The sequence below is a fragment of the Folsomia candida genome, unplaced genomic scaffold, assembly GCF_002217175.1.
Source record: "Folsomia candida strain VU population unplaced genomic scaffold, ASM221717v1 Fcan01_Sc050, whole genome shotgun sequence".
In the NCBI taxonomy this organism is placed as follows: Eukaryota; Metazoa; Arthropoda; class Collembola; order Entomobryomorpha; family Isotomidae; genus Folsomia; species Folsomia candida.
In genome coordinates, this window is record NW_019091242.1 from 530,319 (window position 1) to 600,531 (window position 70,213).

The window sequence follows — 70,213 nt, forward strand, 5'->3', positions numbered from 1 at the left end:
CTAAGCAATCTCAGGGAGCTCTACCAAAATTTCAAGATTCAGTACCCGGATTCGAAAGTTGGGAAATCGTCATTCATGATGCTGCGGCCACGAGAATGCATCTCGCTAACCAGCAAGGGATACCACAACGTTTGCGTGTGCATTTACCATGAAAATGTGAAGCTGCTGTTCCATGCCATCAAGATTTCATCCATCAAGCCTTCAATTTCACAATTAGTCTGTGAAAGTGGAGGCAAGGATTGCTACTACAGACGATGTACAAAGTGTAAAGGATCTACAACAAACTTCAAAATAGCTTTAAGAGAAAACGAAGTCATCAGGAACAACACGTCAATTTCATACCGAAGATGGCTGACGACAGACGGAACTCAATACGTGACTGAGGAAAAAGAAACCGAAGACTTCTTGGACTTTGCAACTTCGGAACTGGAGAAGCTGTTGAAACATCACTACATCAGCAAAGCTCAGCATGAATTTCTTGTGGATCTTCGAAAGAATCTCAAGCCTGGTGAGCTCTTCATTTGGGGAGACTTTTCCGAAAACTACTCACCTGTAATCCAGAATGCTGTCCAGTCCGAATACTTCTCCCACAAACAGATCACTATTCACCCCTTCACAATCTACTGGGCCGTGAACGAAGTTGTATACAACATGAGCATATCTATTATCAGTGATTGCACCACTCATGACACAAATTCCTTCTACGCATTCCAGACTAAGCTCATACCAAGACTTGTTCGAGAGTTTGCTGCTGCCCAAATCAGAATTACCAAAATTCACTACGTTTCAGATGGATCTGCAGCTCAATACAAGAATCGCAAGAATTTCTGCAACTTATACCACCATCAGAACGACTTTGGAATTATAGCCGTATGGCACTATGGAGCAACTGCTCATATGAAGGGACCTCAAGATGCTCAAGGAGGAATTGCCAAACGTCGAGCAAGAATTGCATCTCTTCAAGGTATCAAAATTACAACCGCAGAAGAATTCTTCCTCTGGTGCAGTTCAAATATTGAGGGAATTGAATATATATTCGTCTCGGATTCCGAAGTTCAGAAGATTATTGAAGAAAAAGATTTGACAACCCGGTACGAGACCATCACAACCATTCCTGGAACTCAACAAGCTCACCGTGTTGAAATTGGATCGGGAAAAATTCACCTTTATGAAGTTTCTCGGGACACCACGGTGATGGCAACTAAAATAATGGAATCCGAAGTTGCTCAACCTCTGGTCATCATCGATGAATGTGCCGTCAGCGATTGGATTGCATGTGTCTACGAAAACCAGTGGTACGTGGCCATCATCGATGAAGTGGACCTTGCTGACCAAGAAGTAAAGGTGACTTTCTGGAAACAAAACACCTCAAAATTAAAACTTGGAACCTCTTATATTTCTGAAAACGCGTCCTGTTACATCAAAATTGGACAAATTCTCAAGAAGATCTTCCCATCAAGAGCATCAAGACGTGGAAGGACAATCAACATCTCACTGGAGGAGCAGGAAGAAGTAGACAGACTCTTTAGACAATTTCAGCGATGAATAAGGAAGTGGTGGCGAAGATGGACTTCGAATGGTGGTGTTGGTGACTGTTTCCCAAAGATATTTTTTAATAAAGTTATTTATTAAATCATATCATTAAATAGTTTTATAAACCTGTTGTAAAATAGGTTTATAAACCTATTTAATTCATTCAATTTTACGAAAATAAAATCTCTTGGTAATTTAGTCATGATCGCATATCGCAAATTAATTCATCAACTTGGCTTTCAATGACTTGTTTTTAATTGGTAAGAATGTTAGTTTAATTATCGCGCGATAATTAAATTAACATCACCTAAGGCGCAAAGGACCAGGGTCCGAGATTGCTGCTATCTCGCTGATGACTGGATTTTCCAGCAGGAATTATTTATAATCAAATAATTCTTGGACTAAGCATAGTCGAAACCCAAAATTACTGCATATTGTCTACTAAACATTATAATACGAATTTTTTGTAATCGCCGAAATTCATGATTTTTGGCATTTAGAAATTCAGATAAGTTTTTAATTTGGAGCGATTTGGATAAACAAAACTTGCTAATCTGAAAAATTGATAAGTGCCGTCATAAGCTCTATAGCGTCAATTTTCGAGTGGATATCACCATTATAAAATCGAAAAAGCTTAAGTTTTAAATTTGGGTCGATTTGGATAAACCAAACTTGCTTATCTGACAAATTGATAAGTGCCGTGATAAGCTCTGTAGCGTCAATTTTCGAGTGGATATCACCATTATAAAATCAAAAAAGCTTAAGTTTTAAATTTGGGGCGATTTGGATAAACCAAACTTGCTTATCTGAAAAATTGATAAGTGCCGTGATAAGCCCTGTAGCGTCAATTTTCGAGTGGATATCACCATTATAAAATCGAAAAAGCTTAAGTTTTAAATTTGGGTCGATTTGGATAAACCAAACTTGCTTATCTGACAAATTGATAAGTGCCGTGATAAGCTCTGTAGCGTCAATTTTCGAGTGGATATCACCATTATAAAATCAAAAAAGCTTAAGTTTTAAATTTGGGGCGATTTGGATAAACCAAACTTGCTTATCTGAAAAATTGATAAGTGCCGTGATAAGCCCTGTAGCGTCAATTTTCGAGTGGATATCACCATTATAAAATCGAAAAAGCTTAAGTTTTAAATTTGGGTCGATTTGGATAAACCAAACTTGCTTATCTGACAAATTGATAAGTGCCGTGATAAGCTCTGTAGCGTCAATTTTCGAGTGGATATCACCATTATAAAATCAAAAAAGCTTAAGTTTTAAATTTGGGGCGATTTGGATAAACCAAACTTGCTTATCTGACAAATTGATAAGTGCCGTGATAAGCCCTGTAGCGTCAATTTTCGAGTGGATATCACCATTATAAAATCGAAAAAGCTTAAGTTTTAAATTTGGGTCGATTTGGATAAACCAAACTTGCTTATCTGACAAATTGATAAGTGCCGTGATAAGCTCTGTAGCGTCAATTTTCGAGTGGATATCACCATTATAAAATCAAAAAAGCTTAAGTTTTAAATTTGGGGCGATTTGGATAAACCAAACTTGCTTATCTGAAAAATTGATAAGTCCAGTGATAAGCCCTGTAGCGTCAATTTCCGAGTGGATATCACCATTATAAATTCGAAAAAGCTCAAGTTTTAAATTTGGGGTGATTAGGTAATTAAAATATCACAAACTTAATTAAGTTGGGTGGTTGAAATCCATATCTCATTAGTGGCCAGAGTTTGTTACGGCTCTTGCAAAATAAGTCCCTCCCTCAGAAACTTTGACCCCAAATTTCTCGTGGTACCATCGATTCCCTTCGGGCAACAAAAGCTGAAAATGTAGCTCTTCCCAAGGAGAAAAATCTGGCATCGGGTTGTCCGAAGTAAATGGGTGGTACCATGCGTTTTTTAAGGATTTCTGTGTACGTAAAAAAACCGCCAATTTTCGAATTTTGAAACTCTTGATGCATTAAAATGTTCGTATTTCAAGGGGAAGTCAAATTGCAAATGCAAGTATAGGTCTAACTCTTATTCTACACGATGTACATTGACTTTCTCATTTTTCCGAACTTTGTTCCTTTATTTTTATAGGGGGTGTGGTTGCACAGAATTCAAAAAATGTTGTGGTACATTTGTCCTTGTACCCACAATTGCATTTACAATTAATTTTATTTGATTCAATGAAATCGATGCGAAAAGCTATGGAACGTATCCGTCATTTTATCTCTAGGGTGAAAAATGAAATGAGTGAAAAATCCTTTCATTCACACTCATTCATCTGAAATGACGGAATCTTTCAATCATTTTCATGCAAATCACAGGAAATTCATTTTCATTCACCATCATTCTCTATCATAATCAGTCACATGAATGAAAGTGAACAGGTATGGTTGGTCGTCATCAAATCAAAAAGTGGAAAATAAATATATATCCGCCCTCTGATAATTATAACTCTTTATTAATTAACTCTCATTTCAATTCACAATTTCCATTCAATTTCAAATCTTCAACCGAGCAAAAAACGGGTGAACGCACGGTCCAGAAACATAGCTCGGTGATTCCATATATTTCCTAATTTCCGGGAGTGCCTCTAACCTCCCCTTAAATTTCGAGAGGGACGGATACGCCTTAAAATAATCCGGATCGTACGCCTCGAACTGATAGAGAACTTCGTACAGGAGAAAATCCACGTAGAAAAGCTGCGCAAAAAATTTGCAAATTATGCTGAACAATTTGTCAAAATCGGCACATTTTTAATAATTTCTCGCCTCTGGGAACTTATTTTAAAATTCTGGACGACAAATTCGCAAATTGTAAATTGATTAATGGAATGGCGTCGAGTTTTTTGAGCCAGTTTCGACGAGTCCCAATTTTTCTGAAGGTTTCTTAAATTTGAGATCTCCTTTAAAAAGTGTCAAAATCTGGAGTGTATATTTCTTAAAAAATTGGAAACGACTTCTGCTCTACAAATTTTTTGTCCAGAATTTTAAAATAAATTCCCAGAGCGGAGAAATGATTATATATCTTAACGATTTTTGCAATGTGTGAAAAAATAGCAAACAATTTTTTCTCCTCACTTGATCCCCCAAAATCCATCTTTTCGTCCCCAAAAATTTTTCCAACTGGTCAAACTTCACCGGTGCGGCTTTAAGGTCCTCTTTAAACGGGTCCTAAATATTTAAAAATTTTGAATTTCTCAAATTTCAGAAATTAAAATTCTCTTTTTTTTTACTACCGCATCATACAAGCAACGCTTCACAAGGCCGTAACCGGTATCGTAAACGACGCCTTCGACACATTCGGCGGTGACGAGGTCGTCCAACGAGGTCGGCATGAGCACGCCGTTCCCTCGAGTTCGAGCAATGTGCTTGATAATCGCTCGAGATTCCGTGAGTCCTTTGTCCTCACTGTCCTCACTGTTCTCTTTCCAGTATGGAAGCTGAATATTCAGGAAATTTGAAATGTAGCACTCATCGTCAAACTCAACACATTTTTAATCATTTCTCCCCTCTGGGAATTTATTTTAAAATTCTGGACGACAAATTTGTACTCGGTGAGTTTTTTTTAGCCAGTTAGTGAAAAATTGGGCAACGACTTTCTTTAAAACCGTCATATGTTTACTCATTTCTCACCTTTGGGAAGTAATTTTAAAAATCTCGATAAATTTGTAGAGCAGGGGAGTTCTCAATTTTTTGAAAATGTGCACTACAGATTTTGACACTTTACGAAGGAGGAGATCTCAAATTTATGAAGGTTTCAGAAAAATTGGACCTCGTCGAAACTGCTTAAAAACTCGAAGCCATTCTTTTAATCAACTCACCGACGACAAATTTGTCGTTCAGAAGTTTGAAATTTTCCAGAGGCAAGAACTCATTAAAAATGTACAGATTTTCACCATTTTTGTGATGCGCCATAAAAATTTCTACAAAAATATATATGTACAATTTGATTCATACGTTTGGGAAATCGAGCCCCATCTTGTCCCTGATTTTATGCCATTCCTTAACCCCGGCGAGATTGGCTGGGTAGCGAATTTCGTCGTGATCAACGCCCAGGTACGCAAGCAACATTCGAGTCGGTGCCACAACCTGGATTGGATTTTGGACAGATTGATTTCCAAATTTATAAAATAAATTTTGACATTCGATTTCAAAATACACAACATTTTATAACAATTTATGCAAATTGTACCCCTCGAAAATTCCAGTAGGCGAGAACCGGTTTGGATTCCGACATTATAAAATAATTTTCTCGTTTTTTTGTTTCTTAAAAAATATCACAGATTATTTTCAGTTCGTCTGCTACTCGGAATTGAATTGCAAGCAAACTGACGGGCTCGCAAAAAATTGATAGTCTTCTTTCCTTATAGAATTTATTATTCCCATACATGATCGCATTACAGCCCATCATTCCCCATTTTATTGTTACAATTAACATAAATTTTTATTAGCTCACCCTGCGTAGCACGGGAGCTATTGAATTCCTCTTGTCCGTCCGTCCGTCCGTCTGTATGTTAACGACCTTTTTGCATCAATTGATGCTAAATAATAAGTCCCTGCTCCATTATTGCAGGGCTGAGGAGCACCATATGTAGCAAACAATCCGTACGCAAATGGTGCAAGATAATTCAGCAAATAGATCGAGATCGGACTATAATTTTGGAATAAGTAGCACCGTTAGTACCGAGCAATTGGTTATTAAAAATGATGCGTAACAATTGTACCATTTACTTCCTCCCAAAAATAAATGATGCGTAACAATTGGGCCATATATTTCCCCCCAAAATCATGTCAGATTTCTGTTCTATTTATTCCATTATTCTGCACCATTGACGCTAAAATATACAAATTTTTCAGAAAATAATTGGGGAAGGGATGCCCTACGCACTAATGATGCAGAATGTCGGGAGGAAGAAGCATATAATTTTTTCAAAGTTTTCAAAATTATGTATCCCGTTGGTCGCTAATGTTGCACTAGTGGTGCAAACTAATTCCGGATTAAAAAATATTTTTCCGTTTAAACTGCACCAATGCATTGGTGCAGTAATCTATGAGGGTTATGATCTACTCGGCTAGCTTATTTCGCACCTTCGGTGCAAAGTTCTGTCTACGTCATTATGACAGGGTGAGCTACTTCTAACGTTACTACGGTTTATTTTTCTTAGGTGAAGGAAAAGTAACCATAAAGTGATCATGTTAAAAGATCACCATGGTTACGGCGAAGCCTAGGTATGCATTCAGCTGCAACTTTGAGAAACTCCCACTGAGATTTCTCCCCAACCGTTCGTTGTACGGAAAACATGTTGAAACAAAATAGTTAGAGAATTCGGTTTTACAGTGACATTTTTCTTATTTTTCCAAAATTCCAATTCCTTCAGGTGGAAAGTCCGATGCCTAAATTTTCAAATCTATTTCTTGGCACCAAGGAAATGTTTCCGACCGGGGGCTTGCCATTTTTACTATTCTCCTGGATAATACGCACATTTTAAGCCTTTGTTAGACTTAATCGGATGAAAACTCATGGAATTAGAGCGTTTTGAAATATTGCCATTAAGCAACCTATTTACGTGGTGTTAGGTTACTGGTTGCTAACGTATGCTAATAATGTCAGGTTTATTTTTTATTAGCATTACTATTTCAACATATGTAACATTCCTTAAAATTCTGAAAAATTAAGCATTGATCAAATTCCATGAAATACAATAATAATAACTAATAATAATAATAAATAACTAATCCACCCACTCGGGATTAAATTAGTATGCCACGCATCCACCCATAGGAAAGTTCACAACGTTTAAGAATTGATATTATGATTTTATACATTTAAGTTCACACTTCACTAAAAATAATTAAATAAATACATTTAAAAAAACAAACTTAGGTGAAGGACGCGCTTAAAATATTAAAACAAGAAGCATTACAAAATGTTACAATATCGTTTAATATTTAGTAACTTTTCTTCACCGTGGGCCCAACTAACAGAAAAAATACTTTCAGGCATTTTGTGTAAACGAAATACGTAATTTTTATATAATAAACTTGCTAGATTTGAATTATTATCTTTCAATAAATAGTGACTTTGCACATTTGGTATAGAGAAAATTTGCCCACATTCTGACTCATTTTAATTCCTGAAACAGGTAGACTTTTCGTTTTAATTGGTTAAACAAGTCGCTCTTTTAGTTGCATTTAGTGTTACTTATCGCTGTGAAAATGAAATAGGTAGTTGGGCCCACGGTGAAGTAAAAGTTACTAAATATTAAACGATATTGTAAAATTTTGTAATGCTTCTTGTTTTAATATTTTAAGCGCGTCCTTCACCTAAGTTTGTTTTTTTAAATGTATTTATTATTTTCTTGACTTGAACATTTGTGGGCATAAATTTGCAAGACTTTTATTCTCACGCCAAAAGCATGGGGAGAAAGTTACCCACGTGAAGGAAGCATGCACTTTTGCCAGACATAAAATGTAATGAATTTTAGTTATTTTAACATTTGAACCCGGAAATTGCACCTGAAATTGCATACCTGAAACTATTCTTCTAAACTGTATAAATATTCGTTTTAATGCCAGGAATTTATTATGTTGAGATTTTACGTCATTTAATTCCTTCCGTAACATTCTATACTGCTAGGTATTCAAAGATAAAGCCAGGGTAATTAATGTCATGAACATGCATTTTGGTAATGTCCTTAATTACCTATAATATTTAGCATTGATTTATTTAAATACGAGGCAAATAAATAAATGCCGCAATCATAGAATTTCAAGCAACTCTCATGATTTCGTGTCAAACTGATAAATTCCGGTTCAACCATTTACTATCTTATTCGGATCAGTTTTGTTTTGTCAATTCGGGGAAAATGACGTCCATGAAGTATTTTCCGATATGTAAAAAAAATACCATTATTTTTTATTTACTTATATAACTGGGCAAACTATGTATATCACGCAAAATTTTCATATCATATTTTTATCAGAGTTTCTATCCCGTAATAATAATAGCACCAGACTCACGTACACATTTTTGATGGTCAGGCGATTTCGCAATTTCGTCGCCAAAAACTCGGACAATTGTTCCTGAAACGTAATACTACACTTAAAATACTATTAAAATATGTGTTTAGCTTGTCAAATTGGTCGTCATTGTCATCGCTCACTCGCCTTTTGTCCCTCTTCTCGAGAACAATCAGCCCACTGTTCATGTTCTTTGGTGTAAAGAACAATAATAAATATTTATAATGCGAGGCTTACCCATTCTGATAAGTGTATCGCTTATCCTCTTCTTCCTCCTATTTCCGGTCAAAGTAGTCCCTCAAGACGACGGGCAAAAGATCGACTATGCAAAATTGGACTTGAACAAGAATCTCCTCAAAGGTTTATTAAATTCACTAAATACATAATTTCGCATCGTCAAAATCACCACATTTTTATTTTTCATTTCTCGCCTCTGGGAATTTATTTTAAAATTCTGACCGACAAATTTGTAGAGCAGTGGTCGTTCCCAATTTTTTAAAAATATACACTTCAGATTTTGACACTTTTTGCCGGATGAGATCTCAAGTTTAAGAAACCTTCAGAAAAATTGGAACTCGTCGAAACTGGCTCAAAAAACTCAACGCCATTCCATCAATCAACTCACTCACTACAAATTTGTCGTCCAGAATTTTAAAATAAGTTCCCAGAGGCGAAAAATGATTAAAAATGTGCTGATTTTAAAATTCTTAACGACAAATTTGCACTCAGTCAGTCGATTAACAGAATTCAGTCCAGAATTTCGAAGAATCCAGAATTCTAAAATAAATTCCCAGAGGCGAGAAATGATTAAAAATGTGCGGATTTTGGCGATGACTCATCAATTCATTTTACTAATCGAATTGCCAATAATAATTTTTGCACATTTTTTTGCAATATTATTCAGGATCGCGATGGTCCATCGATAAAATGAAGAAGGTTTTGGTCAATAAGGGGGAAAAGGTAAAAGTCTACCACGCCGTGGAAATCGTGGACATTTCCAAAGTCGACGTGGACACGATGAGCATCCGGATCGAGATTCACATGCGGCAAAGATGGGAGGCCGACGAGATGCAACTGCCCGACGGACTTTTTGCGGATAACGACCCCCCAGAAGTTTTCATTCAAGCAAACCCCAAAATATTGGACTCGTTGTGGTCACCAGATTCGTACATTCCGGTCGCGAGAGATACAAGTATGTCATTTCGCACAGTTTTGTGCTAAAACATTGTCAGAATTTGCGCTGCATACTTGGCGAGATTTCGTACATTTTTATACTATTTTTTTACCCAAAAATTATGTGATAAAATTTGCAAACAGTTGACAGAAATCTGTTTTATCAGTCTTTAAATCCGCTTGTGCTAAAGATTTAAAGAAATCTAGTTTCGTACGGTTTTTGTGCTAAAAAATTGCCAAAATACGTTATTCTTGGCGTCATTTAGCTATTTTTTTGGTATAATTGCAAAAAGTTGAAAGAAATCTGCGTTATTTAATTTGCACTGTTTTTCTTGTGATAAAAATTGACAGAAATCTACATTTTTAAACTCTTTTGGTACAAAATTTACCAATAAACATGACAAAAATTTGCAAAAAAAATGACAGAAATTAACATTCTTTTGTGGTAAAAAATTTGTGCTAAAAATTTTCCAAAATCTTAATTATTTTTGTTCTAAAATTTCCTAGAAATCGCCTCCTTCACGGTGCAACAATCCGTCGTGAACATTTTCGCGAACAGGACGATAATTTACAAGGCCCGACTCTACACCATTCTCGGCTGCATGTTCGACTTCTCCTGGTATCCGCTCGATAAGCAAATGTGCACGCTGAACATTGAGAGCTGTAAGTGCATATAGTCAGACGTCGGATATGAATGACCGATAAAACCTCAAAATATGAATGAAAAATGACCGTAAAAATCCCCAAAATATGACCATAAAAATGACTTTATTTTTTAAATGTTTGGCTTAATTTTTTGATATATTTTCTTGTAATGCTCATTTTTTATCAAATAAACAAGTTCTGGGGTGATTTAATGCATTCCCAATGAATTAAATCACTTGAGGCGAAAATGAACGTAAATTTCTGAAAGTTTCTCACAATTAGTGATCTCAACGGTTCTCGGTTCTCATAGAACCGAACCGGAACCGATGGCTCGGTTCGGTTCCGGTTTATACGGAGAACCGAACCGAACCGAAACTTTTATTACCGGTTCGGTCCCGGTTCCAAGTCTTAGAGAACCGAACCGAACCGGCCGGTTCGGGTTGAACCGAACTACATACATAAATACATTAGCGAAGTTGATCATATTTCCGAAAAAGTTTTACGAATTTCCCGAAATACACCTAGTTTCCAAAATGAAATTTTGACGTGGCCGTACCTCCAAAGTTCCCAAAATGAAATTTTGACATGGCCACACCCCCCAAGTTACCCAAAACGAAATTTTGACCTGGTTACAGTTACATCCACAATGTTTGCAAAACCAAATTTGGACTTGATGACACCTCCAAAGTTTCCAAAATGAAATTTTCACCCCCAAAGTTTCCTAAACGAAATTTTTACCCCCAAAAGTTTCCGAAATGAAATTTTGACGTGACTGCACCCCAAACTTTCCAAAATGAAATTTTGACTTGGTTACTCCCCCCATGTTTCCAAAATGAAATCTTTACTTGGTCACACCCCAAAGTTTCAAAAATGAAATTTTGACTTGGTTACACCCCCAATGTTTCCAAAATGAAATTTTTACTTGGTCACACCCCAAATGTTTCAAAAATGGAATTTTGACTTGGTTACACCCCCAATGTTTCCAAAATGAAATTTTTACTTGGTCACACCCCAAAGTTTCAAAAATGGAATTTTGACTTGGTTACTCCCCCCATATTTCCAAAATGAAATCTTTACTTGGTCACACCCCAAAGTTTCAAAAATGAAATTTTGACTTGGTTACACCCCCAATGTTTCCAAAATGAAATTTTTACTTGGTCACACCCCAAATGTTTCAAAAATGGAATTTTGACTTGGTTACACCCCCAATGTTTCCAAAATGAAATTTTTACTTGGTCACACCCCAAAGTTTCCAAAATGGAATTTTGACTTGGTTGCACCCCAAACTTGGAATTGTTTTCTAACTTCAATAATACATACATAAGTGGTTTTGCTGTTGACATGTGTTAGAATTTGCTTGTTTAAATACAGATAAGTTATTGGCTTGCATGTGAAATTTCATCAGAAACACGTGAATTAGCATTGTTTGTTGTTTATTGCATATTAATAACACTACCGGTTTGACCCGAACCGCCGGTTCGGTCACGGTTTGGTCCGGTTCCGGTTCGGTTCCAGCTAAAAAAAGTTCGGTTCTGTTTCGGTTCTTCAATTCTGGTTCTCGGTTCCAAACCGGTTCTTCCAAGAACCGAACCGAACCGCACCGTTGAGACCACTACTCACAATGAATCATTGTGAGAAAACTGAATTTTTAGTCATTTTCAGTCGATTTGGTTGCCAAATCTTAGAATTTGGCCAAAAATGATAAAATGAACGAAAAAACCCCGAAATATGATCGGAAATATGAATATGTCCCAAAACCGGAAAATATGACCAATATGAGAAAATATGCTTTGACCTAGTGACCATAAACATTCTCAGAAAGTTTGGCGACTGTAGGTCAATAAATGGAAAAAGTCATTTTTCATTCATATCCGACGTATGCATATAGTTTTAGAAAAAATCAAAATTTCATAATTCTTCTTTCCGTTTTTTTTTCATAATTTAAAAATTTTGATTTTTTAAACTTAAAAAAAACAAATTTTGAAATTTTGAAAGTTTACAATAATTTTTTCTAAGACACGACGACCTCCGAGCTGGTAGAATACATGTGGGAAACCAATCAACAGCCGGTCGTTTACTCGAACTTAAAACTACTTCAGTATGACCTTCACTTTCCGATGAAGTACGGAAACGGCTCCGCACTTCGGTGGGGTCGAGGAGGTAAATATGCAAATTATAAATAAATTGCAAATTTGCACAGGTTTTGCAATCATAACCAGAGGACGGACATGTAATTATATGGATATGAAAAATGAGTGAAATATTTACGATAAAAATGCCACAATATTGACGAAATATGTACGAAAACAACATATTCGCAAACATTTATATCATTATTAGAAATTAAGACTCGTGATTTTTGTGTGGTCCAATTTTTTCAGCAAAAAAAATCATTTTGTAAACAAATTTACAAAATATATTTCTTTTAAAAAATATTTAAACGATTCGCATATATTTAGATATTTCAAATAATAGCTGAACTATTTACGAAATTTGCATTTAAAGCAACATAAATATAAGAAGAATTTTCACAAAATTTCTATTTTTACGATTAATACTGGATTTGTTTGTGGTAAAATTTCTTGATTTGAGCAAAAAATTTCGTCCCACATCGTTGAAATACTTTTACAAAATGTATCTATTTTGTAAATAAAAAAAATTTAAAAAGTACATATTTTTCGAAAATATTAATAGTTCGAAAAATCCGAATTACATCAACAAACAAAAATATGGTTTTTTTAAAATTATCCTTGATGAAATGAAATTGAAATGCAGATCTTCTGGATCAAATAAAATATCGTATCTCAAACAAATCCACTTTGGCGTTCAGATTTCACACTTTGTAAAATTTTTAGATAAGCCACAACATTCAATAAGAAATTATTAAAATTGTCGACTATTTAACCAAAATTTCCGTAGATTTACCAGCAGCCGCATACAAATGTTGTTTCCTAAAATTCACAGAAAAACATTTCATGATGCGTTATTTAAAATCAAACATGGGATAAATTTAAAGCCATTTACTAAATTCAAATTTAATTAACAGGGGACAGACATGTGTTTAAGTTATTTGCGAAAAAAACATATTTAATATTTACGAATTATGTACGAAAAGAACCATAAAATAAGAATTCTCACAAAAATTTGTACTTTTGAATACAAATTTTTTATACTTTTTTTTTGATAATACAATTTCATGACCAACATTATTGAAATGTTTACAAAATATATGTACGAATCTTTCAAATAATAGCAAAAATATTTAAAAATGCCTGATAACTTCGAAATATATTCCAAATATGTAAAAATATTTTGAAATTCTATGCGAGTTAGGGAACAAACCCACAAACTTTGACCGTCCGTCGTCATCAAATAAAAAACTTGAAAATAAATACATATCCGCCCTCTGTAAATTCATAAATTTTAGAATTTCCTAAACATTTTTTTAACCTCAGGATCTTATCCCTACGTAAATTTGGACTTCGTTTTCGAACGTCAACTCGGCCATCATATGATTCAAGTCTTCATCCCGACCACGTTGGTGGTTATCTTGTCCTGGTTTTCCTTCTGGCTCGGGCTGGACGCCATTCCTGGCCGGATAAGCCTGCTTATCACCTGCATGCTCACCCTCGTCACGATGCACTCCGGGATGAAGGGTGCCATTCCACCAGTCAATTACATCAAGGTAAAGACAACATTTTAGCCATGCCACGCGCAAAAATAAAAGAATTGACTGACGAGAATTTTGCGTGTTTTTTCGCAAAAATTTTATGTAGATGATGGACATTTGGATGGTGGGCTGCATGACGTTCGTGTTTCTGGCTTTGTGCGAATTCGTCGTTGTGAAATATCTCCATTGGAAAAAGCAGATTGCGTTGAAGGTAAAAAAAAATCAGAGAAAATTAACACAGGGCGAATATTTAAATTTTATTTACGAAAAATTGCTGAAAATACTTGTATTTATTAAAAAAAACACCAAAATATTTACGAAAGATGTACCACAAAAAACATAAATAAAGAACGTCCGGGAATGAATGGGAATGGTCTGAAAATGTGGTCATAAAATCACAATGAGTTATCGGAATTTTAAACTTTTTGCATATGTATAATACCAAATACGTACCTACATAATTTAATTAATAGCTAAGGCCGCCACACCCCCGTTGGCGACTAGTTCGATTTTCTTGCGAAGATTTTTCATTAAATTTTTTCCCGAAGTTTTTGCCACTTCCGAGGTGATTTTCTTCCATCGTCCTTTGAATTTTCGAAAGGTGTCAGGCACATCTTGAAGCCGGGAGTATACTGACTTAGAACGTGCCCAGAATTTTTCGATTGGGCGGAGTTGGGGTACATTAGGTGGGTTGATATCTTTTGGTACGAAATCAATATTTTTCTTTCTGAGGTACTCGGTCACTTTCTTTGCATAGTGACAAGTGGCGAGGTCAGGCCAAAACAAAACTTTATCATTTTTGTGAAACCTATTAATAAATGCTTCCAATCCAGCCTTGACGCAATTTTTCAGATAAATATCTTGATTGATATTCCCTTCGAGAACTACCGGGTCTGATACATGTCCGTGACTGGAGATGCATTGCCAAATGCAATATTTCTTTGGAAATTTGTCTTTTTTTCGTACTTTTTCTTCATAAGCCACTTCAGAGGGATCCGAGCTATGAAAAAAATGACGCCCTGGAAGATTTGAAGGGTCAACCGGAACATACGTTTCGTCATCCAGGATCACTACTTTTCCACGCATTTTCTTCAACAATTTTTGACAGCAATCCTTGATCCGACTTTCTTGTACGGGCTTGTAATTTGGTGCAGGTTTTTTGGTCCTTGCTTTGATTCCTAATTTATGGACCTTAATTTCCCCCAGGTAGCTTTTGGAAATTTTGACTTTCCTGGCAGCTACAGCTACTGACGTTGATGGCTTGGTTTTGAAAATTTTTTCAATTCTATTTTTCACTCGAGTGGTCGCTAGCTTCGCCGGACGACCAGCTGGCTTCTTGAATTGCACATTTTCGGAATCCTTGAACTTTTTTATGTAGGAATACACATTTGAACTTGGAATTCCTTCCTGCTTAAAAAAGTTCCAGGTCACCTTGGAGTCTCGGTTGGCTGTCGTGTTGTAGAACTCCATCACTCGTTTTGCTAACAGCTCCCTTTCAAACAAGCTTCTTCTACCCTTATCCATTTTTGAAATTTAAGAGTGATATACCAAATTGACCCTAATGAAGTGGGCTTTCAGAAATTTAAATTATTATAGTTCGCGGGTTTATTGATTTGTCAATATACTCGCTAGAGCGCGCATTCCCATTCATTCCCGGACGTTCTTTATTAGCATTTTCATGCATTTTCATGCACTTTTTCGGATTTTTAGTAGGTGTTATTAAACGGTTAAAAACATTTTCGTGCATTAATTGCGTGCACTAATTACGTGCAGGTGTTATTTAACAGCAGAAACACTGTTTGTGGTAAATCTTTCGTAAATTTTCGACAATTCTTACATGCTATCTAAGAATTGTCGCAAAATGTATATTTCTGAATTTAATACCTGGATTCTGCGTAGCCCAATTTCTTTCTGCAAAAAAATTATGGTCTCAAATCGTTGAAATACTTACGAAATACAATATGCATTTTGAAAAAAATGTGTAAAAGATTTATGTACGTAAATATTTTCCAAATACTTTACGTATGTACGATACGAAATACTTATGAATATTTATATGTCTGAAAACCTGGAAATATCAAATGAAAAAGTTGAATGTAAATGCATCATATCTACGCTCGGAAATTAATTGATTATTTTCAAAGGCCGCTGAAGATAAGGAGAAGGCCATGAAAGTGTACATGGACAAGATCAAAGATATTGAAGCAGCACAAAAAGGCAGCAAGGATCGTGGGGGCGGAGGTGGGGGTAACAATAAGCCAGCCGCGTTCAACCCGTACTTGGAATTTTATCGGAATATGGCGCTCCATAAGGTAACTAGTAGACCAACGCACATCGCCCACATATTTATTTACAAAATCTATACGTACTACGTATTTTTGAAAAAATATTAGTATGTAGCAGATTTTCATTTTTCAAATAATATCAGAATTATGTCTTTATATTCCTGCAAACCTAGAAATCTTGAAAAATATTTTGAAATTTTTGTGCTCTATGCGAGTTAGGGGACACAAATTTTAGGCGTGGGTCGTCAATTCGTCATCAAGTGAAAAATTTGAAAATATATTGTTTAAAAATGGGTGAAATGTACGAAAAAAACGCCAAAATATGCAAGAAATGTATACGAAAAATGCATATTGGTAAAATATGTATTTAAAAAATTAATACTCTGGATTTTGTTATGGTCAGATTTCTTCGAGCAAACAAATTTAGTCTCAAATCGTTGCAATATTTACAAAATGTATTCATTTTTTGAAGAATATGAGAAAGGTTTCCGTATTTTTATGAATACGTCTGAAAAATGGTTTTTCAAAAACCCATGCACAAATATGTATATACAAAACCTACAGTTGACAGTGTGCAGTGTTTATATAGCCCGAGTCAGGGACAGAGTCCACTTCTACATGTTTGTCAAGTGCCAACTACTAATAGTACTTGGTGCCGGTCATTATGGGAAAATTTTTAACGATTGCGAATTATTCGCAATCGTCAAAAATTCTCCCATAATCCAGCATGCAAAATTGCTGCTTCTTTAACCAATTCCAAAAACCCCACTGGGTCCTCCTGGCAAAAAAATCTTAAAATTTACTTCACATTTATTGAGCTGATCTGATCCTGCAGGATCACGCCAACTTTTAGTCGTCTACGCCCGTTTTCCAAACCAGTGGGGGTGACCCTACTGGGTACTTAAAAATAGTAATTCAGTTTGAACCTTCACTTTAGTACACAAGCATGACCAATTTCCCGAATATCAGCTATCAACTTTTAAAATAGCGACTTTTAGAAACCGTATGGGCCACCCTCTACTCTAGGGTGACCCGTATGCTACTCTGGTTCCACTTTGTTCGCTTTTAACTTCATATGAAACCATTAAGTATCACCGTACCGAATTTCATCTTTTCAGGACAATTTCTAAAAATCGGTATGGGCCACCCCTTAGGGTCGCTCCACATAAATATTTTACTAATTCCACTTCACATTATTTCATTAGGAGCTATTAGAAACGTCAATGGCAAATTTCAGCTTAATTAAATGATTTTCAAAAATGGGTATGGGTCACCCCCTCGGGTCCCTCAACATGAAATTTTTTCCAACTTGAATTCATATTCTTTCATTCAACACTATTAGCAACCTCAGTGCAAAATTCCTGCCTTCTATGATGATTTTGAAATTTTGATGCATAATACCCCACCCACCTATATGACCCCCACTGGTCAACCACTTGACCCATTTCGCCCATCTTCGAACTTAGCTCCTCATTTGCCGCATACTACATGTGTACCAAATTTCAAGTCGATAGGATGAGCTTAACGAGAGTTATCGTAAGACGGACGGACGGACATGATGGTTCCATAAGCCCTGACTCGGGCTAAAAATTCGAAATTTTTGTTGCAGGGTGATGGTGGTGGGCTTATCTATCCCAGAGAAGCCTGGGGTCCCGGTGGCATGATGATGGCGCCCCCCGGTCTCGCCGACTTTGGAGCCTTTGCTTATCCACGCCATCCCAACGACGAAAAACCGAAAGAGCGCCCCAGCTGGGTGAGAATCGACCGTGTCTCCCGAGTCCTATTTCCCCTCTCCTTTGGCGTCTTTAACGTCACCTTCTGGCCTTATCTTATCATCGGGGCGGAGAATCAGTAGCGAAAGATAAGCCATGAAATGAGATAAGCTTATCACGGGACACGTCCTCACGTTACCCCGAACCCCGCAACATTTTGAGTTTGAGCCAAACTGCTTCTCTTCTCCAGTCGGGAATTCTCGTGACAGCAGATTTATAATTATTTTTAGAAATTAATTAATTTATAACACATTTAATTAATTTAAATAAAATAATTAATTCTTTCCTTATCATAGGATAAGTAAGGATGAATTAGAAATAATAAAAAGTGTGTGTGCTTGGTACTTTTCGAGGAAGAAAATAATAAATAAAATAAAAAGAACAACAGTGGACAAAATTTTGATATTAATTGTATTTCTTCATTTAATTTAAGTAACAACTTAATTAATTAACTCACTAAATATTATTTAACTCACGGTTAAATAAAATATCGTCTCAAGTTTGTGCTCGAGTCGGGACTTTTTGAGGAAGAAAATAAGCAAAATAAAATATAAAATCTGTGGTCAAAATTTTGATATTATTTCTTCATTTAATTTAAAAACTTATTTAATTAACCCACTAAATATTATTTAACTAATTGTTAAATTAAAATCTCCTCGCCTCTGCTGCAACAATGAGTTCTATGCAAGTCGTGAAGGATGACGATGGTAAAGGTTGCTCATCAATCCACATTTTTCTTCTTTGCTGGTATCACATTAAATGTGATACTAAATTTTAGTAATAAATTTCCATTTTTTTCCTAAATTTCCAGGCAAATCATTCATCCCTCCAAGTCAGCGGCCGGATGGGACGTGGCGCAAGCCGATCCGTGTCCGATCTGGTTATGTTCCGCAGGAAGAACAACCCGTCTATGTCAGCAAGGGGAGAGGTGTCGGAGAAAAGAATAGTTATCCGGTCGGCTTATCTGCGAATGATGTTGGTGGCGGTGGTGGGATCTCCTCCTTTCCTGTGGGATATTTCGATTCGGTTGAAATGTTCCGGCAATCGGCAGGAATTCCGGGACTTAATTTTGTAGCGGGGGCGGATCCGTTGGTAATGAAATACTTTTAGTATATTAACGTGTATAGGACTCGATATCGCTAAAATCGTCAAAAATGTCAAAATAAGGACATTTTTAATGATTTCTCCGCTGTGGGAATTTATTTTAAAATTCTGGACAATAAATCTGCAGAGCAAGTCGTTCCCAATTTTTTTTTGAAAATATACACTCCAGATTTTGTCCCTTTTTGAAGAAGGAGATCTCATGTTTAAGAAGCCTTCAGAAAAATTGGAACTCGTCGAAACTGGCTCAAAAAACTCAACGCCGTTCCATCAATCAACTCACTCACTACAAATTTGTCGTCCAGAATTTAGAAATAAATTTCCAGAGGCTAGAAATCATTAAAACGTGCTGATTTTAGCAAATTTGACGAATACTTATCGAGTCCTACGTTAATTACACAAGTTTAACTTTACAATTACTTGCTTAATTGCTCTTTCCTTCTTATCAGGTCCCCACAAAGACGAAATCCAAGTCCAAGAAAAAAGGGGCCGCCCAAACTGCCACTGCTACGCCAGCCGCAGCAGCAGCACCAAATTCCAAGCCGTCTTCATCATCCTCCTCCTCCACGCCAAAGCCTTCTTCGGCCGGAATGTCTGCCACGGCAGCGTCAACAAGTAGTACCTCAAACTCAAGTCAAGGAGCAGATCCGTCGAAACGCCTCCGCAACTTGAAAAAGAGATTGAAAGAGATTGAAGATCTGGAAAAGCGGATCGCTTCAGGAGAACTGACTGCTCCGGAGAAAGAACAGGTTTGGAATGACTATCAGTACAAGATGAATTTACTCCGGTTGGAAAATATGTCCTGATTAGGGAGAGATTTTTTCACTCAATAATTAGGGTTTAGATTAATTCGTGAATTAATTAAAATTTATTGTGATATTGTTTTTGCGACGGTGGTCGGATCTCATTGTAGTTAATTTCTTAGTCGTCAATTTTCTTTGTAAATTGGTCGCAAAAAGAAGTTAATAAACCACTTATCTTGAATCTTTTTCTGTGGAAATTTCCTAATTTTTGCGCCCTTGTTACATCACTTTTAATCATGAAAATTTTAAATCCATGCTACCCAAAACCGTAATTTTTTGAAAATTTCTGCTCTAATTTTAGTTTGTCCTAATTGTGGAAATATTCGAATTTTTGCACCCTTGCTACACCAGTTTCAATCAATCAATTATACCAACCAACTTTACGCATGCTAATTACAAATTATTTAAAAATTGTAATTTTTGGTAAAAATTTCTGCTCTACTTTCCTTTTAGCTGGAGAAACTGAAACGGAAGGATGAAGTGGAAGATGAAATTGAAGACTTGGAAAGACAAATTGCCAACCTCAACTTTTCATGATGTGGTTTTTTCACACAGATTGGAAAATTTATACCAAAATTTAGATATTTATTACATTATTATGAGCAGGACTACAGCTAAATGTCATTTATTCACAGGGGTGGGCAAGATACTTGGTCAAGATACAAGATAAAAGATAGAAGATACAAGATAGTATCTTTATCTTGTATCTTCGTCGCCTGATCAGAGAAGTATCTTCTATCTTGTATCTTGTATCTTTTAGAAAGTCGAAAGTATCTTGTGTAAGTATCTTATCTAGATATGCTTGACAGAAAAGTATCTTAAGATAGTTGACAAGATACAAGATACTTTTTCTCAAAATTCAGTCAAATCAAGTCAATTTCTTACTACTGGCAGTAAATTTGACCATGAATTTGTCGTAACCAAAATTTGGTGAATTTTTAGTTTACGTTTTGCCTATTGGTAACAAACTTGTACATACATATGTACATACAGGGTGTTAATAAAGTCCGATCCCATTTTTCCTGTAAAAAAGTGAAGGCTAGTATAAAAAAAAACTACCCGTGATACTTACAAAAAATGTTCGACATATTTACCTTAGTATTTGGTCTTGTTACCATTTACTTTAACCATGCCCTCAACTCTTTGTTTAAGGCTCTGTGCTAATTTTTCCAATGTGCCTCTGGAAATCGAATTCCATACATCTTGAACTTTTTTTTACTAGCTCTTCCCTCGTCCGGGGTTGTGGCTCTTTGTATACATTTTCCTTAAGTATGGACCACTGGTTCTTCAGGGGATTCAAATCTGGGCCGTTAGCGGCCCACACCCCCTTGCTCCAGACCGTTGAAACTTGCGTCTTGATGAGACTCAAACTCGCTTTTGCTGTATGGGCTATAGCACCATCCTGCATGAAAACTATTTTTCTTTCATTCGGAAATATTTCCTTGTTCCCCATGCTATCGAAATAGATAGGTAATATTTTTTCCATATAATGCTTTGCATTGACTGATTGGCCTTTTGGTATGATATGTAGAGGGGTCACGCAACGTGCACAAAATCCACCCGCTACCATAACTTTAAGCCCGAATTTTGGGATCGCTCTTGATGGTACATCCGATTTGTTTTCTGTCCTGTAACGAACATTTTGTTGGTTCAATTTTGGATATAGTTCAATAATAGATTCGTCAGTCCAAAGGATGTGACTGCGCAATTCTTCACCAAGTCTTTTTTCACTCAAATGGGCACTTTTCTGAAGGAGTTCTTCAAATTTCAGACGGTCATCGATATATTTTTGTGACATGAGAGGTTTTTTTGGTTAGTTTGTAAGCTGTGTGACCCCACTTCGTAGTTTTCACAAATTTTTGCACGGTCACACAGTTAATTTGCTTCTTCTTCTCTTTATAGCGTTTTGAGTCATTTAACTCCCTTGCTCAATTACGTAATGAACTACCGGTTTTCTTGCAAAGTCTGTTTTTAATCATTCTTTTTGTGGTAGGTGACACCTTTCTGGGTCGCCCTGGTCGCTTTTTGTCGTGGACAAAATTTTTATTCTTCCATTTCCAAACAGTTCTGCGGCTGCAGCCCAATTTTTGCACAATTTCTGTAGGTTTAAGCCCCTGCTGATGCAATGTTTGTATCTCAACTCTAAGATGCTCATGACTTACACGTTTAGTTGTTCCTCCCATGGTAAAAATTTGAAATAAATAACTTCACTGGTTCAAAAGTTCCAGCTGAATTTGTAACAACCACGCTCCAAAAAATGCATGGGATCGGACTTTATTAACACCCTTTACATATGTATATTCATATATATGTATATATTTTCATGTGTACTCTTACACTTGTACACATTAATACATACGTTGCACATATGAACATGCATGATAACTATGTACCTTCGCTGAACTAGTGTATAGATCTTATAGGGTTTAGTTTGAATAAGCAAGGAGTATTGTAAAAATAATACTAACTTCTTAAAAATATACATACGTATGTCAGGTAGAGTTCTAGTTTTTCGAAATTTCGAAATTTTTCGAAGTATAAGCACTGACAACAAAATTTGTAAAATGATTATAGAATGATTTTAAATTTTGTACTCACTAGATTTTTTCGTTTATATGATTAAACATGACCAATTGGGCATGAATACCAAGCTAAGATAAGAAAGTATCTTATCTAGTATAAAAGTATCTTAAGATACATATCTTGTATCTTGTATCTTGACTACTCAATTTTTAGGAAAGTATCTTGTATCTTGTATCTTGTGTACTTGAACAAGATGTATCTTTTATCTTGTATCTTATATCTTATCCTAGAAAGTATCTTATCTTGTATCTTGTATCTTACGACCAAAGTATCTTGCCCACCCCTGTATTCAGTTATTTAGGATAAGATAATAGGGTAAAAGATGTGTTTAATTACTTTGTTATCATGATTCTTCATCTTCATCCAAATCTGTTATTTACTTTTAGTTTTGTGTTCAACAATTTGACTTAACGGAGGACTCGGCCACTCATCGCCAAATCGTCAAAATCAGCACATTTTTAATCATTTTTTCGCTCTGGGAACTTATTTTAAAATTCTGGACGACAAACTTGTAGTCAGTGAGTTGATTGATGGAATGGCCGTGAGTTTTTTTTACCCAGTTTTGACGAGTTCCAATTTTTCTGAAGGCTTCTTAATCTAGAGATCTCTTCCTCAAAAAGTATCAAATTTTGGAGTGTATATTTCTGAAAAGATTGGTAACAAATCTTCAAATTTTTCGTCCAGAATTTTAACCTAAATTTCCAGGGCCAAGAAATTTTGATAAATTCCAATTTTTCTGGGGCTTCTTAAAAACTTGAGATGTCCTCCTTCAAAAAGGGTCAAATCTGGAGTGTATATTTTCAAAAAATTGACAACTCCTTGCTCTGCAAATTTGTCCAAAATTTTTAAGTAAATTCCCAGGGCCAAAAAATCATTAAAAACGTGCTGATTTTAACGATTTTAGTGATGGGTTATCGAGTCCAATGTTAACATTGAGCATTTAGTTAATTAAATAAATGTATGTAGTTAATTAATTAATTAAAATATTACAATCTCTTCCAAAAAGTTGTCTTGATCTTCATACATAAATACTTTGATAAAGTAAAAAAATGTTTTGTCCAAGATAGATAAAAATACTTAATAATTTGTGAAACGATTCTCATTTTGCAATGCAAAATTAAAATTTGCATGAAAAAACCAAGACAAGATTCGTATCGAGGGGGGATATGGATATGCCACTATAATTACGATATCGGTCGGTATCCTACTTATTATTATATTACAGATAATTAGCTTCAAGGTTAGATAAGCATAATTTAGTTGACTTGAATTTGCTTTAAATTTAAAATTGATTACATCTTATAATCACTTCATGTCTGTCTGGGGGACTTGTGGTTTGAATAAACTTTTAAAATATATACAAATTTTGACATTATTATTATTTTCGATTTTGATAAGTGCTTATCATGTTAATTAATCATGGATCATCATAATTTTGGCCAAATTTATTTATTAAACTGCCCCAATTAACTGGTTGATGTGGGTTTTTCAGTCCTGCTCATCCTCAGTCAGCAAACAATGTTGTTGCTGACTTGACTTTTACGTATAAAATTAATTAAAATTTCTGGTAAAAAAAATCGTATAAATTTCGAAAATTAGAAAATAAATATGACCAATACTGTATGATAAGCAGTACGAAGGGCTCTTATCGAATAGGTAAACGGTGAGATTTCACTTTTGTTATTTTGTTGTCCAAAAGTCATTCACAATTCAAAGTTTGAATTTCAAACGAAATTTGTTCTTATTTTAAAATACTTCAAATTAACTAGTTAAATGTCCAATTACTTAATTATACTGATAAGTAAACCTTGCTTATCTCTAATGCTTAAAACTGAGAAGAAAATGGTTTGTTTGTTGTCCAAAAGTCATTCAAAATTAGAAATTCTACTCATTTTACAATACTTCAAATTAATCTCAATTAGTTAAATGTCCAACTTAATTAATTGTAGTGACAAGTAAACTTTAATTATCTGTAATACTCAAGACGACAGAGATAATGGTTTGTTTGTTGTCCAAAGGTCATTCAAAATTCATAATTAAATCAATTCTTCTTCTCAATCTCAATTAATTGATTTGACTAATTAGTCAAATGTCCCAGTACGTAATTGTAAATCAAATCTTACTTTTCTGCAGTACAATCAGAGTCTAAACTGCGAAGGAAATGGAACTTATCAAGCATCGTTACTGGTCGAGATCGCCATCCCCTCTGCCTGAATCAAAAATAATGCTAGAAGACGGCGAAATTGTCGATGTGTGTGACGATAAGAAACAAGGGACGCAAAGCCCGAGGGTGTCGTCGACTCAAAGGTGTGTCAAGATTGCAAAGTATTGTATATTTAATTACACGATTAATTAATTAATTATAATTTGACAACTCAGCAAATCAACGCGTGACTTGAGAGAACGACTTTTAAGCAATTCTTACAAAATGGCTCGTCCTTCTGAAGATGTCGAAACACGTCGGCGAAGCCCAAGTCGAGAAGAAAAAGTTCGTGAATCGAGACGTTCAATTCGAAGTCGGAGCAGCAAGTCGCCAAGTCGAAGGGAAAGTCGTGATCGAAGGACAAGAAGAACAAGAACAAGAAGCCCACAAAGTCCGGCAAGATATCGTCGCTCGGCGGCTCGGAGTAGATCTAGATCTCCGCCACGACGTTATCAAGATCGTCCTCGTCGCCGGACTAGGAGTCGAAGTTGGACTCCGCCAAGAAGACGTCGATCTCCTTCTCGAACTGGCCGTGCTCGTCGGCGGTCGCCAGTCGTTCGAATCAAACGGATAACTTTATTTGACAATCATCTCGAGAAGGAAGCAATTGGGTAACGTAACGAATACTGGCTATAAATGTAGAATTCATAGTCAAAATCAGCACATTTTTAAGCATTCTATGCTCTGGGAGTTTATTTTAAAATTCTGGACGACAAATATGTAGTGCAGGTTGTTACCAATTTTTGAAGAAATATACACTCCAGAGATTTTGACACTTTTTGGAGGAGGAGATTTCAGGTTTAAGAAGCCTTCAGAAAAATTGAAACTCGTCGAAACTGGCTCAAAAAACTCGTCGCCATTCCATTAATCAACTCATTGACTACAAATTTGTCGTCCAGAATTTTAAAATAAGTTCCCAAAGCCGAGAAATTATTAAAAATGCGAGTCCTGCGTTAATGATCATTCATTTCCCTAATTTAATAAATGATTATACCACTAAATATTTTCCAGTTACGGAAGATCCGGTCGATTTGCCGGGGCGGGCTACGTTGCTCCATTTTGTCCTCGTGCTCGACGCCAACGATGGTCAAGAAGCATTTCTCCCGTGCGGAGGAGGTCACGGTCGCGGTCGCGATCAAAATCTTTACCGAGAAGGCGATCATCTTCCTCATCATCTTCAAGGCGACGGAGCTGGAGACGTAGATCGTACACGCGATCAAGATCTCATTCAAACACGCGACGCTATCGAAGGTCAGCGTCAAGATCACGGTCGAATGAGAGACGCCCGTTGAAGAAATCAAGCCCTGAGCGAAGATCAAGATCAAGGTCAAGGTCACAGAAAAAATCTGTAAGCTTAGTTGACGTACAACGCGACGAAAGTAAGCAGAAGAAATTGGATGTTAAAAAGGCGTCTCGTTCAAAGAGCCCTGATAAAAGGTCAAGGTCTAGGTCACAGAAAAAATCTACAAGTCCAGTTGACGCAAAACGCGACAAAACTAAAGAGAAGAAAGTGGACGGTAAAAAGTCTCCATCAAAGCCGACTGACGATGATAATTCACGTGGAAAGAAGAAAAAGTACGAAAATCTAGTATTTAAATTAACTAATTATCATCATATTTAAATAATTTGTGATATTTTTTCCTCATAATTTCAGATACAGCACTTCTTCCTCTTCTTCGTCATCATCAGATTCAAGTTCAAGTTCCTCCTCAGATTCAAGTTCTTCTTCCAGCGAGGATGAAGAAGAAGAACCCAGTAGCTAAAATAGTTATTCCTCCTTCTTTGACAAATGTTCAAATTTCATTATTCGACGTTGTCCATATAATTTAACTAATCATAAGACTACTACTAATTAATTATGACTAACGGGAATCTCTCCGCGTATGTTTTAGGATTTTGACCAAATTGTGTCAATCGATCGATCAAAATTTTAGTTAGGATGAAATTTGCGAAAGACACGATCTCCCAATGGGCACGTTTGGCAGAGATATTTGCATCCGAAGAGGAGAAAACGGGTCACAAAGTCGACACATTGTACACTTTCCAAATTTACTGCGCATTATCTCCTCTTGGGATGCAAATATCTCTGCGAAACGTGCTCATTGGGATATCGCGTCTTTCGCAAATTTCATACTAATTAAATTTGTGATTGATTGACACGAATTTAGCCAAAATCTGAGAGCATACGTAAGGAGACCTCCATTCTCAGTGATCACTCACATTTCATATATTTCTCTTTCTCTACGTCAAAAAGAGCACATTTACGATCACGGTCAGGATTTTACCACCGTAATTTCTTAACCCTAATTTTATAACATGTATATTTTCTCTTCTCTGTTCTCAAATGATTTGCATAATTAATTAATTACTTTTATGCACATTTATGTAGCTCTCACATTTCTTAAAAAATGAAAAATGTATCACTCACAAATAATTTCCCTCCGATCAATTATTTATTATCGTTATTTTTATTATACTAAAAAAATATAACGTGTTTCACTCAACCAAAAATAATTCAAGTTAAGTTACAAGTTTAAAATCGTCTGTTCTAAAATTGCGAATCGTTGCAGCATTTTGTCGTAAATCTAGAAAAAAATTAGAATAAATTGGCGTTTTGTTTTACAAAAATTTACAGTTTTTTTCCTCACCTCTTTTGCGTCCTTGTTAGGATCCCAAACTTTCTGATAAGCTTGAACACTTTGGATAAATTGGTCAAAGGGGCGTCCTTCCCCGTAAAGGGCGTGCTTTACGCGGTAACAGGCACCCAAATCGGCAGAGTTGGAGTCGCCCTGCAAGTTGTATTCAATCAGGGTCACATAACTAATGATATGATAAGCCAGATAACAACTTATCCACCTACCTGCACATAAACTGGCGCGTTGAACACGTCTGATAAAATTTGGAGGATTTTCGGATTAGCTGAACCACCCCCGGTCGCGAGGATCTTGGTCTCTTTTGCTGCAATTTATTAATTACGATTACAAATAATTAATTATAACTCTACTAAAAATTAAAGTCTCCCAGCGTATGCTCCCCGATTTTGAGTAAATTAGTGTCAATCGATCGATCACAAATTTGGGACGTGTAAAACTGGACAATTTACTGCGCGTTTTCTCCTCTTGGGCTGCAAATATCTCTGCCAAACGTGCCCATTGGGAAGTCGTGTCTCTTGCAAATTTCATATTAATTAAATTTGTGATCGATTGACACTAATTTGCTCAAAATCGTAGAGCATACGCTGGAAGACCTCCATCGTACGTTAGTCGACTTACTAATTTTACACCCAATTTTTTCCGCGTGCAGCCTCCTGGAAAGAAATTGTCCTTCAATCAAGGCTCGAACTTCGACCTCGTTCGACGTGAATTTCGTCAATTTGCTGCCCTCCTTGTTGAATTTGTGGTCACCATCTGCCCCCCAAAAAATTATGCTAATTAATTAATTACAGTATTAAATACTTAATTAATTGCCCACTCACTCTTAATTTTCGGTATAATTTCCCACAGATCATAGTAGAATCCCACATTTCCAAAATTTCCTCTCGGCGTGGAGTCCAACAATTCGTTGAAAATTGACCAACTTCCGTTCGCATAATCCCGTCGGATCCGTTCCCTCGTGAGAGAACCGTTCTTAAAGCAGAGCAACGCCATGTAGTGGTCCTTCGAAGCGATCGGATTCACGAAAATGTGACCCTCGCCGAAACCATGCTGAGGAAGGGAGGGCATCGACAGGAAAAGAGTGTCCGACGTGCCCAGACTGACCGCAATGTCGTTCGCGCCGAGGCACATTTCTGCACAAAAAAAGATTACAAGTTGTGCTTCAATTTGCGAAATAATAGGTGTTTACAAAATGTTGACTTATAAGTGTACCGACCACTTATAAGTCGTTTCCACTTTTAAGTGACACTGCGCGAGCATGCGCAGTAGCTAGTATTTCACTTATAAGTGATCGGAAAATAAGTCTCCTGGATTGACTTTTTTCTGGAATAAGACACTTATTTCGCTTGTTTTGAGCATCAGCTGCCGTTGAAATTTCACTCACTCAAATTTGCTGCAGGGCACTTGCTGCTCAATAAATTATTTTTCAATCGAGTTTTAATCCGTATTCAAGTTATTTAAAATGGTGCATAATTGAAATTGGTTTAATTACGATAGTGCAGTGAAATATTTAAAATGGGAAGTTCAAATGAGAGCGAAGATTAATTTTCAATCATTCCACTTCATAAATATCACGTAATTTATATATTAGGCAAGAGTTCAAAGGTTGTACCTATTGTTGAAGTTTTAGGTCTTTTTAAAGCTACTATGTTTGTTTTTGCAATGATTTTGACGTTTAATGCAATTCGGTCGCCTGAATTGCATACAACATAAAATTTAAACAAAAAGTGGAGCATTCAAATAGAACCCACTTATAATTGATTTATAGAAATGACTTATAATTTGTGGGAAAACCAAAATAAGTCGATTGTAAACCCCTAATGTTTCCGATTTTTTTTGCAAGGAAGAATTAACCAAAAATTTGACTTATTTCAAAAATATTCGTAATTTTGTAGCTCAAAAGTTCAAGGCACATTTCTGCACAAAAAATACTACAACCCGTCATCCGTTCTTCAATTTGCGAATTAATGTTTCCGAGATTTTTTTCACAAGGAAGAATCAACAAAAAATTGGGATTGTTTCAAAAATACAATTAATTCTGTAGTCCAATGTCGTTTGCACCTAGACACATTTCTGCACAAGAAAGATAACAATCCCTGCGATTCAATTTGCGAATTAATGTTTCCGAGATTTTTTTGCATGAAAAAATAACTCAAAAATTAGGCTTATTTCAAAAATATTCTTAATTCTGTCCAGTGTCACTTACACCCAGGCACATTTCGGCACAAAAATATGACACCCCTTTAACCCGTGCCTCAATTTGTGAATTAATTCCTCCGAGATTTTTTTGCGCACACACAAGAATTAACCAAAAATTGAGTTTATTTAAAAAATAAAATTAATTCTGTAGCTCAAAATCTACTTAACGTAAAATTTTCCAAGTCCCAATTGCCTTTTACACCATCTCAATCAGACTTTGACCTTCAATAGCTTTTTGAACCGGCAGAGCTAAATATACTTTATTTTTGAAATAATCACAATTTTTGCTCGATTTTTGCATATACGCAAAAAATCTTGGGAACATTATGTCGCAAAAAATCTCGACAGATGTATTTCGCAAACCGGTAAGAGCACAATTAAAAAAGCTTATCCACGCCACGCAACGTGGACACCGGCAAGATTTACGAAAATAAGATACATACAAATAATTTCGGATTTTCCAAGTTTTTTGCCAAAATTCTGTAATGTTGAACTCCATCATGAATTTAATTTAATTAAGTGATCTCGTATTTTAATTAGGTAATTACATAATTTCAATAATTGTACTGGAGATTTGTAGACTGGTAACTTTTTTGTAGTTGATTGATACACAAATATCAAAAATTTCGAACTTTTACAAAATTTTTTAATCTTGAACGCCGCATTGAAGTTATTTCGATAAATTATATATTAATCTAATCCATTTCTCAGATTAGGGTTAGTATTATTTTGAATTAAAAATAATACTGATCTCTGAATCTCGTATAAAATAAAATAAATTAATCAAATTCCAAGTTTGGAAATTTTTTGTCCATAAATGATGATAAATAGCAATAATTTCAGATTTTTTTATAATTTTTACAAAATTTTGCAATTTTACGCCCCATTACGAATTTAGTTTGATAAATATTTAAATTAAAAATCATTCTGATCTCGAAATCTCGTATAAGATTAATTAATCAATTCCAATATTTTAGCCGATTTTGAATCACAATTGTTTTCATGGTAAAAAACAAGAATTTCAAATTTTGCAATTTTTTGTAAAAAATTTGAAACCTTAAACGCCATTATGAAACAACTTTGTTAAATTATATTTATTAAAGCAAAATTTTTAGATTAAGATCAGTATTATTTTAGAATTTAAAATTATACTGGTCATAATTTCGTATAAATCAATTAATTAATGAATTCTAACAATTGAAAGTTTCTTGGAAATTTGGAAACCAGTCATTTTTCGTATCTCATGATAAATAACAAGAACTTCAAATTCTGCAATTTTTACAAAATTTTGCAATCTTGAGCCCCATTACGAATTTGTTTTGACAAATATTCAAAACTAAAAATAATACTTGTCGTAATCTCGTATAAAATCAATTAAGCAATCAATTCTAAATAATTAATCTCGAAATTTTGAAACTGTCCACCTTTTTGTCCCCGATGATATTTAGATAATAACAAAAATGTCAAATTTTACAAGATTTTTCACAAAATTTTCCAATCTTGACCACCGTTTGGAGTATATTTTGATAAACGTTTAAAAATGAAAATAGTAATAGTCGTAATCTTGTTCAAAATTAATTAATCAAGTTCTAATTTTTTAATCTTAAAGTTTTTAATTTTCTAGTTTTTAATTTTTCAGAAATTTTCCAAATTTGTTTTTTACCTGCAAACGAGCTGGGATTATCGCCCGTGAAAGCGACCACTTTGCAGTCCGAGCTGAATCCGTACCGTTCCACGAAATATGGTGAAATCGTCCCCAGCACGGCTTCCGTGGGGGTCGGGGGACCCAATTTTTCGGCCAAATTTGCCCCCTCGCCCTCCTCCGGAACCACCCCCGCTAAACAAATCGGACTCCACGTCTTCTCCCGAATGTCGAGGAGATTCATTCCAGACGCGTCCGAGTAGTCGATTGCGGCGTACGAGCCGAGGAAAATGGACGCTATGAAGCTGGACACTAGTGAGATTCTCTAGAAAAAAGGAGGTCTTATCAGAGCCCCAACTTATAAATTTATGTAGGACTTGATAACTCAAAATCAGCACGTTTTTAATCGTTTTTCTGCTCTGGGAATTTATTTTAAAATTCTGGAAGACTAATTTGTAGAGCAGAAGTCGTTCCCAATTAAAAAAAAGTACACTCCAGATTTTGACAGTTTTTGAAGGAAGAGATCTCAAGTTTAAGAAGCCTTCAGAAACTCGATGACTCATCACCAAAAATCAACACATTTTTAATCATTTCTCGCCTCTGGGAATTTATTTTAAAATTCTGAACGACAAATTTGCAGTCTGTGAGTTAATTGATGGAATGGTGTCGAGTTTTTTAAGCCAGTTTCGACGAGTTCCAATGTTTCTGAAGGCTTCTTCAACTTGAGATCTCCTCCTTCAAAAAATGTCAAATTCTGGAGTGTATATTTCTTTAAAAAAATTGGGAACGACCTGCTCTACAAATTTTCCGTCCAGAATTCTAAAATAAGTTCCCAGAGCTGAGAAATGATTACAACAAATGTGCAGATTTTCGACTTATCGAGTCCTGTATACGTTATCTTATCCGACCAATTAACTAACCTCCGTGGCATTGTAAGCTTCTCTCTTCGTATGGAATATTTTGCTTATCTGACTCCCCGTGAATCGTTCATAGGCTCGTGATCCGGTCAATTTAGCTAAAACTTCCGCCCCACCGACGGCTTTTTCCAGCATGTCGCAGTACTCGGAGGTGCTCGAGTCCTATAAATTATGGGCAAAATTTATGCAAATTTGATCCGAAATAAGTACACTTTCCCCTTACCATCCAGACTGGCGATTTTGAATCGCGAATGAAGTATTATATTTCATTCGCGATTCAAAATTTGCGTATTGTGCAAATGTTATGTCAATTTTATGCTAAAATTCTCCACACGAATTTTAAATCGCAAATGAAATACGCAAATTTTATGCGAATTTTATGCTAAACTTCTTAATACGAATTTAAATACCATCCAGATTGGCGAATTTTGAATCGCAAATGCAAAAGCGAGCTGGTCATGCAGGAATTTATCGGGGTCCAAATTCCTTAAAGTTTCGAGTCCTCCACGTTTCCAGAAAACGCTTCCGTGTTGCTGGCCAGCCCCAGAAATCCCGACGATCTGGTCGAGCAGGGGTGGTTCCAGGAGACGAAGTTTCTCCAGAACGAGGCCCATCGCTATATAAAAATTGTAACAAAAGCGTATTAACCACGTGGTCACAATTTTCAAATAATCACGTGTTAAAAATTTTCAAATAACCACTTGTTAAGTATTTTGAAATGGGTTCCGGGCATAATGGGGACAACGTGGTACTGGACAAGACAAAATACGGATAAAAAAATACGGACAAGAAAAACTTGGACAAGGGTGCAATATGGACAGCACTATAATGTGGAAAATTTAAACATTTTCGTGCTGCACATCTTCATATAATTTCTTGAAATCTGCTGTAGACCTACCCACGTTCATTCACTTGTTAAATTTTAACTTCTTGTAGATATTACTGCGACCTCTAAAATTATTATGATGGAAACTAATACTTCTCTTAATTATCAAAATTGCAAAAAGTGACAAGCGCGTGAGATCAGCAGTAGACTAAGATCTTTAAGATAGTTTATCGATTTTTATCTCATATGACTCATGTATTGTTCGAAAGTGACAAAGTATCCTATGTATTTCAGTATTTCCCAAAAACGCATCCTATAAGGATGTGTCGCAAATATGTATATATATATTTGCGATCACCAAAATTTAAAGGTCAGCTTCGAATTAGCAATTCCGTGACTTGAGTAGTCTGTAGTTGCTACCAAATATATCCAGGCCTGGAACAGGTTAGTTAGCGTATTATGTGAAACTTAATACAGCGTTTAAACTTTCTGGTTTCAAATAACTGAGATCCACAATTATTAAATTAGCGTTTGTGAAACTGGCATATATGTTTAAAGTCGAATTGTATAAAATTACAGACCTACAACACTCATCTTTCATGAGTTCAATTTAAATAGAAATTTCCACCATTAGTGTGTCCTTATTTTAACATTATCCAGATATTTTTTATCTTCATTTTTTTTGTCCGTATTATGGCATCAATATAGTGGTTTGTCCTCATTATGCCTTAAACCCTTTTGAAATAGCGGACAACATTTTGAAATAACCATGCTCAAATAACCACGTGTTCAAAATTTACAAATAACCACGGGTTAAAAATTTTAAAATATCTACGTGTTCAAAATTTTCAAATAACCACGTGTTCAAAATTTTCAAATACCCACGTGTTAAAAATTTAGAAATAACCACGGGTTAAAAATTTTCAAATAACTATGTGTTCAAAAGTTTTAAATAACCACGTGTTCAAACTTTTTCAAATAACCACGTGCTCAAAATATTACCTTTGACCCACATGATGGGCTGAGCAGTGACAACTTTGGAATTCGTCGGGTCACGGTTTGCTCCCCCGGAAGTGCTAAATTTTAATTATTTAATCAAATTTAAATAATTATTAGAATGATTTTCTCAAATTTTGATATTTAAATACCCGAATTCTGGTAAATCCTGGTCAAATTTTACGCTGACTTCTTGCACGACTTGTAAAGCATCATTCGTCACGACGGCTTTTACCTGAAATAAAATTTCCATTTTTTAAAACATCCAAAATTTAAAAAAAAAATTTGAAATTTTACGGATTGTGTGCTTAAATCGAATCCGAGATAGAACGGACCGCCCCCGCTTTGTTCCGTTTCGTCATCCATGATAACTCTCTGGTCACGTTTTTTGTGTCCTTTTTCTGAAAAATAACAAGAATTTCGAATTTTTTCAAAATTTTGTAACCTTGAACGCCTTTTTAAATTTATTTTGATAATCTTTATTAGTCTAATTAATTTTAGATTAAGATTAGTATTATTTGGAATTGAAAATAATACTGATCATGGTCTCCAAAAACAAAGGTAATTAATCGATTTCAAATTTATTGGAAATTATTAATAGTAATTTTTTTGTCCTTGATCATTAAAGCAAAAATTTCGAAATTTGTTCAAAATTTCAAAATTTGGAACATTAATATGAATTTATTTTAATAAATTATATTAATCTAATATAGTACTCACGTCAAAAATTGAAAATACGTTATCTCGTATAAAATTAATTAGTTAATCCCAATTCTATTCGAAATTTTGAAAGTGATCACTTTTTTAATCCTTCCTAATAAATAAAACGAATTTCGAATTTTTTCAAAATATTGTAAGCTTGAAAGCCATTACGAATTTATTTTGATAAACTGTTTTAATAATGCATTACTTATTCAGATAAAAGGTTTGGGCTCTTCGAATTATTCGTAATCTCGTATAATTTTAATTCTATTGAAAATTTTGATATTTTTTCATTTTTTGTCCCTACTGATTACTAATCAGTAGTACTGATAAAAAATCACAAGAATTTCGATTTTTTTCCAAAATTTTGTATTCTTAGACGCCGCTGTGAATTTATTCCGATAAATTATATTAATCTAATTGATTGCTTCCAGATTAAGATTAGTATTATTTAGAATTAAAATAAATAATAATGATCTCTGATCTCGTATAAAATTAATTAATCGAGTCCAATTTTATTGCAAATTTTGAAACTGGACACCTCCCGATAAACAATAAGAATTTCGAATTTTTACAAAATTTTGTAATCCCGAACGCCATTACGAATGGTGTTAATCTCGTGTAGAATTAATTACTCATTCAATTATGAAGAATTCTAGTAGAAATTTTGAAACTGGTCCCCACTATTTTTGGTTTTGATCATAAATAGCAAAAATTTCGAATTTTCACAAAATTTTGTAATCCCGAACGCCATTACGAATTTATTTTGATAAGTATATTAATCAATACGTTCGTTTCGTCAGATTAAAATTAAATTAACTAATTGAATAATTCCGAATAATGCTAGTGGAAATTTTGAAACTGATCACTTTTTTATCCCTCCTGATAAACAACAAGAACTTCGAATTGTTAAAAAAGTTTGTAATCTTGAAAGCTATTACGAATTTATGTATTTTGATAATTTTATTAAACATTACATTCGTCAGATTAAACTTTAATCATTAAAGTAATTTGAAATCAGGAATAAGACTGACCATAGTCTGTAAAATTAATTACTAAATTTCGAATAATTTTAGTGAAAATTTTAAAACTGGTCACTTTTCTTGTCCCTGATCATAAATACCAAAAATTTCGAATTTCTACAAAATTTTGTAATCTTAAACGCAGTTAAAAATTTATTTTGATAATTTTTTTCGTCAGGTTAATGTTAATTCAATGATTCAATTCTAAATAATTATAGTAGAAATTTTGAAACTGATCACTATTTTTTTTTGTCCCTGATTATAAATACCGAAAATTTCGAATTTTTGCAAAATTTTGTAATCTTGAACGCGGTTACGAAATTATTTTGATAATTACATATATTAAACAATACATTCGTCAGATTGATTAAAATACTTCTACTTACGTGTAAGTGATCGATTAATTGATCGATTCCGATTTTATTGGAAATTTTGAAATTTAGTTTATTTTCTGAATTAAAAAAAATGCAATGTTTTCCCGATGATGTGTTATCGTCAACTCAACAGTGGCCGAAATATCTTATCAGAAATAAATACATATGACATTGATAATCACCACGGCATAGTTTAATATTATTCTTATCTGGTAAATATAGCACTAACTGCTGCTGCTATGTGCATATCTGCATAATTTGCATAACATAACCCTCCATAATATGCATATTGATTGATACCTTTATTTACCAATAATCTCAATTTGTCCGTGATTAAACAGAAAATATTATTAATCACAAATTATTTTCCACGCATGCAAAAAAATATTGTTAAAATTTTTGATGTCCACTCAACAAGATAGCTTGATAAAAATAAAACTTTTATAAAAATTCAGACATGTGAAATTGTCCATGCAAAAAAAATCCTTTAAAATCTGTCCCTTCATTTTCCACTCATGCAAAAAATAGGAATCTTTTTTTACAATGAACTAGGTTAAAATTATTACAAAAATGCATGCACAATTTGATCAACTTGACAGATAAAAAAATCTCTTGATTTTAAAATCTACTCGAAATTTTATCTACAAAAATACCTTAAAATATGTTCCTTAATTTTCCACTCATACAAAAAATAGAAATCTTCTTATGCAACACCAGATTAAAACTTTTACAAACATTCATCCATATTTTTGCTTGCTTCTTAACCAACTTTATAGAAAAAAATACTTTCGATTTTAAAATATGCTCCTAATTTAAATTAAATTGGAAAATTATATGGACAAAAATTACCTTCAAATCTTCTATCCTTTTAATTAAACAGGTGTGAATACCGTGTACCGTTTGTGTTTACACAGCTGAATTGCATATTATATATGGCACATGGAGGAGCCAGTCCAGTCCAGTGGCCGCGGAAGCGTGGGTGGGGACAGAGGGGCAATGTCCCCACGGTTATTCGATGTCCCAATCATCTGCCCATCTTATATAAACCCCTCCCTCCCCCAATCCTACAATGTTTATGTCCCCACGGCTTCCGCGGCCACTGTAGTCCAATATTAATAAGACCTATGTATATATTTATTTATCCACTTTTGTAGATACATAAGTAGCTGTACGGACAATATAATACGTAAATCAATATTTTGTTCTCATACTAACTTTATGGACAAAAAATACTACTTTTTATTTCAAAATCTGCTCCTCCTAATTTGAATTAAATTATGAAATTTTATAGACAAAAAAATCTTACCTTAATAAAACAATCTGCCACACTTTTAATAATTGAACAGGTGTGAATATAGTATCATTTATAGCTGAATTATCTATACATACGTATCGCACAAGCACAACTGTTTTATTCATAGCGAGTCCAGTATTAATAAGAAGACCTACATATTTATTTATCCACGTATATATGTAAGTATTATTATAAGTGGATAGTTGACAATATAAAATTTGGCCTTGACTTTGACCCGTAAAGACGATCATCATCGTGATGATGATTTAATCCAAAAGACGAGATTTTCCACGTCTGGAATATCATTATCAACTTGTGTATCAAGAAATGTATGTTTCTGAAAATATTTACTTTTAGATTCGTTTTACAGCACAGAAAGATCATGAGCATGAAGAAACACCGGTTTGAAAAATGAGTGCATCCTAATTTTTGTTATGTTAATATTTTCAAAATTTCTGGAAATATTGTTTCCACGTTTTTCCAAATATGTAAGAATTGAATTTGATAATCACTTTTTTTGGATTCTAAAATCTGCAGAAATTTGTTAAGTATTTTACATCCCTAAAAATATTTACTGAGACGTTTTATCACCACAAAAAAACTCACGGGCACTAAAAACACGGATTTCATGTAAAAATTAAAATTTGACACCTTTGAGGTTTAATTATTTTTCAAAATTTCTGAAAATATATTTCCTTCCACGTTTTACCAAACAAGAATTGATGAATATTCAGCGAACAGGATCTGAACGACATGTTTCACATTTCTGAAAATATTTATTGAGACGTTTTACAATCAAATATTGTAAAAAAAATCACGGACACGAAAACACGGATTTTATGTAAAAATGAAAAATAGGTACCTTCGAATTTTTATTATTTTATATTTTTCAAAATTTCTAAAAATATATTTCCTTTCACGTTTCCAAATATGTTAAAAATTAAACATCACTATTTATTATGGAACTGTATTCACAAATCTTAAAAATTATATTAAGTATTTGACATTTCTGAAAATATTTACTTTGACGTTTTAGCCACGGGTTTATCCATGTGCAAAATTACACACCTTCGATTTTGTTTCAAAATTTCTGAACATACTTTCTTTGACGTTTTACCATTTTCCTAACTTCAAAAAATCATATGAACAAAGAGTTTTACGGACACAATAAACGGGACGAAATATCGATTCGATCGTAAATATTTACCAATTTTTGTGACATGTGGGGCAGGGTTACAAGGGATATATATCACTGAGTGAGATTTAGTGAGATTTAATGATTTATATCATTTATCTCAGTTGGGGCTGAGTGAGAAATATGAGAAATAATGAGATAAACTTGTAGTTCATAACCCCGTCCGCTAGGTGGCGCTTAAGTGCATGGCTCATAAATCTCACTATTTCTCATATTTCTCATGTCTCACTATTTCTCACTATATCTCAGTGAGATGAGATTTATGAAGGTGAGATGAGATTTCTGCAACCCTGATGTGGGGGAGGGTAGGTTTCTCCCCTACATGGGGTTTGGGGTTTGGGGTTTAGGGTCACTACGTGGGGTTTGGGTTTCTTAAGACAAAATTTACGTTATGAAGTTTATGAACGTCCCCTTTGGCAACTTTGAATTTTTATAAAATTTTGAGAAGCACAATTTTTGAAAATATTTCCCTCCACGTTTTACCAAATATGCAAGAATTGATCACTTTTCATGGAATTCATGAAATCGAGCGTCTTATTCGAACCTTTACAACTTTAAATGTTTCACATTTCTGAAAATATTTACTTTGGCGTTTCACTATTAAAAACAGCACGTGTTTGATTTATTTGTAAATGAAAAATAGACACTTTCGAATTTTTAATATTTTATATTTGTCAAAATTCCTGAAAATATTTCCTGCAACGTTTCACTATTGATTGATCATTCATAAAACGAACTTAAGAGACTACAACACCTGCAGAACTTTCTTATGTGTTTCACATTTCTGAAAATATTTACTTTGACGTTTTACTTTTAAAAAAGCACGTGTTATATTTTTTTATAGTGAAAAATAGACACTTTCGAACTTTTAATATTTTATATTTCTCAAAATTTCTGAAAATACTTGCTTCCACATTTTATCAAATATGCGAGAATTGATTATCACTATTCATACAACGAAATTCAAAAAATCTGCAGAACTGTACTTCATATTTCTGAATAAATATTTGACTGAGACGTTTTATCACTTTAAAAAAATCACAGGCATGAAAAACACGGTTTTTATGTACATACCCACCTTTTCAAATTTATTCGAAATGACTATGCTTTTAAAATTTCCGAAAATATTTACTGCAACGTTTTACTATTTTCTTAATTTCAAAATATCACATGCACGATTTTATATACACCAAGAAATGGGAAGAAATATTGATTCGATCGTACTCGAATTTTTATCATGCTTTTCAAAATTTCTGAAAATATTTCCTTTCACCAAATACTTTGAAGTGAACATCACTATCTATTTTAAAGGACAGTATTCCCAAATCTTTAAAAGTTTATATGTATTTCACATTTCTGAAAATATTTTCTTTGGCGTTTTCACACAATCTCACACAACTCACACAATTACGAAAAAAACACCAGTTTTAATATCTGTATATCCATTTACAAATGCACTAAAATTAATAAATACACACCTTCAATTTTTTTTAAATTTCTGCAAATATTTTTTCTTTCACATTTTACTATTTTCCTAACTTCAAAAAATCATGTGTACGATCTGCCAATACGAACGAAGAGAAAACACCGGTTTTAGATATTTACACAATAGACGGGACGAAATATCGATCCGATCGTAAATATTTACCCTGTATTTTGTCACCCTATGTACAAAAGGCGTCGCATTGTTTCTCAGCTATGGACCGTCTCTTATACAATTAGATATTTGCATACTTTAAATTCGTCTCGCCTTCAACACAGTGACAGTTAATTATAATTAATAATTATAATTACCCATCAAACAACGTAAGTAACGCTGTTGGCCAGAATAATTCGACTCCAATTACTTATTTATTTTACTACAAACCTCCAGTAATACAGCAGAAACTTTAAAAAATTCGGTAAAAACTTGGAGCCACTTCTACAAAGGAAACTCCTCTCGTCACATTTGACAACTTTGTAAACCAGAAACAATTAACAGTAAAATAGAATATTTAATCACCTGAAAATTAAAGTAATGCTGTTGACCAAAATAATTCGACTCTAATTTCCGTCACTAATTATTTATTTGCTTTACCACGACCTCCAGTAACACACACAGCAAAGGCAGATTTAACAAGTTTACAAAATTGGAGTCACTCACTTCTTCACTAAAAAAGGAAACTTGCACCACTTTGGAAACAAGTTGAGCGTTACTTTCCCATATAAAATACGCACAATAATAAATGCAGATAAAAACAGATCTCAAGAGACTCTTAAGCCCTCCGGCTGAGATGATGCTATGCAATGCTGGCATGAAAATTATACCAAGTTAACATACACGATAACAAACTTGGTAAAGTGAAGTACTACACTGTTAAAAAAATGGGAATAAAATACATGAATGCATGCATAAAACGTCCCTTTATTAACAAAAAGCATCTCTTGAGTTCTTGATTTATAAGGATACACAGCTTTATTCATTCACGTTCCGCTTGGCAGAGTAATTTGGTCACGAAAAGTAAATCCCTCTCACTTTCTTTCTTTCAGACGCACAAAATATCTGTAATTTGATGAGCAGCAGAGTACACAAAATTTTGACACGAGTACAAAAAATATTCCTTCTTTGTTCTCTTTGCGAGCAAATTTTATGTATACACAAATTATTAAACATGACCAAAATCGCTAAAATCAGCATATTTTTAATCATTTCTCGGCTGGGGGAATTTATTTTAAAATTCTGAACGACGAATTTGTAGAGTAAGGAGTTCTCAATTTTAAAAAAATATACAGTCCAGATTTTGACACTTTTTGAAGGAGGAGATCTCAAGGTTAAGAAACCTTCAGAAAAATTGGAACTCGTCGAAACTGGCTCAAAAAACTCGATGCCATTCCATCAATCAACTCACAGAATGCAAACTTCTCGTTCAGAATTTTAAATTAAATTCCCAGAGAAGAGAAGTGATTAAAAATGTACTGATTTTGGGGACGAGGTAAAGTCCGATCATGGAATTTTCCAAAATTTCTAAATCATGATTTTGAAAGGAATATTTCACATAATTTTCTTGCACACAGGTTCAACAAGAAGTATATAAATCTGATTTAATTGTCTTAATTTTTTCGACAAGTTTCTTATTGTAACTTGGAGTTGAAAACTTTCAAATTTTCTGCGATTTTTTAAAATATTTAGCAGTACTTAAAATGCGCTAATTTCGACAATTTTATTACGATTAATGGAATGGCGTTGAGTTTTTGAGCCAGTTTCGACGAGTTCCAATTTTTCTGAAGGCTTCTTAAACTTGAAATCTCCTCCTTCAAAAATGGCCAAAATCTGGAGTATACATTTTCAAAAAATTTGGAACTCCCTGCTCTACAAATTTGTCGTCCAGAATTTTAAAATAAATTCCCAGCGACGAGAAAAACGATTAAAAATGTGCTGATTTTGACCATTTTGGTCATGCGTCATCGCGTCCTACATTAAATTTACAGTATTTATGACACCGTCGTCGCATTATTTAGACACAGCCTCCACCACGGGGGGAGAAACTGCCCCCATACGCGGTACTCCGCATGGTCACACTTTTTTGAAAAGTGGTCACCGTCCCGGAAGGTTGACATGGTCCGCAAGGGTCACGACAAGGGTCAGCACCTCCTCCGCCGCCCCCACGTGCCGCTCTCTTCCGCCGGCTGGAACACGAACTCTGGATACAACTGCATAACAGAAGGAGCACACCGACGAGGAGGATGAGCAGGAAGATTATTTCGAAAGACGCTGCAAAGTGGAAAGAAATATGATTGATAAGGGGTTATCCGTAATTTTGATAAGTAGTTACTAATTTTGATAAGTAGTATGAACAGTGTTTCGGGTGCAATAAAGTAACCACTAGCAAGAAATTAGGGAAAGAAAGTGGTTTATTGCAGGTAAATATTTTGACCTACGGAAAATTCAAGGCGCCAGAAACGTGGTTAGATGTCGCCTATTTTTTGCACTTTCTTGAACCTCGCATTTCTTGCAATTTTTCACAGTTTCTTGCAGTGCAAGAAATGTGGCAAACCCGCAAGAAACGAAGCACTGTTCATAATTCGCAAATAAGCATGGCAAATTCATGAGTAGTGTTTCTGTAGCGAGATCCCAATTGTAAGAAATAACTGCAAGAAAGAGGTTTCTTGCAGGTAAATATTATGACCTGCAAGAAATGCACTGCACAAGAAACAGCCCCCAGATGCCATAAGTACTTCATACCGCGCGTGGATAGATGGCGCCTATTTTTTGCGCTTTCATGCACCTCGCATTTCTTGCACTGCTTGTTTTGCATATTTATAAATTGTAAATTACTTGTAAACGTCTCGTCCCGACCATCTCCGACATGTTCCTTGTCCAGGAATCCGCTCGAGGGGAACGCCAAGAGACGCTTGGTCGTGGTATTTGTTGGGTCTGGAGTGTGATCCGGGGTTCGAGGGGGAATAGGGATTGTGGACCTGAGAGCCATGTAATTCTTCCTTCGTTTATGACAAAACTGGGTGACAAAAAAGGGGGGGAGGAAATTGAAAATTGGGGGGAATATACTTAACTTTTTAGGAAAAATTAAATAGTGGGAGGAGTAAACAAAAAATTTGGGGATTTTTTACAATGAGAAAGTTTCCAAGGGTTTCCAGTTTCTTTTTTTCTTCTTCATATCAGCGTTTCTTTTTTTCTACAAAACAAAAATATGTACGTATCAGAATTTGCATTTTGAAAAAATGTATGTAATATATTTTTCGGAAATTTTATTTGCATAATAAAACCGACCAAAAATACCAAAACGTGACAATTCACACGCACTCAATTCAAAATTTGTATCAATTTTTCAAAATGTAAAATTGGATAGATTTCCGCAAAACTTATAAATCTTGATTTCATTTTTTTTATTATACAAACTTTTTATGAATTTCATAAAAATATTTATATTTCTTTCACATTTTTTCCGAATTTTATTATGAGATGATAATCATCATATTTCTATAAAAATTTTGGAGCAAGCATAAATAACCTAATTGTCTAATTAGAAATTCAACATTAACAAAACTTCTAAATCGGCGTTTAAATTTTACGTAAATTTTTAAAAATATATTTCATTTCATAAAATATTCTGTACGAACACGAAATTTCAGAAATATTCATCCATAACAAAAAAAATAGTAAATAAGACCTTTTTAACCCAAAAAATCCGGCCCGTTTCATAAATTCTGAATTACTTCCGGTTCTACAAATCGGCTTAATTTCCACAACCTCGGCTTGAGTTTCGTCGCACACTAAATAACAATAAAAGAAATTTATTTCAGAAAAATGACTAAATTACTCATCACCAAAATCGTCCAAATTCAGCACATTTTTAATCATTTCTCTCCTCTGGGAATTTATTTTAAAATTCTGGACGACAAATTTGCAGTCAGTGAGTTGATTAAAAGAATGGCGTTGAGTTTTTTGAGCCAGTTTCGACGAGTTCCAATTTTTCTGGAGGCTTCTTAAACTTCAGATCTCCTCCGCCAAAAAGTGTCAAAATCTGGAGTGTATATTTTCAAAAAATTTGGAATTCCCTGCTCCCTGTGTCGTTCAGAATTTTAGAAATAAGTTCCGAGAGCGGGGAAATGATTAAATATGCGCTTATTTGTAGAGTATGTCGTTGCCAATTAAAAAAATGCAGTCCTGATTTTGACACTTTTGAAGGAGGAGATGTCAAGTTTAAGAAGCCTTCAGAAAAACTGGGACTCTTCGAAATTGGCTCAAAAAACTCATCGCCATTCCATCAATCAACTCACCGACTGCAAATTTGTCGTCCAGAATTTTAAAATAAATTCCCAGAACCGAAAAAGTACTAAAAATGTGCTAATTTTGATGATTCGTCCTACAATACATAATTACCCGGCAGTCCCAAACTCCCCTTCAACCCGACCCCACCACCACTCCCACCCCCTTCATCCCCCTCCCCATAACAATTACAATCATCAAAATCCTCCACATGAATAATAATCTCGCTTCCTTTTCCACCCAATGCCCGCTCCCGCTCCGAATTCTTCCGGCTTGGTCGTCGTTGAGCAAAATGAAGCAAAATTTCGGGAAGTGACCTTCTCTTTTTGTTACCCTGCCCCCCAACCCCCACGACGTCCGACCCCTGGCTGCCCTCGCCCCCAGGAAGTTTCACCTTGTAGCGGAAACTGTGCCTCGTTTTGGGGAGAAGGTTCCCCTCCCCGGAGGACAAACCGGCCTTCGTCGACGGGAAGGAGAACAGCTTATCGTCGCCGTCCTGATAAACCCCGAGGTGATGATCCGACTGCGATGAAATGTTGGTGGAGGAACCGTAGTAATCATACTTTCCTCGGGAATTTAAGGAATTTCGGGAAAACATGGGAGACCTGGAATTTGACAGGATTTAATTAGCACTTAAAATTTCCGAAATTTCCGAAGCGTTTCGAAGCTTTTTCGTTCAGATAAAATAATCAGAAAGAGAATATGTATGAGCATTTTTTAAAAAATGGCTGAAATATGTGTGTAGCTAATATTTAGTAAAAAGTTAAAAATATTTGCGAAATATGTATGAAAAAGTCAAAAATGTTTATGAAATATTTACGAAAAAGCCACAAAAATGAAAATTTTCGTCAAATTTCAAATTTGTATTGCTGAATATAATCCTCTGGATTTTTTTAAATTGAATTTCTTTAAGCAAACAAAATTCCTCTCACACCATTTATTTACAAAATATATGTAAAATATTTGCGTATTTTTGAAATAATGGTGGAAAATGGAAATATTTACAAATATGTCTAAAACGTTTTCAATGAAAGAAAACCTCGAAATATTTTGCATCGTATTTTGCATTGAAATGTTTCTTACTTAATTTTTGCGAAATTGAAATGCTGATTTCGAAATTTTGTTGATGCTTGTATTTTATTGTTTTTAAAAATCAGGTGAATCCGAAAAGAGTTTGCGGATTACCTCAATATGAAAATATGTAAAAGTAAATATTTCGAAATTTTAGTTATTTCGCAAGATTATTAATTATGCTAAATTTTAGTACGCCAAACTATTTTTTTCGAAAAATCAGCCACTCCAAAAAACCTAGAGATTCTTCCACAAATTTTATTTTTTAAATAAGAATACAAAATTAACAAAATTTCCAAATCGGTTTTTAAATCACAAAAAACATTACAAAATATTCTCTGCGAACTCCCAATTACATAAATACAAATATTTTTACCAGATTTATTAGCATACCAAATTTCGGATTTTTTTTTCTAAAAATCTACATTCACATGAAATAAAATTGTTTTACAAAATTATGTACATACTACGCAAAAATTTTAGTATGTCAAACTTTTTTTAAAAAGTCAGCCGCTCAGAAAATGCACGATTTGTGAACAACCTTATTTTTAAATAAGGGCACAAAAATTTCCAAAATTTCCAAAACTGACCATTAAATCACACAAATTGAAAACAAATTCCATTCGAATGCCCAATTTCAATTTCAAATACAAATTATATTTTTGGGCTAATTATTATTAACACGAAAAATTTTCAAATTTTTTTGAAAATCTTTTTAAAAATCAAACCTTTCCCATAAAATAAAATAAGCTTGCAGAATTACATCTATATTGTGTTAAATTTTCATACACGAAAACTTTTTTTTGAAAATTCAGCTTCGAAAATAACATGATTTTTTTACACAAAATTTTGATTTTTTTTTACCTTTTATCCGACGAACGTCTCTCCGAAGTCTGCGATTTGTCCCCACAACTCGAAAAGCTTTCCTCTTTCGGAGGAAACACCACAATTCCACCGACGGTTTCAACATCGAGAAAATCGTCATCTCGAAATGCTGCTTCATTTTAAAGTATTTTATTTCACGAAAAAAAAACACAAAATTTTACTATTTCAACGTCAAAAATGTTATTTTTAGATTTTTTTAAGTAAAAAATGCTACTAAAGATGAAGTGAAAATTTTCGGCAAAAGTGTTAAAATTATATAAAATATGCGAATTCAAAAAATTGTCTCATTAGCAATCTCCCAGCGATCGTAAATAATTTAATTAGGATGAAATTTGCAAATGGCACGATCTCCCACGTTTGGCAGAGTTATTTGCATCCCAAGAGGAGAAAACGCACAGTAAATTTGGAAAGTGTAAAATTTGTCGACTTTACGGCACATTTTCTCCTCTTGAGATGCAAAATTCTCTACGGGTTACTTGTACGGGTTACTTGTCGAATCCTATGTCGTCGAAAAGGTAAGTCGTCGAAATCAACTAGTCGAATGGAAAACTCGTCAGAAAGGCAAGTCGTCGAATTTAGGTGGCATGAAACTGGTCGAATTTCGTGTAACATTTTTACTGATTTTACCTATATAATGAGTTCACAAGTATGCACAATTCATGTGCATCGTGTGACGGGTATACACTGCGGACATTCCAAAATACTTAAAACACTATACAGCAGTAGTTGGGAGGATTGTTTTGTTCTTTTTACCCTTCTATTTTACATTAAAAATGTCAAATTAATGTTACGAATTAATGTAACGCAGCAAAGAGAAACTTAAATTTGAAGATAAGCTGTTGTGATGGATTTCGAACAAGCTGAGATAAAAGCTGTACACGACACGTTTCCAGACGCTGTACTTCACGGGTGTCATTTTCACTATACTCAAGCGTTGTTTAGACATTTGACACCCAATTTAAAGAACCAGTACGACCAAGACGTTACAATGGCGTTATTTGATTTGATTTGATTTATTTCAATGAGGCACCCTATCATTATTAATAAAAAATATTCGGTCTCGCATTTGTTCAGCCCGATAATTTAAGAGTTGCATTCCGAGAATTGAAAGTATCGTTCAGTTTTAAGGGTCAAACTAAACTCGAACTGGATGAATTTTTTAGTTATGTTCAAAAAACCTACATGGGTACAGCGTACAATCCACCATTGAACATACATTCATATAGAAGATGTAGAGCAATAAGAATGCATGAGGCCTGGAACAGGGGGTTTGGCATTCTTGCTGAGAGTTCTCATGTAAATGTTATTTTATAAAATTATAATTTATTTAGAATCGTATTTTATTAAAAAAATACTCTCGACAAGTATTATTTTCGACCACTTGCCCAAACGACGAGTTACCCTTCAGACGACTCCTCCTCGACGAGTTACTCTTTCGACGACCATGTTTTCGACGAGCTACCCTAGACCCGCCAAACATACCCATTGGGAGATCGTGTCTTTCGCAAATTTCAGATCCACTTAAATTCGGGATCGATTGACACTATAATTTCCTCAAAATCGGATCGCATACGCTAGGAGCAAATGTACCTGTTCACTTTCATTCATTTGAGTGATTATGAGGTGAGTGATAGTGAATGAAAATGAATTTCCTGTGATTTGAATGAAAATGATTGAAAGATTCCGTCATTTCAGATGAATGACTGTGAATGAAATGATTTCTCACTCACTTCATTTTTCACCCCATGCTTAATACATGGAGCGAAGAAAGAAATGAAGTCGGATGAAGTGAAATGAAATGAATTTGAAAGCCAATGACTGAATGTGAATGAAAATCTTCAATCAGATATCGGGATGACGGACTTTTGAATGAATACTAAATTTTTGAACAGATATGGCTGGGAGACCTCCATTTTCTGTGATCACTCACCTTCTTCCCGGCCGAGGAGCCAGTACCGGATGAAACTCAGGCAAAAAATCACCGTCGCAAAGATCACGAGAATCGTCATGAAAATGTAGAAAAGCGAGTCCATACTTTCTCCCGGGTACTCAACGACTACTTTATTTCCATTTTTGTACAATTGACGTAGTAAAAAACTTTCTTGTTTATCCGTTCCAAATTGGGTCTCACGTTGTCCCGGAGAAAGTTCCCAACACGTCCGTCCGTCCGCTCGTCTCTTATGTAAATGACATGACATGCAACCGGAAGGAGAAAACCTGACAACTTTTTACTCCTTCCCGTGTTTCGGCTGCAAATAATAAGGTGTTTTTTGCAGCTATTTTGATCTGCAAGAAATTCAGAGCACAAGAAGCTACGTCCGGCTGGTATACGTCATACGGCGCATTTTTCTTGTACTTTCTTGTCCCTGAATTTTATATGCTTGGTACTTGCTTTGCAAGAAATATGGCATCTTTAACCTCGTTAATTACCCGAATTTCGACCGTTTTTAGCAGTATTTCGGGTGAAAATTTAACCACGTGCAAGAAATGACGGGAAGAAAGCAGGTTTTTTTGACCTGCAAGAAATGCACGGCGCAAAAAACTGCGCACCGTTGCGATAAATGCTTCATACGGCGCGTGGCTATATGACGCACATTTTTTGCCATTTCTTGCACCTCGCATTTCTTGCGGTACTTCCTGAACTGCAGCAAATTTAACCTCGTTTATTAACTAAATTTTGATCGTTTTTACAAGTGATTCGTAAGTAACGATTTACAAGTAATAAATGGCGCATACTTCATGCACTTTCTTGCACCTTGCATTTTTAGCGTGAGTTACTTCCCACTGCTCGAAATGCAGCAAACCTACAAGAAACGAAGCACTACTTCCTTTTTTATTTTCTTGTTTTTCTCTGTAGCAAATATACATAGTACATACGCGATTATGTGGAAGCATATACATAAGTTTACATGCATGCGATACACCGATATTGAGCACACCCAATGAAATAAAGACTAGTAAGTAATGTATTTACACACTTATGTCCGTACGTACGAATGGCATAATGGGGTAAACGATTCGAGTGGAAGTAATGGCAGGACAAGTGGCCGCGGAAGCCGTGGGGACATCGGGGGACATTAACTTTGTAGGATGGGGGGAGGGAGGGGTTTGTATAACATGATGCGGACATCGAACAACCGTGGGGACATTGTCCCTCTGTCCCCACTCACTCTTCCGCGGCCACTGGGCAGGGGAGAAAGTAAGTAGTGAAAGTTGGAGTAGCAGTGAAAGTAGTTCTCTTGTTTGTTGTGAGCTTTGACATCGTGTCGATATTGTCGACTCGACTTTGTCCTCTTCCTCATAATGAAATTCTGCCCCGCTTGGAATAAAAATATGATGAGGAATGAATACCAGAAATCCAATCGAATTCGACTCCACCTTCGTTACACAAATTTATATTTATGCACAGCCACAAGTGTGGCACGTGATGTATCTTTTTTGTCGGGTTTCGTTTTTTTAAGAATTTGCTACATTTCTTGCAGTGCAAAGGAAGAAACTGCAAGAAATATGCGCGTCTTATGCATACATACCTGTTCAAAAACACTTTTTTCATTCAAAGTTCAGCCATCCCGAATTCTGACTGAAGATTTTCATTCACATTCAGTCATTTTCGTTCAAGTTCATTTCATTTCACTTCACTTCATCTGACTTCATTTCTTACTTCGCCCCATGTATTAAGCATAGGGTGAAAAATGAAATGAGTGAGAAATCATTTCATTCACAGTCATTCATCTGAAATGACGGAATCTTTCACTCATTTTCATTCAAATCAACGGAAATTCATTTTCATTCACTATCATTCTCTATTATAATCAGTCACATGAATGAAAGTGAACAGGTATACGTTGGAGAGACCTCTATTCATTGTGGCGTGATGTCCATATTTCGTCTCATTTTTTGCCCCCCATGTCAAATAAGATATGAAACTGATATGGTTATAAAACTCGATTGAATCTTGTGTGGCGTGATCGTTTCTGAAATAAATTAAATTGAGAAAACTTATATAACTTTCTTGGAACTGTTTGTTTATTCCTACTTTCTCCTGGTCGGCATGGAACTTGATACTTTTCGGATTGAAATCTATTTTCGTGGTTTGGTTTGCGTATTATTGACACTGCTGCATGCGTCAATATTTATCGAGTTTGGAGAGGTAGATACATATCTAGTTTGCCATTTTGTTTTCCGATGCCAAATGGGAATATACGTAGTGTGCTATTTATTTCCACGTGGAATATGTACAGTGGCCCCGGAAGCCTGGGTGGGGACAGAGGGACAATGTCCCCACGGTTATTCGATGTCCCCATCATCTCCCCATGTTATATAAACCCCTCCTCCCCTATCCGAAAATAACAATAGCACACCTGTTCAAAAATTCAGTTTTCATTCATAAGCCAATCATCCCGATTTTCATTCACATTCAGTCATATTCGTTCAAATTCATTTCATTTCACTTCATCAGACTTCATTTCTTACTTCGCCCCATGTATTAAGTATAGAGTGAAAAATGAATGAAGTGAAAAATCCTTTCATTCACAGTCATTCATCCGAAACGAAGGAATCCTTCTGTCATTTTCATTCAAATAAAAGGAAGTTCATTTTCATTCCCTATCATAATTAGTCAAATGAATAAAAATGAACAAGTATGTACATATGGTCCCGTCCCCAAATGTCCCCACAGCTTCCGCGGCCACTGGGGCGTATATGTATCTGCAAATAAAAAAATGAAGTGAGTGTCTTCTCCGAGCAACAAGTTATATATCGCATGTAGTTAAACATTAAGCTAAATATGCATGTGGACCAAATAAATGGGCGCATTAAAATAATTACGTAATTATCTCTTTACATATAACCAATTATCAAACGATGGATACATTATACACATAATTTCATAAGCATGCATTATCTACTTCTTTAATATCTAGTTTTTATCAGGGGAGTATTTTTTTACTAATCGTAGCGTCTAAAACTCGAGCATCATTTTTACGTCCGAGGAGGGTGACCATCGATCGCAGTGCAGAAATATTCCACGTGGACGGAATTTTTACGTCAAAATTTTAGAAAATGAAAAACTTTATGTCCCCTCACATCCGCGGCTTGTTGATTTGGTAACAATTTTATTCCAACCAAACAAAGATTAAAATGCGACCAAAAAATTCCAGTGACGAAAAAAACAACATTTTTTGCACGACCATACCCTCGTTTTGCACGATTTTGCACGACCGACCTTCGTACATAAATTCGTACCTTGAAAATGTCTGACGCTTATCCTTCTCAAGCTTATCCTCAAGCTTATCCTCCTGACCTCAAGAATCCCTGCTCTTGCTGTTGTTCCAGGCTATCCAGTGGCGTCCGGGCAATGGCCCTAATAGAAATTGTAAGTTGTAATACCTGCAGGTTGTAAGTTGTTATTACAAATACCTGCAGCTACTTTATGTTTGTCCGTCTGTCTGTCTGTCTATGGGAGAACGGATGGAGATAATCGAAATCGGCTTGCAGAATCGTACATATAACCCTAGAGGGGGAGGATCCTATAAACTTTTTTGGGGCAACCGGACCACACCCCTTGGCGAAAGTGGGTGTGGTCGGGGCAAAATGAGATTTGAGCTGAAATTTGGGTGAAATCAGGCTGAAGCTACTTTCTTATGTGCGTTTATTTTTGTATTTGCAGGTGTTCGGTGTCCTCGGAACTCTAGCATCTGCCTTGAATGCCTCCGGGGTTTTGAAAAAACCGACCCCAGAAGAACTCACATCTCACGTGAGCTCCGCTATCATCAGCATCATCATGCTTATTACAGGAATCATCCTTCTCAACGGAGTCAACAACGTGAGAACAAAATTGCATTTGAAAACATACCTGTTCACTTTCATTCATTCGACTGATTATGGAAGTTAATCAAAATGAATTTCCTATCGTCATATGAAATGAAATGAAATGAAAATGACTGAAAGATTCCGACATTTCAGATGAATGATTATGAATGAAAGGATTTATCACTCATTTCATTCTTCACCCTATGCTTAATACATAGGGCGAAGTAAGAAATGAAGTCTGATGAGATGAATTGAAATGAATTTGAACCAAAATGACTGAAAAGCAGTCAGTCAGTAATCAGGAATTCCGATCCGGGATGACTATGACTTTTGAATGAATACTAAATTTTTGAACAGGTGTGTGAATAATCATGTCTTGTGAATTCTATAGCGAAGCATCGCAGCCTGCCGCACGTGGTTTATTGTTACCTTAATTGTGGACGTTTTACACTTGGCCAATTCAATTTATGATGTCATGATGAACCACGTGTTTTTCCTGATGAGCGGTGTCCTGGTCGGGATCGTTGTCTCGTGGTACCTGCTCTACGTCGTGCACTGCTTCATTCAAGAAATCCGCCAGTATCCGCTTGGAATCGAGATGGGAGGTGGGGGAGGGATGATGCTGCCCCCAGCACAGCAGTCCTTCTACCAACCCGCGTATCCCACCGCCATGCCGACGTCATCGTACAGTGTCACGTATCAAAGTTCGTACCAGGCGCAGCAAGACGTGGCGACATCGGGGGGCTAGATTTTTAAAGATGGGAGACCGACCACCGATATTCACAATATTTTTAAATGATAACCAAAATGATAACATTGAATATTCGCAATATTTTTAAATGATGACATTTTTGCAATCAAAATGATAACCGATTGATTAGTGAGTAAATAGAATGAGGAAAATAAAAGGACGGCAGCCAGCCGGGTTTTTCTACTATTTGATCCTTATTTTTATTAATAAGTAGTTATACAAAATTTCGAAAATTGGTGGTGCTTGCATATTAATTTGTATATGCATTTTTTAGAAACGTCCCGACCAATATTTTACAAATATTGTGGCTAGAATGATTTATGAATTGCGAATCAATTTTCACATGCAAATTTTGACCTTGTTTTACCAAGTTTTGCGAAGGTGTAGAATCTCGAGCATCATTTTTTGTCTCAGGACGTGACCAATCGCAGTGCAGAAATATTCCGAATGGACGAAATTTCTATTATGTCATATAAATTTTCAAAATGAATAACTTTACGTCAACAATGTCCCCTCAGACTTGCGTATAGTTGATTTGGTTACAATTGCATTCAAGCAGAACAAACAAAGATTAAAATGCGATCAAAAAACTCCAGTGACAAAAAAAAACATTTTTTGCATGACCACACCCTCGTTTTGGATGCCCAGACTACAGCTTGTTCCTTCTTTAGATCCCCGTTGAACATAAATTCCTAGCTTGAAAATGTATCAACCTCCCCTGCAAGGTTATCCTCTAGGTTATCCAGACCCCCAAGGGTATCCTGCCCCTCAAGGTCGTCCCCAAGTTCCTGTCAAGAATCCCTGCTCCTGCTGCGGCACGTTAACCAGTGCGGTCAAAGCTATCGCAATTACGTACATTGTAATTTATTCCTCAATTTTTAAATCTTTCCTCCTCGCCTGGATTATTTTCTTCCAACTGACAAAAAATGGAGGTCTCGCAGCGGGTGTGATCCGATTTTGCGCAAATTAGTGTCAATCGATCGCAAATTTAATTAGGATGAAATTTGCGAAAGACGCGATCTCCCAATGGGCACGTTTGGCAGAGATATTTGCATCCCAAGAGGAGAAAACGCCCAGTAAATTTGGAAAGTGTAAAATTTTTCGACATTAAGGCAGCGTTTTCTCCTCTTGGGATACAAATATCTCGGCCAAACGTGTCCATTTGGAGATCGCGTTCTTGGGAAATCTCTAATTCCTTAAATTTGTGAAGTGGGTGATATGATTGCGAAATTTGTGTCAATCAAATTGCAAATTTAATTAGGATGAATTTTAGAAAAGTGGCGATCTCCCAACGGGCACGTTTGGCAGAAATTTTTGCATCCGAAGAGGAGACAACGCGTCCTAAAGTCGACAAATGTTGCACTTTCCAAATTTTACTGCGCGTTTTCTCCTCTTCGGATGCAAATATCTCGGCCAAACGTGCCCATTGGGAGATTGTTTCGTTCGCAAATTTCAATTTAATTGATTGATTGATTGATAGTCATTTATTCACATGTTATTCCTTGATCAGTACAATTTAATGACTGGTTTACATCAAGTAACACTAAAAAATAGAATTAAATTTGCCATCGATCGACACTAATTTCCTCAAAATCGGAGAGCATCCGCTGCGAGAAGCGAGACCTCCATTTTTAGCGTATTTTTTTTTTACTTTTCAGGTGCTCTTTGGCCTTGCCACCGTAGTATTTGCATTAGAAGCCGGAGGGACAGTCCCGCAGCAAGAAAAGTCCGTGAATCTAGACGCTACGAAGCAATACGAAACCTTCTCGGCGGCCGGTTTCTTCCTCATTTGCGTCTCATCAATCGCCCTCCTATGTGGAGTGAAAAGGGTGAGTTATTTTACATATCTATATTATAAGGTGGAAATGTTTGTCTGCAACGGAAGTGAAAGTAATTTTCCCAAACGGAAATGGAAGCTACGTTTGCTTCCGTTGAGGATCATTTACTTTCACTTCCATTGCCAACAGTTATTTCGAGCTAATAATATGGATGAAATAAAAAATTAATGTGGTGGAATTATACACAATCCCATTCAATTTTCTTGGTAATCAAATAAACTCGCGCCCGGCGGGAGACGGGCTTATACGCTAGTGTATTTATATAGCTTGAAAAAAGGTTCCAATCATACCTGTTCACATTCATTCATTTGATTTTCATTATGATAGTGAATAAAAATGAATTTCCTGTCATTTGAATGAAAATGAGTGAGAGATTCAGTCATTTCAGATCAATGACTGTGAATAAAAGGATTCTTCAATCATTTCATTTTTCACCCTCTGCTTAATACATTGGGCGAAGTAAGAAATGAAGTCGGATGAAATGAAGTGAAGTGAAATGAAATGAATTTGAACCCAAAAAATTACTGTATGTGAATCAAAATATTCCGTCAGAAATCGAGATGAATGACTTTTGAATGAAAAAAATATATTTTGAACAGGTATGATTCCATTGTGAATGAATGACCACTGAATACCAAATTATTCTGCCTTTTTCTAGCGAAGCATCGGAGCCTGCCAAATGTGGTTGGGGGTCAACATCCTTATCGGCCTTGCGTTCGTCGGCTATTCTTTGATGCAAATGTTGAAGTACAAAGAATACTCGCACACGGTTCATATCCTGATCGGGATCGTCATCACGTTCTACCCGCCCTACGTCGTCTACTGGTTCGTCCAAGAAATCCGCCTGAATCCGAGGGGATTTGGCGGGGCGGGGGGAGGCGGGGGCGGGATGATGCCCCCACCACCAGAACAATCCTTCTATCAACCCGCGTATCCCAACGCCATGCCGACGTCGGGGTACAGTGTCACGTATCAAAGTTCGTACCAGGCGCAGCAAGACGTGGCGACTTCGGGGGGCTAGATTTTTCTGAATTTTTCTGATTTTTCATTCGAAATATTTTTAAGTGATGACATTTTTGCAAATAAAATGATAACTAATTGATTAGTGAGTAAATATAATGACGAAAATAATAATAAACGTTTTAGAATAACAGCCACTCGATTTTTTAAATTCCTACTGTGTTATCTTTATTTTAGTAATATTTATTTATACATAATTTCGAAAATTTGTGTTCTTTACATATTTATTCATATTTTTTAGAAACGCTCTGACCACTATTTTACAAACGTGACATACATAGATAATATGAATTGTGCATCAATTTATCCATGCGGAATTTCAGCTAGTTTTACTCATTTTTTGTAAACCTTGTCGCATGATGCCATGTCGCCTCCACAAAAATAGGTCTAAATGGACTGGCCGCGGAAGTGTGGGTGGGGACAGAGGGACAATGTTCCTATGGTTGTTCGATGTCCCTATCAGCTGCCCATGTTATACAAACCAGTCCCTATCCTACAATGTTAGCGTCCCCAAATGTCCCCACAGCTTCCGCGGCCACTGTATAAATTCACAAACCTCCATAAACCAAGGTAGCGTCTTAGAATCTCGAGCATCATTTTTGTCTCGGAGGGTGACCATCGATCACTGTGGGGAAATATTCCACGTGGACGAAATTTCTACCCCGTAATTTTCAAAATCTTAAATAGATTATGTCCCCACGTATCCGCGGCTTGTTGATTTGGTAACAATTTCATTCCAGCCAAACAAACAATAAAAATTACTCCAATAAACTCCAAAACCACATTTTTTGCATGACCACACCCTCACCACAACTTTTCCGTCCCGGGTGGTTCATAAATTCTTTCCTTGAAATGTATCAACCTCCCCCTCAAGGTCGTCCTCAAGGTTATCCTCCTGCCCCCCAAGGTCAAGGTTATCCCCCTCAAGGTCCTTCTCAAGCTCCTGCTGTCACGAATCCCTGCTCGTGCTGTTGCAGCAAGTTATCCAGTGCCGTCCAAGCCATCGCAATTACGTTTATTGTAATTTATTCCTCAATATTTATAAATTTCCCCCTCGCCCCTGGATTTACAGATATTTATCAAAGGACAATAGCTGTCTGCCACCATATGCTCTACGATTTTGAGGAAATTAGTCTCAATCGATCGCAAATTTAATTAGGATGAAATTTGCGAAAGAAGCGATCTCCCAATGGGCACGTTTGGCAGAGATATTTGCATCCAAAGAGGAGAAAACGCCCAGTAAATTGGGAAAGTGTCAAATTTGTCGACTTTAAGGCACGTTTTCTCCTCTTGGGATGCAAATATCTCGGCGAAACGTGACAATTAGAAGGTCGTATCTTTCGCAAATTTTATCCAACTTAAATTTGCGAACGATTCAGTGTTCCGGTGGAAGAAATAATGGCAAGAAAGTGTTTTTTTTGCAACTATTTTCCCCAACAAGAAATCCTTGGCGAAAGAAACTGCGCCGCGCCGCTATACTCATACCTGTTCAAAAAACCTTTGTTCCTTTTATTTATTTAAACCTTTTATTCAAAGTTCAGTCATCCCGATTTCTGACTGAACATTTTCTTTCAAACTCATTTCATTTTACTTCATCGGACTTTATTTCTTACTTTGCTTCATGTATTAAGCACAGGGTGAAAAATGAAATGAGTGAGAAATCCTTTCATTCACAGTCATTCATCTGAAATGTGGAAACCTTTCACTCATTTTCATTCAAATCATAGGAAATTCATTTTCATTCACTATCATAATAAATCACATGAATGAAAGTGAACAGGTATCGCTATACTACAGCGCGTAACCATATTTCTTGCAGTTTCTTGCACCTCGCATTTCTTACTTTTCTGTGCAAAAAAAATTAGCAAAAATTACCAAACACTGGATCGATTGACATCAATTTCCTCAAAATCGGATCGCAGACCTCTATTTTTAGCGTATTTTATTATTTTTTATTTTCAGGTGCTCTTTGGCCTTGCCTGTCTAGGAGATGGATTGACAGCCGCGGAGTTGATCCCCCGACCAGAAGAGCCCGTGAACCCACGCGCTAATCAGATTTACGAGATCTCTTCGGCCGCCGCTTTTGGCATCATTTTCATCTCGTCAATCATCCTCCTCGCGTGTGGCAGTGTGAGTTTGTAAATATTTCACAAATGTAGCGTCACTTTTCATGCAAAACTTACTTACAGGTTTGGAAATATTAGTACATAAATCCACCTTTTAATTTGAAATATGACACATTTTTCAAAATATGTGATCAGTGGCCCCGGAAGCCGTAGGGATATTCACATTGTAGGATAGGGGAGGGACAGGTTAATATCATGCCTGTTCAAAAATTTAGTTTTCATTCAAAAGTCAGTCATCCCGATTTGTGAGTGAAGATTTTCATTCACATTCAGTCATTTTCTTTCAAATTCATTTCATTTCACTTCACTTCATCCGACTTCATTTCCTACTTCGCCCCATGTATTAACCATAGGGTGAAAAATGGAATGAGTGAAAAATCCCTTCATTCATAGTCATTCATCTGAAATGACGGAATCTTTCAATCATTTCCATTCAAATCGCAGGAAATTAATTACCATTCGCCATCGCTCAAATGAATGAAAGTGAACAGGTATGCCTGCAGCCAAATGACTAAATAATTATTCTGCCTTCTAGAAAAGCATCGGAGTCTGCCAGATGTGGGTGGTGGTCAACGTCCTCATCGGCGTTGCGTTCATCGGCTATTCAATCATAGAAATGGTGAATTACAAAGAATATTATAAGGCAATTCCTATCTTGATCGGGGTCGTGCTCACGTTCTACCCGCCTTACGTCGTCTACTGCTTCGTCCAAGAACTCAGGCAGAATCAGAAGGGAGTAGGCGCGGCGGGCGCGGGCGCGGCGGGCGTAGGCACGGGTGGAATGATGCCGCAGCCTTCGCAGCAGTCCTTCTATCAACAGGCGTATCCGAATTATAATTACTCGCAGACTAATGTGGCGCCGAATTATGGACAGGTCAACGCGACGCCGAATTATGGACAGGTCAACGCGACGCCGAATTATAATTATCCACAAACTCCTGCGACGCCGAATTACAATTACCCACAGGCTACGGCGGCGCCGAATTATAATTACCCACAGGCCACGGCGGCGCCGAATTATAATTATCCGACCGCGACACCAAATTATAATTACGCACAGGCCAACACATCTCCGAATTACCTGCAAACCACCGCGACGCCGAATTATAATTACGCACAGGCTACCGCGCCGCCGAATTAAAATTACACACAGGCTACCGCGCCGCCGAACTATAATTACCCGTCGCCCAACGCGTCGCCAAATCCTAATTATCCGCCGCCGAATCCTAATTACGCGCCGCCCAACGCGACACCGAATCCTACTTACGCGTCACCAAATGCGACACCGAATCCTAATTACCCGCCGCCGAATCCTACTTACCCACCGCCCAACACCACGCCGAACCCTAATTACCCGCCTCCCAACGCGACGCCGAATCCTAATTACCCGCCGCCCAACGCCAATCCGAATCCTAATTACCCGCCACCCAACCCTAATCCGAATCTTAATTACCCGCCGCCCAACGCCAATCCGAATCCTAATTACCCGCCGCCCAACGCGACGCCGAATCCTAATTACCCGCCGCCCAACGCCAATCCGAATCCTAATTACCCGCCACCCAACCCTAATCCGAATCTTAATTACCCGCCGCCCAACGCCAATCCGAATCCTAATTACCCGCCGCCCAACGCGACGCCGAATCCTAATTACCCGCCGCCCAACCCGACGCCCAATCCTAATTACCCGCCTCCCAACGCGACGCCGAATCCCAATTACCCGCCGCCCAACCCGACACCGAATCCTAATTACCCGCCGCCCAACGCGGCACCGAATCCTAATTACCCGCCGCCCAACGCGGCACCGAATCCTACTAACCCACCGCCAAACGAGCCGCCGAATTTCCCGCAGGCCAAAGCAAGGCCGACGCCACCTCAAAATCTCGACCTTCAAAGTTCACAACTAGACGAGGAATCATCGGAAGGCTAGATTTTTCAAGATGGAAGACCGTGGACGGACATTTAAAATATTTTTAAAAAGATGACAAGTTTGGAAGCAAAAATGACACTCGAATGATTAGTAAGTATTTAAGTATATATGTAAATGACGAAAATATTAATAAAAGCTGCAATATAGCAGCAAGTCTTTTTTTAATTTCTACTATTTCACTATTATTTTAGAAAAATTTCGAAATTCCATTTTACTTATTACATTTTTAGATAATTTGCAAAGGTGGCGTGGCATCTGAATTGTTCCCCAATTTTCGCACGCAAAATTTCATCCAGGTTGTTTTTACCCTAATTTTTTATGCAAAAGTAGATCTGTCGTGTCCTTCGTGTATTTTTTGAGAATTCGAGTTCATAAAAATCCGAAATATATTTCATACCAAATTATTCAAAGTGATTTCAAAAAACCCGTGAGAGTCATCCTCTAATTTGCCCCTGGTTTGCATTACTATGCATAATTACTTTATGAAAATCTGAAAATCTGAAAATTTGATACTACTTATTTGACAATAATTAACGTCAGATCGAGCTGTTTGATAATATGTGACCCTGAATGACACTCGCCCAAGAAAAATTATACGATTCTTGGGAATTTAATCAGGCAACGCTCACATTGGGAACGCAACACAAAATTGGCAACATTTTTACCCCTCCCCCCCCTTAGGTTTCCCCCCTTTTTAAAACGTGGCGCAAATTGACCCCTATATCCCAACGGCATTCCCATTCCACTCCACTCCGTGTTTTTTGAACGTTCATGAAGGGAATCCTACCGTTTCTACGATACCAAAATTCAAGCAATCATTCTAATAAAAAATACGGTATCAAAAAACTTCCCGTGTCAAAAAATAACTTTCACTCTCCGTAATTTACGGACATTTTTTGTCACACCACGACCACACCCACTTTATATCCACTCATGACTAAATTACGAAAATGACTGACGCCACGAGGAATCCGTGACGCCAAAAAATTGCACTCACCACAAACCCAACTTTCTCTCGGGGGCATTTCCTTCCACACATTTTTTTCTCACTAACCAACCAACCACACCCACTTTTTGGACCTAAATTTCCACCCTCAAAATGTACCAACCACCCCCTGGACCTCATCCTTCTCAAGCTTTTCCTCCTGCAACGAAGAATCCCTGCTCGTGCTGTTGTAGCACGTTGACCGAGGGCGTCCGGGGGCTCGCCATTTTCTTGATTGTAAGTCATTTCGCAAAAAAGTTTCAGAAAAATGGGTACATTGCTACACTTCTTGAAATGGAAATCAAACAAACCAGGCAAGAAATACGAGGTGCAAGAAAGTGCGAGAAATGTGCGCAGTTCAGAAGTACCGCCACCGCGACGGGGCGTCGTTTCTTGCGCCTTGCATGTCTTCCAGGTCAAACTATTTACCTGCAAGAAACCGCTTTTCCACCGTTATTTCCAAAAAGATGGTTACTTATTTTTCCCCATTGGCAGCCCAAAATTCAGCAAAATCGTATCTTATCCATGTAAACAAGTCCCATCTCCACCCCCATAATCCAAATTAAATATTTAAGCGGGATGGAATTTCTAAGACGTGACCACTTGATTAACATTGCGAGCGGGGTGAAATTCAAATCAAACCCGTCATGCTTAATAATTTCCAAATCAATACCTTTACAGCCTCCCAATGGTCAATTTTTTATTTGCAGGTGATCTCCACCCTTGGAGCTTGGGATCCGTAGTGCAGGCCATGGGGGTTTTCGCCAAGAGGGAGTTGTCCCCCGAAGAACGCGCACCCCACGTGATCATGGGGATAATTTGCATCTTCATGCTTATCACAGCGATCATCCTTCTCACCGGAGTGAACAATGTGAGTGTTTCAAAATTATTTTTTTTAAATAGAGTATCGCTCCCTCTCCCCGCAAAAAAAAGTTGTCGGGTTGCAAATAGACAAATTTTTTTCCCCATTCTTTGTCCAGTCCACGATACTATTTTCTATCAGTGGCCGCGGAAGCTGTGGGGACATTAACATTGTGGGATAGGGGTTTATGTATTTAAGATGGACAGATAACGCGGACATCGAACATCCGTGGGGACATTGTCCCTCTGTTCCGCGGCCACTTGTCCTTCTGACATTTTTATCATTACGAGGCATGTACATACAGTGGCCGCGGAAGCCGTGGGGACATCTGGGGGGATGTCAAAATTGTAGGATAGGGGAGGAAGGGGTTTATGTATATAAGATGATGCGGACGTCGAAAACCCGTGGGGATTTTGTCCCTCTGTCCCCACGCACCCTTCCGCGGCCACTGTTTTCCATACAAGAACCAGACACCGTGAATGACCACACTCAAAATTTGTGCAAAATTGTGCAAAATTTGTCCAATTTTGTAGAAAATTTGTCCAACATTCCTTTTTTTTACCCAACCTTGAGTAAATTTTACTCATTTTTATTTAGAGTACACTAAAAATAATCGAATATTCTAAATTCTAGCGAAGCAAAAAACTAAAAAATTTTGAAAGTTAAATTTTTGAACAGATATATGTCTTGTAAATTGTAGCGAAGCATCGCCGCCTGCCGCACGTGGTTCATTGCCACCTTAATCTACGACATTTTACACTTTGGCTCTTCCATTTACGCTGTCGTGAAGACGGACACGTACTACCTGCTGGTCGCCGTTCTGCTCGGAATCATCCTTTCCTGGTACCTGCTCTACGTCGTGAACTGCTTCATCGACGAAATTCGTCTCTACCCGCTCGGAATTCCGGCGGGGATGGCGGGCGGCGGCGGGGGAGGAATGATGATATCGCCACAACCCTCCTACTATCAACCCGCTTATCCAACCGTTAACTACTCCCAGGCCAATGTTAACTATCCACAGTATCAACAATCAGCATTTGCACAGCCGCAATATCCGCCGCAATTTGGACAAAATTTGCAATATCCGGCGCAATCTGGGCAAAATTTGCAATATCCGCAACAACCCGAAGTCAACACGGGGACAACGCCGGTACCATCGGGAACAGCAATGCAAGGGCAAAATTCGCAGTAAATTAAGGGTTCAAAATTTCATTTTTGTCGGGAAACGATGTAAATTAATAAATAAATAAGTATCGGACGTATGTAAATTTCTAATAATTAACCAATTGTAATGGGCGCCTTAATTGTTGTCACATTTAAAGTTAGTTTATTTGCATATTTACATAATCAACCCGCTTTTCCGAACGTTAACTACTTCCAGGCAAATGTTAACTGTCCACAGTATCAACAATCAGCATTTGGACAACCGCAATATCCGCCACAATTTGGACAAAATTTGCAACAACCGGAAGTCAACACGGGGACAACGCCGGTACCGTCGGGAACAGCGGTACAAGGGCAAAATTCGCAACAATATCAGTAACCGGAAGTCAAAGCCGTCAGAACCTTCATCAACCGCATTTTTATCCGTGGGTTGAACAAAATTACATTTTTGTACTGCGAAGTGCACGAGAAACGATGTCAATTGAGTAATAAACAAATAAGTATCGCACGTAAATATGTAAATGTGTATGCTGCTAACAATTACCTATGTAATTACCCTAATTATTGCCACGTTAATGGGGTTTATTTACACATTTAATTACATATTTATTCATAACCTATCCCAATTATAATTATTCACACGCCAAGGTTAACTACTTTTCCATCGGAAAGATAATATCCGCAACAGTTTCCAGTTCTCCGCAACCGGAAGTCAACTCAAAGCCGTCGAAACAATCGCTGAGACGCCAACTTTACAGGAATTTTTTGTTACCGATGAGGCGATGGGTTAAACAAAATTACGTATTTTGTATAGTGCAATGTACTTACGAAAGAAGATGTCAATTAATTAATTATTAAGTATCGGAGGCACGTGTGCTGCCAATAATTACATAATTAATTACAAGCTCCCTCCGCCACCCAGATAATTTTACTTCGCCAATTACCACCCAAGTATTGCCAGACTAATTAAAATCCTCGAGTTCCTACGATACCAAAAGTCAGACAATTGTTCCAAAAGAAAAACAAGGTACCTAACAACTCATCACTTTCACGAATTTACACCATTTTTTGTCTCAACACGACCACGCCCCCTGTTTATCCACCCCTGGCTAAATTACAAAATTAGTAAAATGTCCTACGCCACGAGGAACTCGTGACCCCGAAAAATTGCACTCGCGACAAACCCAACTTTCTCTCGGGGTCGCTTTTCGAGCCACTAATCAACCACACCCACTTTTTCGGCTAAATTTCTACCCTCATCAAAATGGACCAACCTACTCCATCTCAAGATCGTCCTCCTCCTTCTCCTCCTGAAACGAAGAACCCTTGCGTGTGCTTTGGTACCACGTTGTCCGATGGCGTCCGTGGAACGGCCATTGTCTTGATTGTAAGTCATTTCTCAAGCAGGGGTCCATTTCTTGGTGGTGATTTGCTAAATTTCTTGCATTACAAGACGAGAAATGCAAGACATGCGAGGTGCAAGAAATTGCACAAAATATGCGGCATCTAGCCACGTGTTTCCTGCACCTTGCATTTCTTGCTGGTCAAAATATTTAGCTGCAAGTAACCACTTTCTCCCCGCTATTTCTTGCAAGTTATTGTTTCTACTTTCACCGGAAGCAGCGATCTCAAAATCGATTATAATTGGCCCCAGTGGCGATATAACCAGGGGTACATTTTTGCCCCGAAAATTCAATATTAATACGTCCTCCAACCCCCAAAACTGTCCCCACGTCCTCCCCGCCGCTAATGTTTCTCCACATTGTCATTTAAAGATGGCCTAAAACATAGATTTGTCTGTCTGTCTGTCCGTCCATCTCTCTGACTTTCTCTCAAAACACAGCTTAAATAATGCCATCTCAAAGTTGTTTTTTTTTGCAGGTGACCAATGCCCTCTTAGCTTTGCTATACATATTTCTAGGCTCCCAAATTTTCAAGCCTGTCCTCACACAAGCGATAGCATTCTTGGTCCTCGCGATTATCTGCGTCATCATGCTTATCACGGATATCGTCCTTCTCATCGGAGTCAACAAGGTGAGTGTGTTTCCAAATATTTTCATAGGGTCGTGCCCCCTTGCTGCGAAAAAAGTTGTCCGTCTAGAAATATTTGAGGTATCCGGCTCCAAATGAGATTGAGTGAATTTACAGCGTAGGTCCGATTTCTATCTTTGTCCCGGAAATAGATAAAATGCCGATTTTGGCCAAATTAGTGTCTTAAATCGGTCACAAAATTAATTAGAATGCAATTTGTGAAAGACGCGATCTCCCAATGGGCACGTTTTGGCAGAGATATTTGAATCCCAAGTGGAGAAAACAGTAAATTTGGACAGTGTAAAATTTGTCGATTTTAAAACACATTTTCGCCTCTTGGGACGCAAATATCTCTGCCAAAACGTGCCCATTGGGAGATCGCGTCTTTCACAAATTTCATCCTAATTAAATTTGTCATCGATTGAAACTAATTTCCTCAAAATCGGATCGCATCCGCTGGGAGACCTCCATCATAAGCATAACAAATACGTAATTGTAATTGTAATTATTCTGAATTCTAGCGAAGAATCGGACACTGCAAAACCTGGCTTATTTCCAACATCTTCCTGGACATTTCATACTTTGGCTGCTCTACTTACCAAATCGTGGACAGCGGGAAGTATTACTGGATGATGATTGTCCTCCTCTGGGTCCTCCTGCACGTGACCCTGCTCTACGCCGTGTACTGCTTCATTCAAGAAATCCGCCAGTACCCGCTCGGAATTCCGGCGGAGATTGAGGGCGAAGACGCGGAAGAACCCGCTAATTCGAACGTTAACTCTTCACAAGCACTGTTTGCACAATCTCAAAAAACCGGAAGTCAGAACGGGAACAATGCCAACACCCGCACAAGTGTCGAATTCGGAGTAAATTAAGGATACATTTTTACCCGTGGGTCGGACAAAATTACAGTTTTGTAGTGCACGATGTACGAGAAAGGATGGCAGTTAATTAATAAATAAGTATCGGACGTACATAGATAAATGTGTAGGCTGTTTAAAATTAATTACCCTAATTATTGCCACACTAAATAATAACGAGTTTATTTACACATGTTTATTTATAACCTATCCGAATTATAGTTATTTACAAGCCAAGGTTAACTACTTATCCATCGTTAAGATAACAATATCTGGAAATAAGATAACAATATCGTTAAGATAACAATATCTGGAACAGTTTCCATTTTCCCAAACCGGAAGTCAAAGCCGTCGAAACAACCACTGAGGATGAGACACTAAAGGAAATTTTTACAAATGGGTTGAACAAAATTACGTATTTTTGTATGCAACGTACTTACGAAGAAGATGTCAATTAATTAATTAATTAATTAATATCAGAAGTATGTAAATATTCTGCTAATAATTAAGTAATTAATTGCAATGAAGTATTCCCAAAATAATTACAATCCTAAAGTTCCTACGATACCAAAAGTCAAACAATCGGGCCAAAAAACCCCCAACAAACAACGCAGTCTCTAATTACCCGATTTTTCGTCACATCACTCACGAGCACACCCCCATTTTCTCCAGGTCTGACGAAATTACTAAATTACTAAGCTGCCCAACGCCACTGGGAATCCGTGACCCCGGAAAGTTGCACTCATCACAAACCCAACTTTCCCTTGGGGTCATTTCCTTCCTCACCATTTTTCGTGTCACACACCAACCACACCCACTTTTCGGCCTAAATTTCTACCCTCATCAAAATGGACCAAGCTGATCGTCCTCCTCCTCGTGAAATGAAGAATCCTTGCTCGGCCTTTAGTACCACGTTGTCCCAGGGCGCCCGGATGATGGCCATTCTTTTGATTGTAAGTCATTTCTCAAGCAGTGGTTCGTTTCTCTTGCGTTGTAATAATGCAAGAAATGTGAGGTGAAAGTAAGTGGGAGAAATACGCGCCGTATGAACTGCAGCGGTGGGACGTGGTTTCTTGCAGGTCAAAATCTGTAGCTGTATGAAACCACTTTCTCCCCACTATTTCTTGCAAGTGTCCACCGGAAGCAGTGATCTCAATATTGATTTATTATTCTCCTCGCCATTGCCGGTGGAACCGAGGGGACATTGTCAAAATTCAACCTTAACAAGTCTCACGTTCTCCTCCAAACCCTGACCTTTTTAGGCCGTTTATAGATTTGTCAGGATGTCTGTCTTTCTGTCCGTCCGTCTGTACGATAACTCTTTTAAAACCAAAGCTTGCGACCTGAAATTTTCAAGTTAATGCCATCTTAAAAGAGATGGGCAATCCTAATGGATTACTTAAATCGGATTATATTAATCCGTAATCCTTAAACCAGCAAACTAATATTTTAAAGTAATCTAAAATGTAAATAATTCACTCGGGTTGACCAGACAAAGCAATCCTAATCCCATAATTAGAAGAAAATTTTTATTAAATTAATCTGTAATCCGTAATCTTGGGATTGCCCATCCCTGTTTAAAGTATGAGTAGCTTGAAGTATGTTTTTGATTTGCAGGTGACCAATGCCCACACGATAAGAAATGTAGCTCTGTTAGATAGATAGCTCAACTTGCCTCAACTTGGTGCGGTGCACGGGCCTTTCCACACTTAGCACCAGAGCACGTCCACACAGAAAAGTGTGCATCATATTACAATACAACAAATGATCTGAACGAAAATCATTCATTTTATGGGTTATAATTTAATCAAAATAGCGGAAATAAGTTTTCAATTTTTTCACGGCGGTCTCGAAAAACAAAAACGTTGTCAATTTTTGAAATTTGGTATAGAAATTATGGTAAAATTGCAGTACAGCGGCCTAGCTCGGATTTGACTGAAATTTTTTGTGTGAATACCCTAAAGTCCCATATGCATAAAAATACCTTTTTTCGCGGCGGTTTCAAAAAATAAAATTTCTAAAAATTTTTGAAATTTTGTATAAAAATAATTTTTCTCTTAGATTTTCATAAAAATGGCTTTTGAAAAAGGAGAGCTAGCTAGTAGTGCTACCTAGGAGAGCTATCTGGGAGAGCTAGCTAGTAGTGGTACCTAGGAGAGCTAGCTAGGAGTGCTGGAAACTAGAAATCTCATCTTACCCCGAAAATCTGATTTTACCACAAAATATTCCTATCGTGTGGGAAACTGAGACAAAGTCTTGAAATTCTCTGGAACATCCAAGAAAAATTTGTATACAAAATTTCAATAATTTATAACTTTTTTACTATTGAATGTTTTTCAAAAAATCCTTCATATTCTTGTTGAGCATAGTTTAATTAGTCTATAAAATCATTTTCAGGAAAATCTGAGGCAAAAAATAATTTTTATACAAAATTTCGAAGCTTTCTAGAAATTTTAATTTTCGAGACCGCCGCAAAAAAAAGTATTTTCTTGCTCAGGGGACCATAATAGGTATTTACACAAAAATTATCAGCCAAATCCGAGCTAGTCCACTGAAATAAATCCGAGCTAGGCCGTAATAATGCAATTTTACCAAAAATAATTTACAAAATTCACTCCCCAATCACTACAGAAGAGAATAAGAACCAGTTCAAAATAATAAATTAAAGAAGGAAGGTTGAAGTTTATTAATTATTTGGAACATTTGTTATAATTTATAATTAATTCTCCAGTATAATTATTCGACTTGAGTAAACAAGAGGAGAGAAAAACAGAACGAGAGTGGGCATGGATGAGTGTTCAAAAGTTGTTTTCCCACGTCCAAAAAGCATCCTCGCGAAAGAAACAGTCTATTCCAAGATATATTTTGTCGTATGACCAATGCCATCTTAGCTTTGGTAAACTTGATTCTAGCCTTTTTCAAGCATGACAGATTGACACAACTGAATGCATTCTTGGCCTTGGGGGTTATCTGCGTCGTCATGCTTATCACAGCGGTCGTCCTACTCAACGGAGTGAAAAAGGTGAGTGTGTCTCCAAATATTTTACATAGCGTCGTTCTTCCCTTGCTAAAATTTGTGTCAGTCGATGATAAATTTAATCAGGATGAAATTTGCGAAAGACACGATCTCCTGGCAGAGATATTTGCATCCATACCTGTTCACTTTCATTCATGTGACTGAATATGATAGAGAATGATGGTGAATGTAAATGAATTTCCTATGATTTGAATGAAAATGAGTGAAAGATTCATTTCAGTCATTTCAGATGAATAACTATGAATGAAATGATTTCTCACTCGTTTCATTTTTCACCCTATGCTTAATACATGGGGCGAAATAAGAAATGAAGTCAGATGAAGTGAAATGAAATAAAATGAATTTGAACGAAAATGATATATGAATGTGAATGAAAATCTTCGCTCAAAAATCGGAATGACTGACTTATGGATAAAAACTTACTCTAAGCAACTTTGCGGGGCCTTTTAAGATAGCATTAATACCATTTTGTTAGTTAATGGCAACACATTTGGGTGGAAATGACCCCCACCGGCCAACCACTTGACCGATCATGTCCATCTCCGAACTCATCCTTACTTTTCACCTGAAGATGAAGCATGCAAAATTTCAACTCGATAGCTTTTGTTTAAAGAGAGTTATCCTGCCTACAGACGGACGGACAGCAGAGATCCGTGATTAATGAATTTTTTTGTGGGATTAAGGATTAAGGATTAATGTTATTCCGGGATTAGATTAGTCCAGGATTAATTAAATAATTCAATTTGCTGGGATTAAGGATTAAGGATTAATTCACAATGCTTTTGAATTCGGGATTAAGGATTAAGGATTAATTAATCCTGATTAATTCATGATTAAGGATTAATATAATTTTTATTTTCCTGCACAGAATTATCGACACAGCGATATTAATGTGTCAAATCTCAAATACTTACAAAACGTGCAATATATAGTAATGTTGCGTTAAGTACGTAATAAAAATCAATGTTGGAATAATATCCCCGCCAATTACGGCAAGTTTTGGTGCACAAGCTATGCCCCTGGCCTTTACAGAGCCACAAGACTTGTCAAGTTCTTCGACATCAAAAAATGTGCCGGTCAAAACGAATGGCAAACCTTTCAGTTCAGTTAGATTCCTGTTCGCCATGATTAACGATTGAATCAGTACTTTTATGGAAGCAACAATATAAAGTTAAAAAATATAATGCATGCTAGATAATTTCAGGAGAGGAAAGTAGAAAGAATGGAAAAATATCACATGGTTGAGAATAACTGTTACCTTGCTCATTCGCAGTATTAATCTCTCGTGAGAATTAATCCTAATCACGATTAAGGATTAATAATTTGGGCATGCTTCGTCGGGATTAAGCATTAAGGATTAATGGAGCAAAAATATTTCGTCGGGATTAAGGATTAAGGATTGATTTCACCCATTTTTTTGTTGGGATTAAGCATTAAGGATTATTAATCCTTAATCCCAATCCTTAATCCGTTA

The 70,213-nt window shown here is 36.4% G+C and overlaps 8 protein-coding genes across 22 annotated transcripts; 5 read left to right on the top strand and 3 right to left on the bottom strand.

The window, feature by feature from the left end:
- Positions 1-3,961: 3,961 nt before the first annotated feature.
- On the bottom strand, positions 3,962-5,845 carry LOC110862186 (glutathione S-transferase Mu 1). Its single transcript, XM_022111366.2, has 5 exons — positions 5,721-5,845; positions 5,486-5,617; positions 4,765-4,968; positions 4,607-4,699; positions 3,962-4,228 (listed from the first exon to the last, which is right to left on the bottom strand). The coding sequence occupies exons 1-5, from the start codon at positions 5,763-5,765 to the stop codon at positions 4,028-4,030; spliced, it is 675 nt and encodes a 224-aa protein (XP_021967058.1). The 5' UTR covers positions 5,766-5,845; the 3' UTR covers positions 3,962-4,027.
- A 2,871-nt stretch (positions 5,846-8,716) lies between these two features.
- LOC110862187 (glycine receptor subunit alpha-4) lies at positions 8,717-18,206 on the top strand. The gene is made up of 8 exons (XM_022111367.2): positions 8,717-8,908; positions 9,453-9,740; positions 10,229-10,384; positions 12,383-12,526; positions 13,822-14,051; positions 14,143-14,247; positions 16,181-16,348; positions 17,931-18,206. The coding sequence occupies exons 1-8, from the start codon at positions 8,773-8,775 to the stop codon at positions 18,174-18,176; spliced, it is 1,473 nt and encodes a 490-aa protein (XP_021967059.1). The 5' UTR covers positions 8,717-8,772; the 3' UTR covers positions 18,177-18,206.
- Positions 18,207-18,291: 85 nt separating this feature from the next.
- On the top strand, positions 18,292-23,940 carry LOC110862191 (partner of Y14 and mago). Of its 10 annotated transcripts, none has more exons than XM_035845292.1 (6): positions 18,292-18,806; positions 18,905-19,185; positions 19,644-19,943; positions 20,451-20,634; positions 22,811-22,895; positions 23,547-23,940. In XM_035845292.1, the coding sequence occupies exons 1-4, from the start codon at positions 18,767-18,769 to the stop codon at positions 20,532-20,534; spliced, it is 705 nt and encodes a 234-aa protein (XP_035701185.1). In that variant the 5' UTR covers positions 18,292-18,766; the 3' UTR covers positions 20,535-20,634; positions 22,811-22,895; positions 23,547-23,940. The 10 variants fall into 10 exon arrangements, with proteins under 10 accessions (XP_035701185.1, XP_035701182.1, XP_035701183.1 ...); XM_035845289.1 differs by having other exon boundaries at positions 22,874-22,895; positions 22,967-23,940; XM_035845290.1 differs by having other exon boundaries at positions 20,451-20,617; positions 22,874-22,895; positions 22,967-23,940.
- Positions 23,941-24,072: 132 nt separating this feature from the next.
- On the top strand, positions 24,073-26,951 carry LOC110862209 (serine/arginine repetitive matrix protein 2). Of its 2 annotated transcripts, none has more exons than XM_022111390.2 (5): positions 24,073-24,243; positions 24,714-24,887; positions 24,960-25,394; positions 25,795-26,358; positions 26,438-26,951. In XM_022111390.2, the coding sequence occupies exons 2-5, from the start codon at positions 24,742-24,744 to the stop codon at positions 26,544-26,546; spliced, it is 1,254 nt and encodes a 417-aa protein (XP_021967082.1). In that variant the 5' UTR covers positions 24,073-24,243; positions 24,714-24,741; the 3' UTR covers positions 26,547-26,951. The 2 variants fall into 2 exon arrangements, with proteins under 2 accessions (XP_021967082.1, XP_021967081.1); XM_022111389.2 differs by having other exon boundaries at positions 24,073-24,236.
- A 277-nt stretch (positions 26,952-27,228) lies between these two features.
- On the bottom strand, positions 27,229-40,821 carry LOC110862208 (xylulose kinase). 5 transcript variants are annotated; one of them, XM_022111387.2, is made up of 12 exons: positions 40,607-40,821; positions 34,315-34,418; positions 34,170-34,252; positions 34,024-34,097; positions 32,606-32,811; positions 32,199-32,357; positions 31,300-31,603; positions 28,259-28,570; positions 28,056-28,190; positions 27,644-27,741; positions 27,432-27,572; positions 27,229-27,368 (listed from the first exon to the last, which is right to left on the bottom strand). In XM_022111387.2, the coding sequence occupies exons 2-12, from the start codon at positions 34,381-34,383 to the stop codon at positions 27,309-27,311; spliced, it is 1,641 nt and encodes a 546-aa protein (XP_021967079.1). In that variant the 5' UTR covers positions 34,384-34,418; positions 40,607-40,821; the 3' UTR covers positions 27,229-27,308. The 5 variants fall into 5 exon arrangements, with proteins under 5 accessions (XP_021967079.1, XP_035701176.1, XP_021967076.1 ...); XM_035845283.1 differs by lacking the exon at positions 40,607-40,821 and adding an exon at positions 40,399-40,417; XM_022111384.2 differs by lacking the exon at positions 40,607-40,821 and adding an exon at positions 37,422-38,205.
- Positions 40,822-41,975: 1,154 nt separating this feature from the next.
- On the bottom strand, positions 41,976-43,269 carry LOC118433393. The gene is made up of 2 exons (XM_035845306.1): positions 42,920-43,269; positions 41,976-42,355 (listed from the first exon to the last, which is right to left on the bottom strand). Exons 1-2 carry the CDS (start codon positions 43,071-43,073, stop codon positions 42,099-42,101), a joined length of 411 nt encoding a protein of 136 aa, XP_035701199.1. The 5' UTR covers positions 43,074-43,269; the 3' UTR covers positions 41,976-42,098.
- Positions 43,270-60,680: 17,411 nt separating this feature from the next.
- Positions 60,681-62,909, top strand: LOC118433398. Its single transcript, XM_035845310.1, has 3 exons — positions 60,681-61,022; positions 61,496-61,656; positions 62,348-62,909. Exons 2-3 carry the CDS (start codon positions 61,537-61,539, stop codon positions 62,837-62,839), a joined length of 612 nt encoding a protein of 203 aa, XP_035701203.1. The 5' UTR covers positions 60,681-61,022; positions 61,496-61,536; the 3' UTR covers positions 62,840-62,909.
- A 983-nt stretch (positions 62,910-63,892) lies between these two features.
- On the top strand, positions 63,893-65,807 carry LOC118433394. Its single transcript, XM_035845308.1, has 3 exons — positions 63,893-64,198; positions 64,693-64,845; positions 65,364-65,807. Exons 1-3 carry the CDS (start codon positions 64,076-64,078, stop codon positions 65,715-65,717), a joined length of 630 nt encoding a protein of 209 aa, XP_035701201.1. The 5' UTR covers positions 63,893-64,075; the 3' UTR covers positions 65,718-65,807.
- Positions 65,808-70,213: the final 4,406 nt, after the last annotated feature.

Bases quoted from the DNA above. Each gene is read 5' to 3' on its own strand.
- LOC110862209 (XM_022111390.2), top strand. From the start codon at position 24,742: ATGGAACTTATCAAGCATCGTTACTGGTCGAGATCGCCATCCCCTCTG. The intron at 24,888-24,959 runs GTGTGTCAAGAT...TTGACAACTCAG, and splicing joins AGGGTGTCGTCGACTCAAAG to CAAATCAACGCGTGACTTGA. The intron at 26,359-26,437 runs GTACGAAAATCT...TCATAATTTCAG, and splicing joins TCACGTGGAAAGAAGAAAAA to ATACAGCACTTCTTCCTCTT.
- LOC110862187 (XM_022111367.2), top strand. From the start codon at position 8,773: ATGCGAGGCTTACCCATTCTGATAAGTGTATCGCTTATCCTCTTCTTC. The intron at 9,741-10,228 runs GTATGTCATTTC...AAAATTTCCTAG, and splicing joins TCCGGTCGCGAGAGATACAA to AAATCGCCTCCTTCACGGTG. The intron at 14,248-16,180 runs GTAAAAAAAAAT...TTATTTTCAAAG, and splicing joins AAAAGCAGATTGCGTTGAAG to GCCGCTGAAGATAAGGAGAA.
- LOC110862191 (XM_035845284.1), top strand. From the start codon at position 18,767: ATGAGTTCTATGCAAGTCGTGAAGGATGACGATGGTAAAG. The intron at 18,807-18,904 runs GTTGCTCATCAA...CTAAATTTCCAG, and splicing joins GAAGGATGACGATGGTAAAG to GCAAATCATTCATCCCTCCA. The intron at 19,944-20,450 runs GTTTGGAATGAC...CTTTCCTTTTAG, and splicing joins CTGCTCCGGAGAAAGAACAG to CTGGAGAAACTGAAACGGAA.
- LOC118433393 (XM_035845306.1), bottom strand. From the start codon at position 43,073: ATGGCTCTCAGGTCCACAATCCCTATTCCCCCTCGAACCCCGGATCAC. The intron at 42,356-42,919 runs GTAATTTACAAT...TCCACTTTGCAG, and splicing joins TCGGGACGAGACGTTTACAA to CGTCTTTCGAAATAATCTTC.
- LOC110862208 (XM_035845283.1), bottom strand. The intron at 31,604-32,198 runs GTTAGTTAATTG...CCTTTTTTCTAG, and splicing joins AAGCTTACAATGCCACGGAG to AGAATCTCACTAGTGTCCAG. The intron at 27,573-27,643 runs GTAGGTGGATAA...TACAACTTGCAG, and splicing joins ACGCGCCAGTTTATGTGCAG to GGCGACTCCAACTCTGCCGA.
- LOC110862186 (XM_022111366.2), bottom strand. From the start codon at position 5,765: ATGTCGGAATCCAAACCGGTTCTCGCCTACTGGAATTTTCGAGGG. The intron at 5,618-5,720 runs GTACAATTTGCA...AATCCAATCCAG, and splicing joins CCTACTGGAATTTTCGAGGG to GTTGTGGCACCGACTCGAAT. The intron at 4,229-4,606 runs GTGAGGAGAAAA...TTTTTTGCGCAG, and splicing joins GATGGATTTTGGGGGATCAA to CTTTTCTACGTGGATTTTCT.
- LOC118433394 (XM_035845308.1), top strand. From the start codon at position 64,076: ATGGACCAACCTACTCCATCTCAAGATCGTCCTCCTCCTTCTCCTCCT. The intron at 64,199-64,692 runs GTAAGTCATTTC...TTTTTTTTGCAG, and splicing joins GAACGGCCATTGTCTTGATT to GTGACCAATGCCCTCTTAGC. The intron at 64,846-65,363 runs GTGAGTGTGTTT...TCTGAATTCTAG, and splicing joins TTCTCATCGGAGTCAACAAG to CGAAGAATCGGACACTGCAA.
- LOC118433398 (XM_035845310.1), top strand. From the start codon at position 61,537: ATGGGGGTTTTCGCCAAGAGGGAGTTGTCCCCCGAAGAACGCGCACCC. The intron at 61,657-62,347 runs GTGAGTGTTTCA...TGTAAATTGTAG, and splicing joins TTCTCACCGGAGTGAACAAT to CGAAGCATCGCCGCCTGCCG.